General features: G+C 32.1%; 1 protein-coding gene across 1 annotated transcript; it reads right to left on the bottom strand.

The window, feature by feature from the left end:
• Positions 1–43,560: 43,560 nt before the first annotated feature.
• Positions 43,561–48,102, bottom strand: LOC127848511 (annetocin receptor-like). The gene is made up of 3 exons (XM_052381011.1): positions 47,827–48,102; positions 44,981–45,981; positions 43,561–44,636 (listed from the first exon to the last, which is right to left on the bottom strand). The coding sequence occupies exons 2-3, from the start codon at positions 45,960–45,962 to the stop codon at positions 44,416–44,418; spliced, it is 1,203 nt and encodes a 400-aa protein (XP_052236971.1). The 5' UTR covers positions 45,963–45,981; positions 47,827–48,102; the 3' UTR covers positions 43,561–44,415.
• Between the last annotated feature and the right edge of the window lie 23,987 nt (positions 48,103–72,089).

Raw genomic sequence — 72,089 nt, 5'->3', positions numbered from 1 at the left:
GCATCATCGCAGTATCGGAATATCATCAAACCCGGTTTTCTCAAATCGACTTATACTAAGTCATATTTTAATCAATAAGTGACTATAATGATATGCTTACACGACATAATATTTTTACGCTGCACTTGTATTATTTTAATTAAATAAAAAAAACTAAATATATCAACATTTTGAACTTTCAAATATTATTGTAAGTGATCTTTTTCAAACATGTTGCTATGAAATCATTCATCTTTGATAATAATAATTCTTGAGACCGTCCGGATGTAGATAAATCGTGTTTCTCAGGTATACTTAATGAAAAATATGACAGTAGTTTTTATTGTTCTTATACGTAAAATATAATCTTAAAATAACTCATATTTATATCAGTGTGTGCATTTTATTAAAAGAATGAATATTCGGGTGGAAAATTTGGGACAGTTTGATCGTATGTGGAAATATGACTGAACTGCGACCCGTACCGCACATTTGGCACTTTTATTACTCACGCATCACATCAGGCAAAAAAATCGCTCTGCAATTAAATCGTCAAAACCAATTATCATAATTTATTTTTGATTATTTGTAATTGTTAAAACAAGTAGACATGAAGTGCATTAAAGAACTTGAATAGGCACAGTCATATTCCGAAAAAGGTTAATAAACGATATCAACTTGCTAGTATATAATTGGTTCTTACTATGTAATCGTGCCAATCTTTCAAAATAGCAATGTGTATACATAAATGCAACTTTGCAACGGAATGATTCAGTCAGTCATTTAGTTGTATTGTACATACACCCGTTAATACGACAAATACATATATAGAAATATGTGCAATGAGTTCAACCATTGTTTACGCGTATTTTGTTAATTTTATTGTCATCTGCATAATTGTGAGTTCCTCATATGTTTAAATATTAATTGTTATTTTGGACCAATAACACACATCTAACTCGTGTGCCAATTAATGTTATTTTTATTGTTTGTCATGGCCAACATGCGATGTTTTTTTTCGTATAGAAAACATCCGTTTGACCGCACATACATCCTAAATATACACGTACGTTTAATTTGGAGTCGAATATATAAACAATTTGATTTTCTAATACTTATTATATACACTTGACAATAACAGTTTACTGTAGTCTCCAAGTAACTTATCTTATCATGGTAACATAATACTGTTTGATCCTAGTTGCGTTTAAAAGTTTCTTTTGTAAATGGGGATTTCACGGACAAATAAACCAATACATCTGCTACAAGCAAATGCCATTTATCACAGGCATTATGGTGTTCACCCCAACACAACCGCACGATGTAGAAACGCAAAAGCAATTTAAACTCGTATGGGTGTATTATTAATGCACCAGCAATAGTCTAAACAATCATAGAAAGATAACAAGATTTCTTCATTTGACTGTATATATCATTTCAATACATGGTTGTTTTTTCATTAGGTTTAAATTAATATCAGATAGTGTTGAGTTCAATACTCAATGGTTCGGTTCTTGGACATTACACATAAATCATACTTTTCGTTGATTTGGCTGCCTTTATGTCCGTCTGATGTTGTTGAAGTATTTGACTTGGGTGATACCATAAGTGTTTAACCAGATGTGTGTACAAAAAATACTATATATGTATGCGTAAATAATACGTTCATTTATATAAGTATTTAAGTATTTGTGAATCAAACAACAAAAACATAAACTCGGCTAAACAATCCATGCGTCCGTTGTTAAACGTACACATTATATGATCGTTTTATTATACTAGCACTTACGTGGTGGTAAGAATAATTTATTTTTATAAGCTGCATATTCTCGTTAACACATGTAAATTGCTATATTGACCACCTACTATTTTGTTCAGATGTAGATGTAGAAAATTTACAACGTTTATTCTTCATTATCAGATCCTAGCTATCATAGCTCACTTGTAATCTACCGTTACATAAACAATACACACACCATTCTTTATAATACATATAACTAGTACCCTTCGACTTGTTTGAAATGCAATTATACGTTTATTATACGGCAAGTGTAAGTATAAGCCGGAGTGTGGATCCACATCAGTTTTTATTAAAAATAAAATACAAAGGAAAGCCAGAATAGTTCTCAGTTATACAACTTCAGAAAACGTTGATTACCAATGTTATCAATAAGCAAAGAAGCATTTGATGACAACTTAACAAAACGGGACAGGAAATAAAAACCATTTTGAAATTGAACCGACTTTACTTGTGTAACGACTCATTTTCATCCAGTGTGGAAGAAGTTTATTTGGTAAATGTAATCATTTACTTTCGACGTTGGTATTGTACATAGACTCAATGAAATGCATGAACTCTACATAGGTACATAGCCTAGTACCATCAGTTATTGAAAACTCCTTCTTGATAATGCATACAATCTGTCTTTGTTTCCAAACCAAACTCGAAAAAAATGAAAACGGGAACTATAAATAGACAAAATATTCATGTTGCAGTTGTGCAATGAAAAACGTGTACCATATATGCGCATATGATTTCGAAATAAAATAGTAAATAATTACTATTATCAAAGATTCCGGCAAACACTTGGAGTAGGCATCCTAGTGTTATTGCTATCTTGACGTGTATCTGCACTCCAGGTTATAATGACCCGTTGCTCGTTTAAAAACAGTTAATTGTATGAAACCTTGTTATTATTATCAGAAACTTGAACCATAAGAGAGTCAGACAAAATCAGGAATATCGTGACCAACATTAATACAGGTTCTGACTTTAATTGTCAGTTCACACCAACTTTTATAAAAACGAGTTATATAATTTTGACGGCAAGTGAACCTCTGAAGAGCTTACAAACGTTTTTTAGACAAGCTAAAATAATCATGTTTTGAAATTACAAACCGGGTAGATCGTTTGTACCAAATGCTTTGATATTAGGTAGGACGATCAATATTAACGTAAACGTCATAATAAAACCTGGGGTTGCTTAAATTGACCGACGTCAATTGACCACGCAACGTCATTTCAATATTAAAATGTATGTTTTCGGGAAGTCGAACAAAAAGTAGCCAGGCAAACAACAATATAGCATAATTTCAATATCGAACATATATTTTATCAGTATATAACGTAGAAAATACTTAGTTTTTACAATTTTCTAATTATATCAACTACATATCAGTTGACACAATTCGCTTTCGACTAGGCGTTTTTTCTTCTGTGTAATACTTTGGTTATTACAATATTCGATAGTATTGTTAAGTATTAGTTGTAGTTTGAGCTTTATATTGAACACTGCTTCTACTCGTATAATGCTATCAATATCGTGGTCGAATAACTTTTCATGGGTAAGTCTAATCAGCTTGCCACTTGGTTCATGTACAAACCTCTTCGGCTATAATAATTAACAACGCTATCTATGAACATGCTTTTATTGTATATACATTTCAGTCGTTATACTATAACGCGTTATGTGCCCCATTTAAAGCACGTGTTAACGTGGACAATAAATGTGGTATTTTCAAATAAAAAATGCTATACTGAAAACAAGAGCAAAGTATTTTGTCATTTCCTGCCTGATATCTACAATGTCGGCAGTTCTACAAGAATTTTCAACTTGACGTTTTACTTATACATGCTGTACGTTCTTGACTGTTGGAATCTCCGTGGAATTTTCTAGAAATTATTGCAACAAGTAATTACTTTCTAATGGACATATTGCCGTACATGATATGTCTGTAAACAGATTTAAGATTATACACGCTAGTTCTTCAAACAATCAAATGATAAGGAATATGTTTTCAATCAGTAAATCAATTTCGCCGCCAGGGTCATTGCGCAGAGTAAGCTAAGCTACACACAAGAACCTTAATATAGTGTTGGTCAGAACCTATTTGTAGCTATACGAAGTAAGAAATGTGGCTCCTAACCCTGTGCTTTTCTTTACAGAATAAAACGCAACCAAAATTGTGAATGTTATATTTTTATGATATACACTTCATATTGTATTTAATTTTTGTTTGAATAATCTACGAGAGAGGTATGCAAGAGTAATGCACTAGACTTGCTTAACGACAATACTCATAACACTACACAACTGCACACCGCAAGCCTCATGGGTGTAATAACGTTTTGTGTCGTGGAAATCGCTAAAATTGTGTATTTGAAACTCGTATACTGCTTGAAGACGACTATTGTTGTGTATGAAGACGTTGTATCGTACTTCATAAACAAATCGTATGTGTTTGTCTTTAAGCGTAATCGTTATGTATGTGTATATGTTTCCCTGTAACATATCCCTATGTGCATTTAGTACTGCCATTTGTGACTCATGCAAGCTTATAGTTATATTTAAAACAATACAATCAAATCAACTGTCATGTTGACCGCATCAATGCATATAACAATCTATTTTAATTGCAAAAAGTATTCTTCTGACGATAAGAATTGTGTAATGTATAAAATGATCGTGAAACTATAATACATCGTAATTTCAAACTCCATTGGACAATTGTAAACAGTCACACATACGTGCTGAAATTATTGATGACTTATATTTTCCTTTCTAAAATGCTTCATACAATTAAAGTGTTTTTTTTTACTTTTCATAGTAAAGTTTGTTTATGTTACAGCTTTTTATGAATCTAAACTCAACATGCAAAATATGTGTATAATTCACCCTCCTCAAGTTTTGTTTTCCGAACAATTCAATTCTAAACATTAAACACGTCAATGGGAATAAACGGCATCCGTGTTTTTTCCAATCCGACAAAACGATTCTTGTTAGTCGGAAATTCGTTAAAGTTGTTTTCTGATATAATATAATACACACATATGCCGACCATTATCGCAATATCCAAACCGCCATTAATTGACCCCAAACGCCTTAAAATAATAATATACTGTAAATTATTGCAGATTTGAATGGTTGCTAATGTCAAGATTTAATACTGTGGGGTATTGTTTAATTCACGTTTGGAGTGCGATATTGATAATTCATAATTTTCTAAGTGAAGGTTCGTAGTAAAGGAATGTGAAGTGATGAAGATAATGTTAAGTTGGGTTGAATAAATAAAAACTAACTGGGAAAACTATTTTAATGGAACTATTGTTTAGTTTGTAGTTTTTCCTCGAAGTTATTTAATTATGTACATGTATTATGAACTTTTTATTGCGAGTGCAATGATATATTATGGTTAAATCACCTGTTACAATAGGAAATAAATGATAACAAAACGAGAACGATGTACTATTTTGTTTAACATGATTGAGATCAAATGGCTTCATATTTATTAGTTCAAAGTATACATCCACTTTGTAACTATCTATCAAATGTAGCGCATAATAGTATTGCATTATACGAGCAATTAAATGAACATTTGTTGATTTCTTGTCGTTAAACACGAATCTCATACATATAATGATGATATTACCTTTCACGGAAATCAGTGTATACTTCATAAGTTTCATCGAGAGAAGGTTTTGGAAATGCTGTTTTATCGAAGTTTGCTGTTTCAACGTGTTACGGAATCTAAACTAATGTTAATCACTTACTTTAACGCGTCGACCGGCAAGTTAAAAAAGATTGTTGCCATTGAATTGTCACAATAGCAGTTTTCAAGAGTCAATCTGTACACTTGAACTTATGTATTCTAAAACATGTGTTAAATTAATTCGAAACACGCATGCGTGCTAGCAAAACATAATAATATGACTAAAAATACAATTAAATAAAAGCACCTAGGAATACTCTATACATGTAATCAGTGATTTATGCATATAGCATTTGTATCGTCTTAAGTTCTGTTCAAGAATGTCAATTATATTTGAAATGGATGCTACGTTGGCAAATGTTCAATACTCAGACGATTTATTAAGTTACTGTTTTACAAACATGTACTTTGATTGGAAAAAAATGCTACTCAGTACGTTATATGTACACATATACTCTTTTTAATCATCCTTGAACAGATGCAAAACGGTTTGAGAACGCGATACAGACGGCAGTTTAAAACGATGTTACGGAATGAACATTATGTGTATATATATAAAATTTGTTTTAAAAATAAAATTGTGTACTAAAGTGAATTATAAGTATAAAATTACCTGATATTTTTCTAAAACATTTAGTATTAAATATTCATTCGTATAAAAAGAACGTTTGTTGTCTTGATTACACGTTCTATGAATTCTTTGTTTGAAAAGAATGTGATTAAACATTAAAGAAACTTTGTACTACGCACCATTCAATTTAGTCCATAAATAATAAGCACATCGGAATAAAAACAATTGGTTTTTCGAACTGCACTTTAACATATGTGTATTTATAAATACAAATGCTCAGCGGATGGAATAAATAGTTTAGTGAATCCATATCGGTGATTTGATTAATGGCATAAAAGTTCTATTTTTAAAACATTACAATTATTTCGGTTAAACTATACTTAAGGAAATTAGGAATGTATTAGTATTCGATGTTGTGAAAGATAATGGGTCAATTCAATGCGTTTTTTCAACGCGTCAGGTTATTTTAGTACTGTCAAGTGGATATAAGTCAAACACATAACAGCTCTCATTATCTGATAATAAACGAAGGAAAATAAAAAAAAATCAAGTATGGCGTTAACCGTTTATATTTGTATGTCGATTTTGCTCAATAATTCAAAAGAAGCAGTAACCACACGAATGATTTATTTGGCAAATTAACATTCTTATGAGTTCTCCATGATATCGAATTTTACCTTTTATCACGGCTAAAGATGTTACCTTAATATTTGACGCATTTTAACTCTGTGAAGATGATTTATATAACATACATTCCCAAGGCTAGGTTTTTAGAAAATCTAACATATTTTAGTTAACTAAATATGTACACCCATACAACAAACTTGAGTGTCGAATAATGTTTGCTAATACTGTGAAAATCTTACAAATTTTTAATAAACGAAATAAATCATCACGTGTTCATTTAGCTTAAGCGAACCTGTTATAAGTTGCACAAATTGTAGCAGTTATCTTCACATGCTATGTTTCTTTGGAGCTTTCCGCATACCGTATACAATGCATTGTTCACAACATGCTTGTTTTGCGTAGATAATCCGTTTATTTAAGCATATTATGTGAAACATAAAGTAATTTATCGTCACTAGTATGTATTGCTGACGTTAATATTTTACGTTTGCTAATATTCATTACCAAATCTAAATTACAGACATTCTCATAGTTCATTGCATTAAAAAACGACTTTACTCCGACAACAGTCTGTTTGCAGGTTTTTGTGAGATGAAAATCATAAGTAAACATGCATTTCTGACGGAAAAAAGAGTCCTGTATTTGATAGTCAACAAGAAGGCTTTTACTGTGCAGTATTTCAAAATAAACGTTTAAAGTTCATTCTGAATAGGTATGCCTATGTATAATATCTGCATTTCACGATAATTGTGTATTAACATATCATTGACTTTAACACTGCTATGCCGCAAATTTACAAATAGTTGATTGAACTTAAAAACACGCTATTTTTGCACTACTGCACTATTTACTGTGGTCTTAGAATTACATACAACGAGCAATTAAACGAGCGTTTTAACCAGTGACATTTGTATTGGCGGTAACGTGGCCATGCTTAATTATAATGGATCGTTGTTTAAAATTACATTTATTCAAAATCGATTGTTCATTCGACAAAATTGAAATGCATGGGGCTTTTTCCAAAAACCTCTTTCCCGATGATGTTTATGCAGTTTTTTCGTTACCCCTTATCATGATGGATAGTTAACCACAAGACAAAACCAATTTAACTGTATGGGAGTAGTTGTATTCAGTATCTGAATTTTAAACATTATTTCTCGTAGATATCCTCTAAGTTTACTTGCGTGATGGTATCCAGCACTATTTTGTGTTTATTATTGTTGAAGCAAATACTATTATTTATTACTTACTTAACATATATTGCTTCTAATAAAGGTTGCATTGTTAAAAGAAGTAAACTTTGTTATCGCTCTATGGATTACATTCGCAACTTAAACTCACAGGGTAGAGCATTCGTATGTGTTGTTATATTTTTTATATCTGGCTTATATAACTTAAACATTAAAAAAATATATATATAATTTTATAGGAAATTGTGTATTCTTGAATCCGAAAGTTAAGCTTAATTTAATTAACGTTCATTTTATTGACGTACATTTTCCCGCATTTTAATGTACGCTAAGTCAATGACGTAACATCCGCTTTCTGTTATTATTTGTATTATCCTGATGAAGGCGTAAGCCGAAACGTTGATAAAAACGGAAAGAAAAAAATATGTGTTATGTTGGATTTATCATACCATAACTTAAACATTCAAATCTATCAATATTGCCTCACGGTATTCAACAGAACCACAGTTTAAACGTTAGTTCTGCACTTAAATTGATCGCAGTTTTAGGAACAAATGAATGCGTTTGTAACTTATAGTTTTCAATGAGGATATAATTACAAGCTCAGCATTATAAATAAATATGCTAGGTGATGGACCAAAAGCCTTACGTGCTGCACTTTATGTCGTATAACTAGGTGTAATTCGGTCGTCCCAAGTGAACGCTGATTGAAGTGAATGGATGATTCGCTTTTCTAAACGATGTGTTCTCACGTGTAATAGAAGACAGACGGTTGGCCTAAGACACTTGGCGCTTGTTTAATAAAACCAAGTGCTACATACCTAACAAATCGAGTTTCGTCAGTATAGCGTTTCAATGTTTTAGATGTTTGTGCATTTGATATATGCACAAATTAAAATGATGTAGATAGCGCACGAAATGTCACATTTGGTTAAAAAAACACGGAGCAATATAAAACAGTTTACACAATACTTGTTGTATCTTGAAATGAAGTAATTAATAATGTTCATGTGAAATGTATTGTTATCATGTTACCAGATGAAAACCGATAGTATAACACCGATCGTATAAACATGAGCTTTATACTATCGCTATGTTTATGCCCCCGATAGGGTGGCATATTGCATTTGAACTGTCAGTCCGTCTGTCTGTCTGTCAGTCCGTGTGTCCGTCCGAAAACTTTAACATTGGTCATAACGTTGCAATATTGAAGATGGCAACTTGATATTTGGCATACATGTGTATCTCATAGAGCTGCACATTTTGAATGGTACAATTCTAAGGTCAAGATCATCTTTCAAGGTCAAGGGTCGAAAATAAAAATCCAAGGGAAATTCTAAGCTTTGAATGGAGATAATTAACTGACCTGTCAAATTCTATAAAAAAATAATAAATCAAAGCGGCGCACTAGGGGGCAAAGTGTTTCTGATAAAAACAGATCATGGTAAAAGGCCAAGGTCAAGGTCATTCTTCAAGGTCTAAGGTCGAAAGTACTGATCCAAGGGAAGTAATAAGCTTTAAAGGGAGATAAATATATATACTAAAATAAAACCATACAACTGAAACATGATCAAAATGATATTTTATGGTCAAGCCAAGCACACAATCATACTTTTAAGGCATACAAGTATCTTAGGTACTTTAAGGTTACCTTTAAATCTACAGTCACGGTAGTGGCTTATAATTATTTTCTACTAAAAATAGAGATTTGTTAGAGACAATTATTTTCAAGGGAAGTAATTTATATAATTATAAATCTCAGATTATATATTTCCTTACTAATAATTTCACTAATGAAATGTTCTTTTCACAGTTACTGTACAGATTTGGTATGTTGTTTATTTATAACTTAAATGATTGATTAGTCAAAGGGTTTTTTAAATGATATTACTATCAGTTTTTTTCCTGTACTAATGTGTGAATGGTAGGTTTCATTACTTACATGCATGATGAACTGTGGCTATGATCTCTTTAAAAAACCACCGGCCTTGGTAGTCAGCGACGTCGGACTTGGTCTTGTTTTACTGTCTACAGACAACCCCCTCCCCCGTGGTAGGGTGACATATAGCAGTTGAACTGTCAGTCTGTCTGTCACGTCCGTCCGAAAACTTTAACATTGGCCAGTACTTTTGCAATATTGAATATAGCAACTTGATATTTGGCATGCATGTGTATCTCATGTAGCTGCATCATATTTTTAGTGGTGAAAGTTCAAGGTCATCTTTCAATATCAAAGGTCTAAAAACAAAATCGAAGGGATGTAATAAGCTTTAAAGGGAGATGATTTCTATACCTGTCACATGATATATAGAAATTTTATTTCAAAGCGGCGCACTAGGGGGCATTGTGTTTCTGACGAACAGTTGTCTCTTGTTAGATCAGTTTTGTTTTTTTCCAAAAAAATGGAGAATCTGTTTTTCTCATCTACGGAAAAACAACATTGTCAGAAATGCGATATTTGATAAGTATTATGGAACAGATGGATAATAATAGGATAAATAGCACATACTGTGAGTTTTGGATAAAGATTAAGTTTATCATGCTCGGCTCGAGCCATATTGGTTCTAAGCCTCGAATGATAAACTTTATCTTTATCCGAAACTCACATAATATTCTCTATATTATTTATAAATGCTCAGATATGAGCTGTTTATTTATGACTTCATTAAAAATAAATTGATTATCGTTTTTTTACACATGACACTATTGCTTGTGATACTTTTAAAAGATTCAAGCAAGCAATACTATATCGAGAAGTGTCAGTTATTTGGTACTCTAAGACCTTCTGATACATTTCATTTACCACGTTGACTGACCGATTCCAAGATGTGACTGTATATGAGTGGCTATAACTAAGCAATGCAAATTACAGATGAAAAAAACTAATAAGGTTAACATATATTTATGCTACTTGGTTACATCATTATTGTATTGTTTGATTATTTATCGAAATATATTTAAATGGTGTAAACATACTTGCAATTCCATGATTCTCTTTTTCAGATATATCGGACATGATTAAAGATAAGCCTTTTCGATATAAAGGACGTTCACAAGTAAGGGTACTACATTTAATTGTATGTATGGAGAACGAATGGTGATTTGTTAAATAAATGTTATATAGATTTCGGAACTTAAAATCTACACTTTAATACATATGAACAACAATTGCTTTAAATCGAACTGAAGTGAGCAATTTCAACTATGGGCTTATCGAGAACATGTGTATACATTAAGTTCAATTAGATCATGCACATCACATCAAATAAAAACATTTCGTAACATAGGTTTTAAAGGCGCTGAACGTTTTGATTCATAATTTAATGACAAGTGACAAGTACGATAAGACTGCTTTTTTCATACGTTTTATTAAATTATTGTATCGAAGTCTGTGAACTTTGCAGTGTAACTGCCTTTTATTCCGTGAAGAAGTCAGTCTTGGATCTGGTCAGATGGATGACAAGTAAGTCACGAGAGTTGTGTATCGTGTTAGTAATTGCAAATAATAGAATAAATCATAACATTTGAAAAAAGTAAGCATGGCTTAGATTACAATAATTTGAAAGAAGCTTTCAAAAGATATACAGAAATTTCTTTTTGTAATGACATGACACCGTGTAAATGTTTCCTACATTTTTATTAACATCGATTCCTAGAATGTGACTGGATGATGTTATAAAAAATAAATAAATAAAGATAATTGCCCGAAAATACTGACTTAAACTTACATCGATATAGTCACATGAAAGGTTAAGTGAGCTAGTATGTTTTACTGCTTTTATATCGTGTGTTGATAGTACGTATTGTATACAAGAATATATTCGGTCATCAATGTCTCATCTTTAAAAAACACTATAAATTGTAAAAGCCAAAACTTTCGTGAAGTTTATATTAAACATCAATTATTAATAACTTTGTATATTAATCGACATGTAAAATAAATACGGATACAAATAGCTACAAGGCACCTCTGTGAGTGTATATTGTATTATGTTTGGCTGGCGGCTTATAGTTGCTCAAATAAAGATATTTAACTTTGAGTATGCAAATAGTAAGCAAATCTTGTTTTAAATAACGTTTAACGATCATATGTTTAATTCCCAATTTAATCTCATTACTATCCGTGTTTTACCAAATGGTCCGTTAAACTAATGCTGATTACTAAATATTTACAACGTCATGAACTATATTTAATCATAGTGTTATGAGTTTGTTATTTATCAAAAAGGATTTTACTTTAGTTTTGCTTTTTTAAATACATTCCTTTTAGTTTAAACTTATTTTATTTCAAGAACAATCATATTATATAGAAAGTATGCAAACATAGCTGCAATTGATTTACATGTTCCGAAAATGGATAAGAACGAAAGACCAAGTCTTGTATAGTTCTATTTCGTACATATCTTTTGCAGGATTGTAACTTTACGATTCCGTCGGTGGTTATATTTTTTTAGTTAACATACAATAAGGCATTTTAAACAAAAGACTGAAACTGTAATATAGAAGGAGAAGTTAAATAGAAGAAAAAAATTGTAATACAATTAAAAGAAGCGAAAAAATACATTGAGACCGGGATCGGAAGAAGGAAGCTTATGAAACGTACTGATATAGTATGCAACACAGATGTTTCAACAATTGATTTTTGTTATTTTTTATTGTATTTAAATTTGATGTTTTGATGTGACAGATAACTAGGTATCAAAGCGTTTACTGTGCTAAGTATACGTGTGAACTGCACAAAAAATACGAGTGTTTTTCTCAAAGCCGATACTTTCCTCTCCATACAATACTGTGTTAAGAAATGTATTATTTTAAGAACCAATAAACACAATATTTTACAGTGACAAAACATTAAGTTTGAAAAATGAAAACAAACGATAAATATTTCGATAAATCACACAATAGTCAATATAAATGACATCGCAATTTCCTTAATTTATAAATACGCTGATGGTAAATATTTTCTTTTACAAGTATTCCTTTTGCACAATAAAACAATATGTATACGCAGAAAGTCGAATGGATACGTTTCGTAATAACGAATCGCCATGTATTTCCTAAGTAAGTGTTGTCTCTGGTTCAAACACAATATTATCAGGCTTATATCTGTCAAACAAAATAAAAAACAGTAACGTTAAACTGCGAAATGTAATTCCTGCTTTCGAGTAGGCAGCTGAGCAACTGAAAAAGGGATATCGTTACATATTCCTATTCAAAATTTGTCTACACAGAATAATTTAAAAGTAACCAATTCTACGTTGTCATAATACTACAAACAAAATGGTCGCGTTTAGTAATCATTCTTACACGGATACTAATAATACATAGTCCACATGGTATGCTATACGAGATATTCGAAACCTTTCGAGGTAAGATCAAGATATCACATAATTGATTGTTAAGGTAGTGTACCTATACTAAAGCGATATTAAGGACAAAGAATAACTAAAAGCTTACAGATTAAGCTTTTCAAATAAGTTTAAGTATGATAAAGCTAACATATATTAATACACTTCATAGGCTTATGTTATGCCACATATTTTGAAGCAAGTATATTCTCCCAATTCTGCTATATTCAATATATCTTAACAGTGTGAAGACATGTGCATCATATGGTTTGTTTAAATTTAGAAACAATCAATCCATTCATCCAGCAGCCTATCAACCTATCAACTTATACAACCATCAAATCCCACCCATTCATCCCACCATCTTTCAATCCATCCGTCCGTACGTCTATCTCTCCATCCATACACTCGTGCATACATACAGTGTCCATCTATCCATCCGTCAAAATCATCCATTCAGCCAAATGCATATCCATTTATCAGTCCATCCACCAATCATCTATCAATCCACCCTTCCATTCCAGCCGTCCGCCCGTGCAACAATCATTCAGTCAATTGATCCATCCATCTATCAACCCGAGAAAGCCATCAATCCTTCAATCCATCGTTATATTTATCCATTTTCAATCCATCATTTAATACATCAATCCATCCAAACGTTCATCCATTTACCAATACACCCATCGATCAATCGATCCAGCCATCCAGCCAGTCATCAACCTATCGAGCAATCGAAACTTCAAAACAAGGATCCTTTAACAGATGCCCTTTGTTAATTTGGCGTGCGCGTACTGTATATTTGCGTCCAAGAATATTGATCAATGAAGCACTGCCGGATCCTGCCCCGTACTTCAAAACATGTTGCTTACACATTCCGTAGTACACATCCAGTCTATCAATGATACTCTTACTTTGATTGTGTTTTGACACACGTTCATAAAAACCACTGGCGAACATTGCTGGAACACCTTTCTGCTATTTAATAGTTTAATCACTTGCTGAAATTGATATCCGGTGTACTTATGCTGTTTAAACTTTGACGTATTTGGAATGACAAAGCAAGAAAGCAACAGATGTGTTTGAAACATTGCAGAGTACACAGTTAATGACCGATTGACCGATCTACCGGAGGAACCTGGCCGATCTACCGGAGGAACCACATTCGTTCTGTGTATTATATAAATGAATCTTTACAATCAATAGGCATTATACAGGTTATGTTATATCATATCCAAAGCTCTTCAGCATAACGGTACAAGATACGCGTTTTTTTTAACGGTATGTTCATTATTTTGCTCCGGATTAATTCACTTGTACATTTTGGTATTGTTAAAATTATAATAGAGTAGAAGCATGTCGCTCAAATAGAAGCGGATCGCTTTGATATTATAATAGTTTGTACTCGTTTGTTTATCTGTATACTAAGTGTCATATTCTGATTACCACCTACATATATATAAATACCTCTGTATTGAATTTATATTAACCGTTTACATTGACTCATATGTGCCAATTACCTTCAATGATACACAATCTTCCAAAACGGGAAACATTAGAAGGACTTCCACTGTTACATTTATTGTCAGGTTCTGATAAGTTATACATGAAATAGTTTATGATACTACTGATTGCAAACTAAACAGTTTCCAAAATGATTTTAATAATTGTGTTTACGGAAACCTTGATATGTCATGCACAATACCTATTCGCGTTTATTGTTAAACTAATCGGCCGCTTTCTGTATATTTTAATCAGCCGCTTATTGTATATTATTATAAGCCGCTTTTTGTATATTATAATCAGCCGCTTTATGTTTATTATAATCAGCCGCGTTCTGTATATTATAATCATCCGCTTTCTGTATATTATAATCAGCCGCTTCCTGTATAATATAATCAGCCGCTTTCTGTATATTATAATCAGCCGGTTTCTGTATATAATAATCAGCCGCTTTCTGTATATTAGCGTCTACGTCTATTTGTCAAATATGTATGTGTATTCGTATTTTTTTTAAATACTAAGTTTAATGTGAATTTCGTGTTCATATAACAAGATAATGTGTTGTCATGTGAGTTATACGTATAAAAGGTGTAAATAGTATTTATGACACTAACATACAGTTATATGTGTTCTTTGATACTTTCTTTACTTAATGTTCTATATTATGGAAATTAAATACCTCACGTGTTAGTCAACTGGTTGTAAACGTATGTTTGTTGTACTATAATGAATGCATGTAACTGTTAACAGACTAAATATTCAATACACATTTAAGAACATATCATGGTGGAAAAGGGGGTTATACATACACATGATTTGAAAAATAAATCTAAACACTTTTGTTTAGAATGCAGTCGATAAGAACAAAATATTAATTCAACATTATTACAAGTTGTGAAACCTTAACTTGGAAACGCACATCGTCAACAGAAATGTGTTGCTACGTGTCACATCCAATGTACAAATGTCGAAGCGTTTATCAATTTGTACCGGCATTGCGGTGTGATTGCAGATTCGTTATTCTCACTTATAACAATGATTATGTTTACGACACGAGAAAAAGATGTTTCAATAAATAATACAATATTAATTCTAGCATTACCGAATACATTGTTCCTAAAGATAGCGCAACCGAAGTCAGCAAAGTTAACATGACCATTACTCACTCGGTAAATGGGAGTCTTTAAGAGTATCTCATCGGAACTGAATGTCAGGGGTGTTGTCCGTTTTGCTGGTGTTTACTTAAGAAATCGCGCTTTGTCTGAAAAACAGCAACAACAACATTAAAATAAATAGTATCTACAGGATGTAAGAGCACATTATTCTGAGTAGTGTTATTTATCGTGCACGTGAAATTCTCTAAGGTTTTATATTACTATTTTAACATAAGACTTACATACAACGTTTGTAATATTTTAAGGAAAGCATACTCTTCGTACTCACTGCTTTTGTGCCATTTCGTCTTCCTGAAATACACACTTACAAATTAGAAGACAAAATTTCATTTGACTTTATATAAAGTGTGTTTACGCATTCCGTTGATGGTATGTTACCGTAAAAGCAGGTCATACACAAACTATTTGGATGTTACTTTGTTTCATTACATGAACGCTCAACGTACTCTTGAAAGCGCAAATCAATTATTTACATTCGCCACTCTTGAGGTAATACGAAAATAATGTTTCGTTTATTGAATGGGACGAAACTAACAAGCATGTAAAAATGCAATAAATAATAGCCGCTGCTGCAAAAGCAAATACTGACACTTCTCGTTCTATATATTTCTTCCGAGTGATACGCTTACATAAATTAAGATTAAAATTAAGAAATGATTGTGTACATAAGAATATGTTATTTTATTTACAATTGGAAAATAATCGTACATAATGTTACTTAAAACATAGTATATTTTCAAAAGCATTGAATGACTGTGTACAAATATATACATTAAGAAAAGGCATACATGAAAAAAAAACGGGTTGGACCTAAAGTTCTACAACCGTATAGGGCGTCTTAAGATTGCGATAAATTTAACATATCATGTCGGTGACAGACATACATAAATGAATCTGAGACTTAAAAAAAGAAGAAAAGTATTCAACTTTAGCCAATAAACTAAATGAAGAAACCATCAGGCAACACAACAGAACGTCCGTTAAACTCTACATCTCACAAGGTGTGAATTGATCGGCCAATTATTATATTTTCAGTAAGGATTTTTTTATAAACCTTTAAAACCAATGGAGTTGTATTGCCTCTTTATCAAACTACGCATTCCAGATATGTGTGTACTGCATATTTGCTTAATCGAAAATAGTTTTTTCTAAATATTGCATGTGATCGAGATACTGACTATTCAATAGTCTGTTTCGCTTTAAGTTACAAAAGGTATACTACTGAAACATTACTGAGCGACGCGGACTTCCTGACTTACAAATCTTAAAATATATGTCAACATAATCACAACGCTGAATGGATAAAATGTAATTGATCATTGGAAATGCGTTTTATTGTTTAAATGCCAAAAATAATACAACATCAGCATACATGTTTTAAGAATGAACACAACTCCCTTGACACAAGTATAATATAATTTAGATACCAGTAAAAGACAGTGCAATATACCAAAAAATAAGTTCTGAGTTACAACGAATTGTGCTTGTTACGCCATTATAAATCTAATTTGTTAGAAAGCGTTGTACATACATTAAATGTCTTTTTTTTCGTCATTCTCGATTATGTTGTCTCTTTCACAGAGAAACGTAAAACGCAATATTGATTTAATACAGCTATAATGTATTTGTCAAATCTTTTAAAAGCAACACGTTTTTATAGCAAAATAAGATCTTTTAAATGGATGCCAACATAAAATGCTGAAGTAATATTTATTTGTATACATCACGTGACAACAACATGCGATTTTCGATTTTAAAAAATGTGGGGCACGTTGATCGTATGTGGCAATACAACTGAACTGCCGCCCTTACCTCAAATTTGGCACTTGTATTACATCACATCAGGCACGAAACAGTTTGCTCTGCCATTATATCGTCCAGATCAATTATCATAATTTATTTTTGACTTTTTGAGTGAATTGTCATTACAAATGACATGAAGCGCATTCAATTACTTGAAAAGACTAAGGCATAATCAGCAAAAGGTTATTACCGGATTTAAACATGCCAGTAAATAATTGGAGTTTACTATATAATCGTATCGATTGTTCAACAGAGCGATGTATTCACATACATGACACTTTGCAACGGAAAAGTACACATTGCATCCTAATAAACTCGTAATCAACAGTGTGAAAATTAGGGTTGTATATTGTTTGACTGTGAGGTATTATTAAAATTATGTGTATGCGATTGACCCTTAATTGTTGACAAATTTAATGTTGGTGTCATCTGCATAATTGTGAGTAACTCATATGTTTAAATATTCATGCTGTTTTTGGACTTATGACAAACAAACAACTCGTAAGCAAATTAATGCTTTTTATTGTCTGCTTTTGCAAGTATAAGATGGTTCTTCGTGTAGCAAACATCATTTTAACCGCACATACATCCTAAATAACGTTTTATTTTTTGTCGAATATATAAAAAATGTTATTATCTTATACTTATAATATACATTTGACAATAACGGTTGACTGTAGTCTCCAATCCTACTAAATTATCTAATCGTGGTATCATAATACTGTTTGATCCGTTTTGTTTTGAGAAATTTCTTTTTTAAATGGAGATTTCACGGACAAATAAACCAATACATCTGCTACAAGCAAATGCCATTAATCACAGTCATTTTTTCGTTCATGCCAACACAATCGCACAATGTAAAAACGCCAAATCAATTATATCTCTTATTGAAGTATTATTAATGCATCATCAATAGTCAAAACAGTCATGAACAGAAAAAAGATTTCTGCATTTGATTATTAAGATTATATCAATACTTGATTGGTTTTCCATTAGGTTTTAATTAATATCAGTGTTGAGTTTAATAATCAATGGTTTGGTTCTGAGAAATACTTCGTACGTTATTACTCGAGTATGAGCTTGTGCCATTACGCATCAATCATACTTGTATTTATTTATGCTACATTTATGTCTCTGTGATGGTGTTTAAGTATTGTGTGATACCTCAAATATTCAACCAGATGTTTGTACAAAAATGTAATACATGCAATCCCGAATTATTCGTTTATGTGTTTAAGTATTGAAGTATTTATGAATCCAACAACAACAAAACTATCACCTCGGCTAACCAATCTTTGCGTTCGTTGTTTAAGTATTATAGGAGCGTTCCATTATCTAGCACTAACGTGGTGGTAAGATTAATATTTTTCTCTATTTTGCTATGTGCTGCATATTCTCTTTAACAATTATAAATAAATATATTAACCCCACTTATTTTGTTCAATTGTAGAAAGCGTGACTTAGTTTTAGTAGTGACATTGTGTTTGTGTGTTTATCTTCTGAAGCACAACACAATCATATTGTTAATTTGCTGATGTTTCATGAACAGTCAGACGTGTTTCTCGTATTTTTGAATATTTTATTACAAGTTAGCCCATAACAAATCCTAACTACGCTAACTCCTGCGTAAAATAATAATAATTCAATGAACGGACATAGACACTTAACAACGTTTATCTTTCAGTTTCAGATTCTATCTAGCATAGCTAATTTGTAGTCTACCTTTGCATAATTAATACAAACATTCGGTATAATACATATAACTTGAATAGTTTGAAATGCAATTATACGAAAATATCACTTAAAGTATGAGTAATTATAGATGCATTGTAAGTTTAAACTGGATTGTGGATCCATATCAGTTTTTATTAAAAAGTAAATATAACGGAAAGCCAGAATATTTATATTTTACAACTGCAGAAAATGTCGATGATCAATGTAATCAACAAATAAGCATTTAATGACAATATATCAAAGCGGGTAAGTAAAATTTTGAAATTGAACCAACTTTAATTGTGTAACGATTCATTTTCATCCAATGATTTTGTTTGTTTATTTTATTTATTTATTTATTTTAAAGGTAAGCATTCACTTTCGACGCTTGAAGCAAGGAATACATAAACAGGAACATACATTTTCCACATTCGTTCGACAAGGGTTCTACGTCTTCTACAACCATACGATCAATTAGTTAAGGACATGAAGCGTTGTCTATACAATGTCATGACTAATGGCCGTTGGAAACAGCTGACAAAATATATGAACTCATCTTATGAATGGAAATTAAAGAGTGCAGATAGTTGAACACGAACGCATTGTTTTTCAGTAACAAAAATGCTCATTGCACAAAATAAACAATTTTGGATTGTTGCACGTATTACTTTGCCAGCACACTTGTGTGTAAATGCCATGTGTTCATGTCTTTGTCTTAATTGTCAAAATTTAAACTAACATAAATATTTTTTACTTATATATATATAGTGTAGTATTGAATAGTTCTGTTTGCGTCCTGTGTGTATTACATGAGTATGACTAGACTAAACAGGTCTTCACTTACAAAGGCTGACAATAGTGTATCTTTTGTATGGTTTACACCAAAGCGCTCCTTTGATGTTGACTTACACGGCAGTTGTGTGATTGACCTGTCTCTATTGGTTAAGGGGCTAAGCTGAAATGCCAACTTATAAAGCATTAAGTTATTTTTTTTATACAAAAATATATGAGTGCAGTACATTTATCAGTTTGTGCGATGTAGGTATTGTACATAGACACAAACTAATGCATGCAATATACATATGTACATACCATATTGCCATTATTTATTCAACACTCCTGCTTTATAATCTTTAAAATCGGTATTCTTTACAACAAAAAACTCGAAAGCAGGGAAATATGTATAGACAAAATATTAATGTTGTAGTTTTGCAATGACAAAGTGTACCAGAAATGCGCATATAATTGCGACAAAAGGTGACTAAGTTAATTCAGGTTTGGATGTCGATATTGATAAATCACGATTTTAAGTCTTGGTTCGTAACATAGAGATAATTTAGCGAAGTAATTGTTAGTTGGGTTGAATAAATTACAACTTATTGGGAAAACTAACTTATGAGACTTTTGTTTAGTTCGTAGTTCATGCTCGAAGTTAGTTATATATTAAACTGTATATTAATCGTTTCATTGCGGTTAAATGATAAACTTACAAAAGGTAATAAATGATAAAAAACGACAACGATGTACTAGTTTTCCCACAAGTTTAAGAACATATGGCTCAACATTTATAAAAGTTAAAAGTATACAACACATTTGTAACGCCCTATCAAATGTAGCGCATACTATTTTTTCATCCTACGTGAAAGCAATTGATAATTTGTTGATTTCTTGTCATTAAACACGAATCACAAACATGCTATGATATTATTAACGTTCACGGGATTCAGTGTATAATTTATTAGTTTCATTTTGGTTTTGTGGTTTTGTTCTGTTAAGTTGAAGTTTACTATTTTAACATATGACGGAATCTAAATAAATGTGTGTGCATTTATACACATTACACACCCGCGTCGATCGACAAGTTAAACAAAAAGTTAATTTTGCATTGTCACAATAGCAGTTACCAGTTAGTGTCAAATACTGTTAATCTGTACACTTCAAATAATGCATTCTAATACCTGAGTTTAATTAATTCAAAACTCGCATATGTGCATGCACAACAGAATAGTAGTATGACTAATCATGCCATTTAATATAAACACGTAGGCAAACGACACAAATGCAATCAATGATTTGTATGTATAACATTTGTTTCGTCTTCAGGTCTGTTCAATGATGAAAAGTAAATTTAAATAGATGTTAAATACTCGGATGATTTATTAAGTAACTGTTTCACAAACATGTATTATGATGGGACAAAAACAAATCAGTACGTAATATGTACACAAAAATACATTTTTTTCATGCTTGGTCAAAAGCACAACGATTGGAGAACACGATAAAGACGGCAGTTTAAAACGATAGTACGGTATGTACATTATTCGTAGACTTATAAAATGTTATAAAAGTAAAATATTGAACAATTACAAAGCGAAGTATACGTATAAAATAAGCTGACTTTTCTTACACATTTAGTATATCATATTTTTTCGTAAAATCGAAAGTTTGGTGTGTTTTTATGAATTATTTGTTTTAAAACAATGTGATTAAATATGAAGGAACCTTTGTCTTACTACGTACCATACAATTAAGTCGATAAATAAATCACACATCGCAAATAAAACACACGCTCAGCGGATGGAATATACAGTTAGGTGAATCCATATGTGTGATTTAATGAATGGTTTTAAAGTGTAATTTTAAAAACATTTTAATTCTTTCGGTTATAAAATAAATTAGGAAATTATCGATGCATTTGTATTCGATGCTGGGCAATATATTTGATCAATTGAATTTGTGTCTTTTTCAACGCGCCAAGTTATCATACTTCCAAGTGAATACAGGGAAAACACATAACAGTTCTCATTTTCTGATCATACACGAAGAAAAAAAAATTTCCGGTATGGCGTTAAGCACTAATCTGTTAACGATATTCTTATAATAAAATATCGTTTGTAATTTATGTTTCATATGTCTTCAAAAACACTTTGACCGTATTTTGTTATATTTTATTTGTTTTTATTCAGTTTGTTTGCAAACAAACGATGTTATATGTGTTCTATAAAACTGCTTAATGGTAAACTATATCGGTCTAGCTCAATACTAATAAGAAATATTTATTCGGCAAGTTAACATTTTTATCAGGCCTTTATCTACATTCATGATAACTGATTCGACTTATATCATCACTAAAGATGTTATCTTTAAACCTCACGCATTTAAACTTGTCTGTGAACACAATGTATCAGTTATCTTCACACGCTGTGTTTGTTTTGAGCTTTCTTTATACAGAAGACAATGCATTGTTAATGTAATGCGAGTTTTGTGTCCATCATTCGTTTATTTAAGCATATTCTGTGAAACTTAAAGTAATTTTGTGCAATAAGTATGGATTGCTTACGCTAATCTTTTGCGTTTGTTTATAGACCTTATCAAATCTGAATCTGAAGTTATTCTCGTAGTTCAGTGCATCAGAAACCGTCTTTACTACGACAGCAGTATATTTACAGGGGTTTGTGCTCTGAGAAATCTTAAGTGAACATGCATTTATAACGGAAAAAGGGTCCAGTAGTTTATAGTCACAAAGGTTTTTGCTTAACAGTATTTTATAAACATTAAAAGTTCATTATGAATAGTTATGCCAATTTATGAGAACTTCATGATACAATAATTTTATGTTACATCAAATTGACACACACACTGTTATACTGCACATTAACCAATAGTTGATTGCATTTTTAAATGAAACGCTATTTGCAATACAGCATTATTTACTGTGGACTTAGAATTGCATACAACGAGAATTTAAACGAGTGTTGTTACCAGCGACATTTACATGGGCAGTAACTTAGACGTACACAATTATAATGGATCGTTGTCTTAAACTACATTTATTAAAAAATTGATTGTTCATTCTACATAATTTAAAGACAAGGGGATATTTTCAAAAACCTCTCTACAGACATTTTTTATGAATTGTTTTTATTTACTCCTTAATCATGATGGACAGTTAAACACAAGACAAAACCATATTGACTGTATTGAAGTAGTTTTATACAGTATCTTCAGGATTTAAAACATTATTGCTCTCAGATATCTTCTAACTTTACTTGTGATGTTCTACTGCATAATCTTGTGTTTATTCCGGTTATAGACGAAGCTATTATTTATTAAATACTAAACATATTCTTCTGATCAAGGTTGAATTGTTAAAATAAGTTAACTTTTGTATCGCTCCTTGAATGACATTCGCAAATGAACCTCAAAATGTAGAGAGTTCTATTGTTTTTTATATTTTTTATATCTGGCTTATTTTACATTTATACTCAAATCTATCAATTTTGCCTCACGGTATTCAACAGAACAACAGCTTTAACGTTAGTGCAACACTCAAATTGATCGCGGTTTTAGGAGAAAATGCGCTTGTAAGTTATAGTTTTCAATTAGGATAGAATTACCAAAAGCATTGAGTGCGGCAATTTATGTCGTATAATTCGGTGTAATTCGGTCGTCCCAAGTGAACACTGATTGAAGTAATTGGATGTTACGGTTGTTTAAACAACTTTTTCTCCAGAGTAATAGAAGATAATCGATTAGCCCAAGACACTTGGCGCTTGTTTTAATGAAACATGATTATGTGCCTATATTGAATACAAGTGCTATATATATATATATATATATATATATATATATATATATATATATATATATATATATATATATATATGAGCTATATATATATATATATATATATATATATATATATATATATGAGCCATGTCGTGAAAAAACCTGTATTTGTGACAAAATTTCACAATTTTTGTTTTCTATAGATTGATAAAGACTGTTCTGTGCTTGTTATTTTGATACCAAATTTAAAGGTATAGCCCCATTACTTACTGAGAATCTTTTATTTACGTATATATATATTGCAAACAGAGTTTTGTCAGTATAGCGTTTTTATGCTACTTAAGTTTGTGCAAAAAGTGTGCATTTAATATAATATGTCAAAATTAACCTTTTGTTGATAGCGTGCAAAATGCATATGGTAAAACAACAGCCAAAACGCCAGGAGCAATATAAAACAGTTAAACACTAGTGTGTTTAATGTTTGAAAGGTTATTAGCAATGTTCATTTGAAACGCAGAGACTATTTATAAATGCTCAGTTTTATATTCCAGATATTAAGTTATTTGATTAAGTCAACTTTCTCATAATGTGTGTATTTACGACAAGAAAGTGATGACCCATTTTAACACATTCCAATATCGTCCTGTTTATTTCGAAAAGATGCGAGCAAGCACTAATATATGGAGAAATGTAAGTTATTTTGTATGATAAAACCTAGTGATATATTTCATAGAGAACGCTAACTGACCGAGTCCAAGATTGATGTAACTGTAGTGAAATCAAATAAAATAATTTATAACATGATACTTTTTTCCAGATAATTTGAATATGTTTAAGCTAATCCTCTTCTTTATAAATGACTTTTAAATATACTGAATTTATTTGTTTGTATGGGGAACTGATAACTGAGTGTTAAATATATGTTTTATAGAGGTTCTTTCGGAATATAAGAATACAAATAATCAATAATTGTTTTAAATGAAAATTATTCGGGCAATAGCAACTGTAATCTAATCGAGAACCTGTGTTAACGTTAAGTCCTAGAAGATCATATACAACACATCAAATAAAATATTATATAACAGGGTTAAATTTGAAACAATTGTTAATCAATAGTAGTCAAAGGTACATTTACGTAAAAGGTTCATGTCTGTAACTTGCATCACGAACCATTTAATACTGTGTTAGCGTCCATTGTGCTATATGTGTGATGTTGTTTATTACTAAAACCTTCAATTATACTACATTAAGTCGAAAGAAACTCACACATAGCAACAAAATACGTCATAGCTAAATGTGTACTTGTATGTGTACTGTATTATACAAAGTCGCATAACATTCAACGCAGTTTAATTGCGTTACTAACATCTTTCTTTCTATCGATTTGGTTGCATATTATGTAGCCTGTGTATATCGATGTGTTTTCGATTTAGCATACGAAAAGTGCACAACATTTAAACGAAATATGCCAGATCACGCACAAAAGCTTAATTGCTGGAATTGTTAAGTGCTGCAATTTCTGGCATTTTAGGGTTGTCAAACGCTAATTGAATGTATTGGATGTAACAGTTTTCTGAGCGATATATCTTCATGAGTAATGGTACAATATGTTAGCCATTGATACTTTATTGCGCGTTTTCCTGGGAAACATAACCTTTAGTCTTCGTTAAGAACAACTATGCCATTTCCAACTAATACTTTGTTTGTATCAATAATAAAGCATGCATATTTGTGCAGTAACAATTTGCTTAAAAAAGGAGGAATTCATCCGCATTCTGAGTTGTTGTATGTATGTTATACATGGTCACGAAGAATCCACAACGTGGCGTGCGTCAATAATCTCGTTTAAGGCATGTAAAGAAGGACACGGTATTTACTATAAAGTTATTTTGTCTGTAAAAAAAGGAAGTTTTAAATCTATGGATTCACGTATTATAGTGTTTTTTAGCGTCATGCATATAGACATCTTCCCTGTTTGATTCGTTTTGAAATGACAATTTTACGCATTGGTTCTCTTTCCCAAATTATTTTTTGAATTTTGAAGTATACAATGCTGACTCCGAACTTTACTTGCATGTAAATTTATGTTTATAGTTTTTAAGGACATATAGCAAACATAATACAAAGAAAACATCTTGGGCTGCATGGACGACCCAAATGTGCCGGTTGTCTATAACTGTATACATTTTTGGATCGATCGAAATAAGGTCATGTCAGATAAAAAAATTATAAAAGCGTGCATTTTCCAGTAATAAGTGAATGTATTGTTATCTTGTGTCCTTTTGTTTGTTTTTCCCCATGTGTGGAACATTGGTATATCATCTAATTAGTACTGTTTACTAATGTATTGCATTACCATGTGTCCTGTTGAGCGGTGTATAAGGATTTATTTTTATGATTATATTTTTGTTTTATTTACGCTTGTCGTACACGAACATTATTTATCGTACCCATGTATACGTTTCATTGGTTTATTATAACATGGATGCGTGTCTTAAGTTGAGAACGACGTTTTTCAAATATGTTCATCATTATTATTATCAGTATTACTTTGCGTGTATAGACATTGTGTATGTCGTGATGCTATGGTGACGTTTTGTTGATACTAACGATAAGCATGATGTTGATGGATTACGAATTGATTATTGTTTTTATAATTTATACTTGACTAAATATCGTGTATGTACAAGAGGAATAATGACGGCTCTAAATATTCTTAATGATAGATCATATAAGCTGGTATAAACCTTGTCATCACATTTCAGACATCGTCTGTAATTTGCTCAGAACAAACCCCTTTAAATTAAATTTACTTGAAAACAATTAAATATGGGTAAAATGTGTTATGAAAATAATTTGATTTTTTCATAGGTGTTACCATGTTACATTTTTGCCAATAAATAATTATATGGAGCAATAGTTAAGCTATCGCAAATTGACTCGGCATGGACTTGCGTGAATTAATATATTTTATATCAGTACGATTTATATATTATTATTGAAATCTCGTAAAATGAAACGGCAAAAATAGTTCTACATTAAAGTGTACGGAGTGTTTTTTAATCGTGCAGCACGTGGGCAAGCAAAACCGAGAAAAAACTACTTTTGACGAGATATACGTGTAAATTATAATAATTGAGTTCACGAGTATTTTGGTGGTGTTGATGAGCTGAAAAAAAGACACACTATATGTATGCAATATTGTATGTTCATCATGTTAATGATATACATACATACATTGTGCTTGACCGCCCATATGTTTGCCATTGTTATTTACATTTTTGAACGGGTTTCTTTTCGAACGAAACCCTCATCATTCCAGTATTTTTGTTAATAAGCTACTTCGAGGCAATTCCTAACTTTCAGATTTAATTAAGCTAAAAAGTGCATGCATTTTTCTATTGATTATTTAAGTCGATAATTAAATAGAAACATTCACTTGCAACTCGTGACTGTTATTTACAACAGTTATGCGTTTTACTCGATGGATGCAAATGACGGATTGGTTGTTCAGTATAACTATGCTCTACGATGTAAACATATTTTAAATAATACCGGATATGTTGACATTAAGTAATTCTGTTCGTCAAAGGTGCATGTATTTTTTGCCATAGGAATGTACATTGATGTTCACATAAATCACATATGGGTCGTGCTCTTTGAAAAGGGGGTTTAATGTGTTTGCGGAAAGTGTCATTCTGCACAGGCTAATCAGGGACAAAACTTTCTGCTTTTATTGTATTTTTGATTTTAAGACATTCACTTCTTAGCAAGCATACTGTTAAGGCGGAAATAGTCGTCCCTGATTAGCATGCGCGAACTGCATAGGCTAATCTGGGATGACACTTTACGAACAAGCATGAAACCACCTTTCACAGTGCACGACTCATATGTAATTAAGTATTTCCTTCTTCTTCTCTATCGATTCAATACTTTACATTTCTCAGATTAACACAGGTAGGATTATTCGGAGCACAAGTACACTAGTAAACGAGGTGAAATTGGCGAGCGTTCTTTTAGTATTCATGATTGAATAATTAAATATAAAACACGACCGCTTTTAAATTTGAAAATAGCGCAATCGGTAATGTTGTTAATTCGTATTTTATTAGAATCATACCGGGCAGTATTTTGCGTTTGATTACACATTACAACGGGATGATCTGATGTTTAGCTACTCAATTAAAGGTGCATGCTACTTATCGAAAATCTTCGAGTTAAAAACGATTGACATGCAAATATTACACTTGATGAAAATACAAAGTAACAGGAGTTTCTGACTTTTGTTAAGTTTGATTATGTTTTAATATATAGTAAGACGAACACATATTTCCATATTGCGACATTGATGAGTTACTTAAGTATTCGTGCGTTATAAATGTTTCCATTATTTTTTACATTAACTGGGCTCATATTTTCAGTTGTACTACTATATCACACACTCACACATGTCAAGCATTGTACAATTTACGTGCAATATTTAAAACTCGTGGGTATTATTTTGCGGTTAAATAAGTGTTTGTTTTGTTATACGATCACGTGAGTGTTTCTTGCAACTATTAAAAAATAGCTCTTTGCTATGTGTTTAAAGATGAGAAGAAATCCATGAATTTGAAATGACAGACCTCCATTGTTCAGGGAAATTTCATATCCATCTAAAGGAAGCACGGGCTTTTTGTTTCCTCAGTATGGATTTGTCATTAAAACTTCTCTAAGCGCCTAACACTCGATTATCAAACCTATACAAACGTGTTTAATGTATTCGATACATCAATAATACAAGTTTAAATGAATCGTGTTTTTAGAAAACTGGGCATAATGCATGAGCGTAAGAGTCGTCTCAGATTCGCCTGTGCAGTCCGCACAGGCTAATCAGGGACGACAATTACCTCATTTACTCTAGATTTTTGGTACAAAGGGACTTCCTTTAAACGAAAAATACCATTAAAGCGGAAAGTGTCGTCCCAGATTAGCCTGTGTGGACTGTACAGGCTAATCTTGGACGACACTTTACGCACATGCATTAAGCCCATTTTAATCAGAACGCGTCTCAAATAATATTGTCCTTGCATTAAGAATTTACTGTTTCTCCTTTTGTGTGTGTATTAAAATTCATATCCGTCTTCAAAAACATACTTTATGGATATACAACAACGTTTCATACATTATTCAACACAGTCGCACACGCATGCACATTAGAATGAGAAGGGAGCTTGACATGGGTTATTACCCCGATATACCAACGGTTGTTTAACGTTTCGTCACTTTGATTATCCGCGCACTGTTTATGAATGAAGACGACGTCATTTGATTTTCATTGTTGTGGTGACGTCACGTTTTCGCGGAAAGGTGGAGGTAATTAAGTTAATATATTTCTTATTTATAACCTTTTAATCGCGGATAATGTATTTATGAGATCGTGTTAGAATCGAAATAATCGACGGGTAACCGTTGGTTATTGCGGTATTAACCAATGGTATGCTGCTCCGATGCTTTTTATCAAACAACTCGGGCTACGCCCTCGTAGTTTATTTTCTATGCTTCGGAATTCCATAACATTGACAACAAATTGATGAGCCCTTTTTACATATGCCAATATATTTCTGGATACTTCGAAAAGATGCAAGCAATCAGCAATATATGGAGAAATGTAAGTTTTTTGGTATGGTAAGACCTAATGATATATTTCATTGAGCACGCTATCAGACCGAATCCAAGATAGATGTAACTGTATATTAGAGGCCCAAACGAATAAATGAAAATAAAAGATAACCAAAACGTTATAAGGCACACATACCTGTATGCTACTTGGTAAGATCGTAATTGTTTTTTTTTTTTGTATAAGTAATGAAATCAATTAAAATGATATAATACATGGTACGCTTTTCGAGATTAATCGAACATCTTTAAAACTAATCCTATTCTACATAAACGACACTACAATTAAATCAACAGTCATGTTGACCACACCAATGTATATGACAATTCATTTCATGGCGAACATTGTTTGACAGACGATTTTCGAATTGTGTAATGTATGAACTTCTCTTGAAACTGTTAACCATTCTAATTTCAAGTTCCATTCGACAATTTTCAACAGACAACCCGAAGTGGCTGAACTATTTTATTAATTATATTTTCCTTTCTAAAATGCATTTGGTCTGGTTGTTTGATACAATTATATTGTTTTTCTTACGTTTTAATATAAAGTTTTTGTTCATGTTACAGCTTGTTTTGCATCTGGTCTCAAAATTAAAAATATGTTAATGTTTAACCCGTCTCAAGCTGTTTCCAAACAATTCATTTCTAAACATTTAACAAGTATCCGCCTGCTTTTCCAATTAGACAAAACAACTCTTTGAGTCGAAAATTCGTCACATATTTTTCTTCTGAAATACAAGAGTACAGACATATGTCGACAATTATCGCAATATCCAAACCGTCATTAAATGACCCAATTGGCCTTAAATTAACCATATACTGTAAGTCATTGCACATTTGGACGGTTTCTAATGTTCAGATTTAAAACTTTGTGAAATTGTTTAATTCAGGTTGGGATGTCGATATTGATAATTGACGATTCGAAGTCAAGATTTGTAACACAGGAAGATGATTTAGCGAAGTAGATAATATTTAGTTGGGTTAAATAAATAACAACTTATTGGGACAACTACCTTAATAAGACGTTTGTTTAGTCGGTGGTTCATGCTCGTAGTTAGTTATATATTTGCCTGTATAATAATCGTTTCATTGTGGTAAAAATGATCAACTTACAAAAGGCAATAGATGATAAAAAAGCGACAACGATGTACTCGTTTTCCCACAAGTAGGAGATTATATGGCTTCATATTTATAAAAGTTCAAAGTATACAACACTTTTGTAACGCCCTATCAAATGTAGAGCATACTATCTTTTCATCCTACGTGAAATCAAATGAACATTTGTTGATTTTTGGTCATTAAACACGAATCACATACATACAATGATATTATTACCTTTCACGGGATTCAGTGTATACTTCATTAGTTTCGTTTTTTTTTTTGGAAAGGCTGTATAATTGAAGTTTATTGTTTCAACATATGACGGAATCTAAATTAATGTGAATGCACTTATACACATCCACGTCGATCGACAAGTTCAACAAAGAGTTGATTTTGCATTGTCACAATAGCAGTTATCCAGTGTTTATACTGTTTATCTTTACGCTTGAAATAATGAAATCGAATACATTAGTTAAATTAATTGAAAAATCGCATGTCTGCATGCACAACTGGCCCTGTGTTCACAAAACATTATTCGCAATCGAAAATCCATTTTGCTGTCATTGAAAATGAATTTCTTTTGTAGTTCATAGGCAAAATTAAAATCGATATTAGTTAAAATCGATGTGTGATTGCAAAATCGTTTTGTGAAAACGGGGCCAGAATAATATGACCATTAAATATAAACAGGTAGGCAAACAACATTTATGCAATCAATGATTTTTGCATATATAACATTTGTATCGTCTTCAGTTCTGTTCAAGGATATTAAGTATGTTTAAAATCGATGATACGTGTGCGAATGTTAAATACTCAGACGATTTATTAAGCAACTGTTTTACAAATATGTACTATGACGGGAAAAAATACTACTCAGTACGTAATATGTACACATATATACATTTTATTTACCCGTGAACACACGCAGAAAGGTTGGAGAACACGATACAGACGGCACTTTAAAACGATGTTGCGGAATGTAAAATATTCGTAGATTTATAAAATATGTTTTTACATTATAATAGTGTACAATTACAAAGCGAATTATAAGTATACAAGCAGCTGACATTTCTAACACATTTAGTTTCAATTATTAGTTCGCATCAAACGAATGTTTGGTGTTGAATACGTGTTTTTATAAATTCTTTGTTACAAAACAATGCTATCGATCATTGAATAAACTGTGTCGTACTACAATTGAGTCCATAAATATTACACACATTGAAAAAACACATTCGTCAAATGTTTTTTTACCTGCAATATAGCAAATTTGTATTTATAAATACAATTCTCGGCGGATAGAATAAACAGTTTAGTGAATACATATCTAAGATTTGATGAATGACATTCAAGTTCCATTTTAAAACCAGAATATTTATTACGGTAAAACCATAAATAAGAAAGTAGAAATGTATTTTTTTCGATTTTGGTAAATATATTTTGTTAATTACATTAGTTTTTTACGACGCGTTAGGTTATCATACTGTCAAGTGGATATAAGTCAAACACATAACATTTCGCATTATCTGATAGTACACGAAGGAAAAAAAAAAAATTTCGGTATGGTATTAACCTTTCATCTTTTTTAGGTCGATATAGCTCAATAATTCAAGATAGCAGTAACCGACCGAAATATTAATTTGGCAATTTAACATTTTTATCAGTTCAGTGCCTAACTTCATGATATGCATTTTTACTTTGCAAAGATGATTTATATTTTATACATGGCCAAGTCTAGGTTTTTTAAACATTTAACATCTTTTAAATAACTAAATATAAATACCTATACACCAAACTTAGGTGTCGGTTAATGTTTGCTATAACTTTGAAACATTTTTTTAATGAATGAAATAAAACATAACCTGTTCGTTTAGCTTAAGCGCTCCTGTTATACGTTGTAACACATTGCACGAATTGTAGCAGTTATCTTCACATGCTATGTTTGTTTCGATCTTTCTTCATACCGTAGACGATGCATAGTTCACGGCATGTGTGTTTTTTGTAAATCATCCGTTTATTCACGCATATTATGTAAAACATTAATTACGTTTTGGTTATACGTTTGTATTGCTGACGTTTATATTGTGCGTTTGTTTACAAAATCTGATTCTGAAGACATGCTCATAGTTCATTGCATCAGAATATTTCTTTTCTTCGACAAAAGTATATTTGCAGGGTTTAATGCGCTAAAATAATAAGTAAACTTACAGTTCTGACGGAAAAAAATGTCCTGTTACTGTACAGTATTCCATTATAAACGTTAACAGTTCATTCTTAATAGTTAGGTCAATGTATAAGAACTGTATGATACGATAATTATTTACTGTGGTTTTGAACATACATTCAACGAGCCTTTAAAATGGGATTAACCAGCGACATTTGCATTTGCGGTAACGTAGCCGTACTTAATTCGTATGAATCGTTGTTTAAAAATAACATTTATTAAGAAAGCCATTGTGCATTGGCCAAACTTGAAAAGCAAGAAGCGTTTTTCAAAAACCACTCTCCCGATAATGTTAATGAAGTGTTTTCATTGCTCCTAAATCATGATGGATAGTTTAACACAAGACAAACCAATTTCATTGTATGGGAATTCAGGATTGTAAAAATTATTGCTCGTAAATATCATCAGTCTAATTTTGCTTGTATGTTTTTCTCCTGAAGACTCTTGTGTTTATTGTTGTTGATGTAGATAATATTATTTATTAAATGATAAACATAATCTGCTTCTGATAAAGAGTGAATTGTTAAAAGAAAGCGAACTTTTTTATCGCTCTTTAAATGGCATTCTGAACTCAATCGCAAAGGGTAAAGCGTTCTTATGTTGTTTAATATGTTGATTATATAACTTTAACATTAAAATCTATCAATATAGCCTCACGGTATTTAACCGAACCATATCTTTATCGTTAGTCCTTTACTTAAATTGATCGCAGTTTTAAAAGAAAAAATGCGTTTGTAAGTTATGGTTGTTAATTAAGATAGAATAACAAGCTCAGCATTAAAATACATATGCAAGGGGATGGACCAAAAGCCTTGAGTGTTGCAATTTATGAGGTATAATTCGGTGTAATACGGTCGTCCCAAGTGAGCACTGATTGAAGCAAATGGATGTTACGGTTGTCTAAACAACGTTCTCTCCTGAGTAATAGAAGTTAGACGGTTGGCCTAAGACTCTTGGCGCTTGTTTTAATGAAACATGATTTTTTGTCTTTATTGAAAACAAGTGCTACATATCTTGCAAACGGAGTTTCATCATTATAGCGTGTTTATGTTACGTAAGTATGTGTAAAAAGTGTGCATTTGATGTATGTTAAATTAAAAATTGTAAATAGGGTGCGAAATGTAAAGGTGCATTAATGGTTAAACAACAACCAAAACGCCATGAGCAATTATATAAAACAGTTTAACTAATACTTATTTTTATATGTCTAATGTATTTAGTTACGTTTATTTGAAACGCATTTATAAATGATCAGTTTTATATTCCAGATATGAATTCATTTGATTTAGTCAAATTTCTCATAATGTGTGCATTTATGACTTCATTGACAACAAATTGATGACCCCTTTTTACACTTACCAATATCAAGCGGGATACTTCAAAAAGATGCCAGAAAGCAGTTATATATGAAGAACGTTAAGTTATTTGGTATGATTAGACCTAGTGATATATTTCATAGAGCACTCTTAATGACCGGGTCCAATATAGATGTATCTGTATATTAAAGGCCCACCACTTATAACAAAACATAATAAGGTACACATAAATATATGCTTCTTGGTTACATCAATATTGTATTGTTTGTATAAGTAATGAAATCAACTAAAATGATATATAACATGATACTCTTGTCCAGATGAATCGAACATCGTTAAAGTAACAATCACGCTCAAAAATATCGAATATTTCGTTAAATAAAGCTAACCCATAAAAAATCAATGTTACTTTTAGCAAAATGCAAAATTTCAACGTTAGATGTTGTCTGGTAGAATTGATTTAACGAGATACAAAATGCTCGTTTTTATTTTTTTGTGGCCACAAATAATTCCATTTATATCTCCCGTGAAATATCCGAACATTTACGGGCGAACACGAGATTGGATACGGTATGCGTCGGAAGCATGACGTAGCTCTCATGAATAATCATTCTTTGAAATCAAAATGAATTCTGGGTAACTGGAAATTAGCGAATGCGAAAATGGCTTGTATAAATTATGCAAATGAACGCAACCCGAATGAATCCGATCCTGACTCGAAAGCGAAAGAAGATTACATCGTGGAACGATATTTAGATATTTAGATGCTTAAAACTTGCCGAATGCTTGTAATATAACGTTTTTACATCAATGTTACTTGTTTTTAGGGTCTTCCTATTGTAATTAACCATCGTATGGTACTACTTGTTGTCGAATGTTTTTATATAGCATAATACAGTAGCCGCTTGTATTGGTGAGCGTGATAGTGACTTTAAAGCTTATCCTCTTCTGTGTAAAGACATTTCAAAAGTAATGGTACTGAATGTATTTGTTTGTGTAGGGAATTAACTCTGTGTTAAATATATGTTAAATAGGGAATCTTTCGGAATTTAAGAATACAAATTAGCAATAAGTGTTTTAAATTGAAATGAAGCGGGAAATACAATCTATAATCTAATCGAGAAAATGTGTATACGTTAAGTCATAGTAGATCATATAAAAAACATCCAATAAAATATTCTATAACAGGGTTAATCTTTTAACGGATAATAATTAATAGTAGTCAAACATATATTTATGTTTAAGGTTCATGCCTATTACTTTCATCGCGAACCATTAAATACTGTTTTTAGCGTCAATGTGTGTGATGTTGTTTATTACTTAAACCTTCAATAATACTACATTAAGTCGACAAAAACTCATACATAGCCCCAACATACTTTATATTCAAATGAGTTATTATATGTGTTTTATTCAAAGGTGCGGGACATTCAACACAATTGAATAACGTTACTAACACATTTCTTTAAATCGATTTGGTTACATATTAAGAAGCCTGTCTATATTTAACTTATGTGTCTTCGATTCAGCAGACGAAATGTGCACAGCATTTGAACGAAATATGCCAGCTCCCGCACAAACAGCTTAACAGCAGGAATTGTTAAAGTCACTATCACGCTCACCAATACAAGCGGCTACTGTATTATGCTATATAAAATCATTCGACAACAAGTAGTACCATACGATGGTTAATTACAATAGTAAGACCATAAAAACAAGTAACATTGATGTAAAAACGTTATATTACAAGCATTCGGCAAGTTTTAAATATCTAAATATCGTTCCACGATGTAATCTACTTTCGCTTTCGAGTCAGGATCGGATTCATTCGGGTTGCGTTCATTTGCATAGTTTATACAAGCCATTTTCGCATTCGCTAAGTTCCAGTTACCCAGAATTCATTTTGATTTAACAGAATGATTATTCATGAGAGCTACGTCATGCTTGCGACGCTTACCGTATCCAATCTCGTGTTCGCCCGTAAATGTTCGGATATTTCACGGGAGATATAAATGGAATTATTTGTGGCCACACAAAAATAAAAACGAGCATTTTGTATCTCGTTAAATCAATTCTACCAGACAACATCTAACGTTGAAAGTTTGCATTTTGCTAAAAGGAACATTGATGTTTTTATGGGTTAGCTTTATTTAACGAAATATTCGATATTTTTGAGCGTGATTGTTACTTTAAGTGCTGCAATTTCTGGCGTTCTACGGTTGTCCAACGCTGATTAAATTTATTGGACGTTGCAGTTTTCTGAGCGATGAATCCTCAGGAGTAGTGGAACATTATGTCAGCCTTAAATACTTTTTGGCGCGTCTTCCTGTGAAACATAAAATTGTGTCTGCGTTACCAACAAATACCACATTTCCGACTAATACGTATTTTGCATTGAAAATAGAGCATACACATCCGTGCAGTTGGGTCACCTTTGCATAAAGTAATAGGAGGTATACTTCCGCATACTGTGTTTTTGTATGTATGTTATACATTGTCACGAGAACTCCACAACGGCACGTGTGTCAAACTCGTTTTGGAAATTAATGACAAATTTACAAATTGGTTATCTTTCCCAAATGATTTATTGAAACAAACACTCACGTCTCCGAGCTATGCATTCATGTAAAATTTTCATTTATGAATAGTTTTTAAGGACATATATCGGAAATACAGCAAAATATAATGTTGGACTCCATGGTCGATTCCAAATGTTCCGGTTGTAAGTTATTGTATACATGTTTTTATTATATACCTGTTGAATGCTTTTTAACAAAATACAGGTTGTATCAATCGTTGAAATAAAAAATTTCGTATTACGCTACTCGCTGTTTCCAATTCCGTATTACAATACAAGCTGGACTACTTTTTTTACCTGTTTAATAACGTCACAGTATGCGCATCGAAAATTAGGAAACCCCCTTGTTAAATCTTCGACCCATTATAATGAAGTCACACTACGCGTAGCGAAAATCGGAAACCCCCTTGTGTAGTATTATTAGATACGTCGTCTGCAGTTTGACCAGAGAGTAAATATGGCCGAATTTTCGACCATGGACATAGCGGAATGGTCATCGATCGGTTTATTTGACTTAATTGACGATAGTATTTTTGAAAATGAACTATTTGAAACGGTTGTTCATAATTCTGGAGAGAATGAAAATGTCAGTAGCACTGAATATACTGAAACAAGTGCAGTGTCCACTCTTTAAGAAGCAGGTGTCCAGCTGCCCAATGAAAGTAAGTCTGATCTGCATCAAAATATAAATTTAAGTTCACAAGACCAAAGAAATCAAATGTAACAGATGAATTTAAATAGTCATGCTCAAGGTGAAACACGTAAACAACCAACATTTGTACATGTAACAGAAGATGAAAAGACAAATTTGGTTCAAAGTATGAAAAATGTGAACACTAGCCGCAAAACTGAATTATGTATGCGCCATTTCCAACGCTGGCTATCAGAACCACCACGCAATGAAACAAGATCTGTCTGTGACATCATGACCACTGAACTTGACAACTACATAGGTTCATTCCTTCTGTCCATCCGTAAAGCCGACGGGTCTGAGTATTAGCCTGACACACTCATAAGCTACCCTCGTGGCATTGACCGGTTTGTAAAAGAAATTCAAATTTATACACCAAAAACATAGTAGAATAAAATGCTTAGTGTATAAACAATCAACATTGAATCGAAATAATATTCAGTGATGATCATGCAATGTTGTTGTAGTACTGTATTACTCCCTGCTGTATAGACAGTATAAACCTATATATTTAAGCTCGATTCCATCGAAAGCCTTAGGCTTATATAAATACTCTCGAGTCCATTTTCTGGGCTTAGAACCATTACTATGTGTCTTTGTGAGAGATCTTAAGAACGCTTGCACGGTGGGGATCGAACCCATCACCTCCCAGTGGCTAGGCGGACACCCTATCCATAAAAAATTAAAACATGTCGACCTTGCTGTAGAGTTAATTTACTACATCCAACATAAAGTGATTAAATTAAAATATTTAAACAGCATAAAATGTTATAGCTGTGTAATGTTTCTTTATAGTTGTTATGTTAACCTGATTGGTTATTGCACACATCTATGAAAATAAAATTTAATTAAGTGGCAAATTAATGTATAACAGTTATTAAACAACACAATATGTAAATTGAATATAACCCGCACAATTATATTCACGGTTTAAGAAAAAATATTATCTCGAAAAAAAATTAAATAATGCCCATAATTTTCAAATTTTATCCAGTTAAAAAAAATAAAAATAATTCTGTACATGGGTCAAGTTTAAAATATAAAAGAAAGAAAATCAATTGTTTAACTGTGTTTTTATTCCAGATATTTAAGGGAAAATAAATATTCCCACAGCATTTTGGATGACAGAGAGTTTGAAACTTCTCGAAAGGTTTTTGCTTTTAAAAGAAAGGAACTGAAGCAAAAAGAAAAAAGAAACAGGCCCCATGCTGCTGAAGCCATTACCTCTGAAGAAAGAGGGATTTTAAAACAAGAAGCAGTTATTGGACTTCACAGCCCAAGACAGCTGTTGAATCAAGTTTGGCTAAATAATTCAACGTTGTTCGGCATTCGTGGTGGAACCGAAAGTCACCACCTTAGATGAGGCGACATCAAACTGAAAAAAACTGATCTAGGAAGAGAATACCTTTAATACAATTAACGGTTGACCAAAACACGTACATCGGAAACCAAGTCGGATCAAAGGGCCTTTCCACCTGAGCAGTTTGCTCATACCGACAAAGATGCATACCCTGTTGAAGCTTACAAGGAGTTTGCTCATCACAGACCGAAAGAAGCTCTGCATGGTGATGCCCCTTTCTACTTGTGTATAAATTATAGTCGACATGCTGGGTCAAACAAGTGGAATAAATGTCAGCCAATGGGTGAAAACTCCTTGAGGTCAATAATGAAAACGATGGCCGAGAGGGGCGATCTCACAGGTCGAAAGACAAATCACAGTGCCCGAAAAACAACCTGTACGACTCTTTTGCACAATGGGGTTGCTCCAATAACGATTCAGCAGCTAACTGGACACAAAAATGTGCAAAGGTTTAACAATTACGCAAAGGCTTCTCTCGAAATGCAAGCAGCCATGTCCGACATATTATCAGAAAATCCTGACCAAAAACAAATTATGCAAATAAACCCTAGACCTACCTATGGTTCTGTCATCCCGGCATCGGTGCGAAACACATCCATGTCAAGCAGCAACAAAACACATCCAATGCCGCCATTGATGATTCCCACGATAACACAAATCTCCAAGGTGCACAATTATTCCGGTGTAACGTTACCAGCAACAACTACTATGCACACTCTCCATCGAAGAAACGATAGAGAATATGCATAGTAGAAAGTGACAGCGATGAACTTGTGAATTATAAATCCAGCTGGTAAATCCAACAAAATTTGCTTTCAACGCGCAAAGATTAAAACATGTGTTTTCCCTGTTCAAATGTGTACACGTTAGACTAATTTGCATAAACTGTATTCGTGTTATATAAACTATGGCGTTCCGTTTGCATCATTGATTTGTCTGTTTTGTTAAAGCAAAAAATACAATTATTAACTGTTTTCGTTAGTTGTTGTATATAATAAATGGAATATTACGCTAGTCAATTGTTCCAAGAGCTTGTATTTAGTCTCGTGGCTTGTGCTATTTCGCTTCACACTCGAGGCTCCGCCTCTCGTGAGATACGTCATCACACAAGCCACTCGACTGAATACAAACTCTTCGAACAATTGACTAGCGTAATATTCCGTAAGTATCGATTGACAGAATGTGATTTCAGATAAATTATTAAGAAACGCGTGCACTTTCCATACGTGAATGTAATACATGTATTATTTTACCCGGTATTCTGTGACCTTTTTTAATGTATTTACCCTTGTATAGGGCATTGATAGGTTATTTACTCAGCATTGTTTACTAATGTGCTGCAAATAACCATGTGTCCTATTAAGCGGTGTATCAGGAGTTAGTTTTTAGATACAATGTCTTTATATTAAACGTTTGCTGTACGATACCATTATTTATTGTACTCATGTATATGCTTAAATGGCTTATAATAACATGGTTGCGTGTCTGAAGTTGAGAACGATATTTTCAAATATTTACATCATAATTATAATGATTATTACTTTGCTATTATGTGTGTGTCGTGACGCTATGTTTACATTTATTGGACACTTACGGGTAGCATTAAGTTGATTGATTACGAGTTTATTATTTGTTGTTGATATTATAATTCACTAAATATCGTGTAGCTCAATGTTTGTATTTATCTTACTTTATTTCAAATCCATGTACAAGATTAATTTAAATGTCGTGGAGTATTTTCAATAATATATTAATTAATAATTAAGCAGGAAGAAATCTTTGCAATCACGAGACAGACATAAACACATTGCCTGTAAAATGCTAAGAACGAACCCCTTTCATTTAAATTAACTTGAACACAATTGTGAATGGTTCAGTATGTGTTATGAAAGTTGAAGGATTATTTCATAGAGGACACTATGTAACCAATAAATAATTTAATGGAGCTATATAATAGCAATTCTACATTAACCTGACATGGACTTGCATGAAGTCATGAAGGTGATATTTGTTCGATGTATATTTTAGTTTCCGTATTTAAATCTGGTAAAATGAAAAATTTAACAACATTGGTGTGAACAGAGTGTTATTTTATTCGTGCAGCACTTGGGATACCGATTTATGCGTGTCAATTATAATAACTGAATTCACGAGTATTTTTGTGGTGTTGACGAGCTAAACATGTGTGTGCAATATTGTATGTGCGTGCTGTTAATTTAATACATAAATTGTGTCTGACCGCCCGTATATTAGCCATTGCAAGTTACGTTTTTCAAACGGGCATCTAATCGAACGAAAACCTTCATCACCACAGTATTCGTGTTATGAAGTTACTTTGATGCAATTCCTTAATTTGTCACTAAGTTTAAATATATATATGTTTTTAAGGATGATTATGGAAATCAATATCAGATAATAACAGTTCTGCGTATAACTCGATGGATGCAAATGAAAGATTGGTAGCTCAGTCAAGTGTTGAAAGTCAAAGTAGGCTTCACTTATAGGACTAAAACTCTGTGCTAGTATGTACACATATTTTAAATGATACCGGTTGTGTTAAGTGTAAATTAACTAATTAAGTTCGTTAAAGATGCATGTTTTTTTGTGCCATAAGAATGTACATCGATGCTCACACAGATTACATATGGGTAACTGCACAGGCTAATCTGGGATCGCACTTTATGCAAATGCATTAAACTCTCTTAACAGAGCAGGACCCCTACGTAATTTAGTATTTCCTCCTACTTTTTCATTGATTCGATTCTTCAAATTTCTCAGATGAGCTTAAGTATGTTTCTTCAGAGGGTAAGTTTGCTGGTAAATGAGAAGGTAAAATTGGCGTGTGTTCTATTAAGATTCATTTTTGAATAAACATATTAAACATGACCGCTATTATTTGTTTAGATAGCGCCATCGGTAATGCTATTAATTAGTATTTTATTAGAATCATAACGGACTGTATTTGGCGTTTGGCCTCACATACAACGGTAAGATGTAATGTTTACATACTCAGTTAAAGGTGAACAGACATTCGTATATTAATGCACAGGCTACTCAGTAGAAATATTCGACTTAAAACGATTGACATGCAAATATTACAATAAATGAATATATAAAGTAACAGGAGTTTCTGACTTTTGTTTAGATTATTAATTATATTTTAATATATAGTAAGACAAACACATGATTCCATATTGCGACATTGATGAATTACTTAGGTATTCGTGTGTTAAAAATGCTTCCAATATTTTTAACATTAACTGGGCTCATATTTTCAGCGTGTGGTATCACGTGTTTTGTGTGGTCAAATAATTTTGTTTAAATAGGAACACTGTAGTGTTTTTTTGCAACTATTTAAAACAATAGCTCTTTGCTATGTGTTTTAAGATGATAAGGAATGTATGAATTTGAGATCACTGACCTGCATTCACTATTGTTGGTGGAAATTTTGGATCCATCCAAAAGCCCGGACTTTTGTTTCCCGGGCATGGATTTTTTATAAAAACGTGTTTAATCGCCAAACACTTGATTATCAGACCTATACAAACTTTTATAATGTATTTTACGCATCAATAAAAAAGTATAAATTAGCCGCGTTATGAGAAAACTTGGCATAATGTATGTGCGTAGTGTTGTCCCAGATTAGCATGTGCAGTCCGCATAGGCTCATTAGGGACGACACTTTCCGCCTAAATTGGATTTTTGCTACGAAGAGACTTCATTTAAACGAAAAATGTCATTGAATCAGAAAATTTCGTCCCTGATTAGCTTGTGCGTACTGCACATACTAATCTAGACGACACTTTACGCACAGGCATTAAGCCCAGTTTTCTCAGAGCGCGGCTCAAATAATGGTGTCCTTGCGTTGCGTACTTACTGTTTCTCCCTTTGATAGTATATTAAATTTTATAATCTGTTTTCAAAAGCATACTGTATGGATATAAAATGACGTTTATACATTAACATAAATTAGCATTCGCAAAACATGTTCATTTTCTTTCAATTTATGATAATGTGTTAACTGTATACGTGGGATCTATTTAACTCACGAGCTATCACATAACACGTCTGGGCATTTAAATCAAGGATAGTATTGCCTCCACATATGTCTATTACACCTAAAACAACGAGCAATATAAGCCAATTTGAATAATTTCACAGGCACTTTTGTGCACCTGCTGAATAAATGTGAGTGTTATAGAATTAATTCAAAATAAATCCACCCAAAATATTGCTGGTCTAAACTGTTCATATTCCAAATTCGTTTTTGCTTACTTTTTTGCTTAGCCAAACAACTGGGTATGTTTTTCTTACAAGAAAATAAAACGAAAAAAAAGATGTTGATGAGACATTTTCCTTGGTCTGAAATACGATGCAGTACCACAATTACACCACGACTTCTTAAAAAACTAATTTAGTAGGTTTCAGATTTACAGATGTTTTGTACTTCAATACTTTAAACGTTTTCTACTGAACAATTTTTCAATTATGATGACTTGGATTGAACATAAAAATAATATAACAGTAACGTTGACACAATCTTTATTACAGCCCATATATAATTTTACATTTAATGTACCAAAAAATGAACACTTGTTCACAATTTTCTTATTAAAAAGGAACTGTAATGCCGTTTAGAGCATTGCAAACAATTTATAATTAGCGCTTCTCTAAGGAAACGTGTCTGATATCAACATCGCAGACTCTCCGGGGAAATATTTGGCTGAAAAATAAACATTCACTTAAAAGCGTAAATCAAAGATCACCATTATGCTTCTAAATAAACACACTTGGTAAAGCATTGCATGTGTGGTCGGTTGTATTTAAGCGTGGTTGCTATTAACTCCTACACGATAGAACATTTCGAAATAAAGATTTGCGGTCTTTCAAGGCAAACAAATATCGGACGAAGTCGTACAATGACTATATAACTTGAATCTAGCTTGTGATTGTTTCTTGGCCGAAACATAAATCGTTTTAAACGAAAATTGATAACTAATATTCTAATGAATGTTATATATAATTTTGGATTAAAAACAAGTACAGTTATGGTTATTTTATTCTAAATGCTCGACCATATTAACACTGTATACGATAAAACAATAATCACAACATAAGTACGTACTACAATATTTGTGTTAGGTGAGATAGACATATACAAATGGTTATAAGTAGACACATATAAGTATTGTACCGGCTACATGTATATGTACCAACTAATGCAAACAGGTTAACATCGACTTACTAAATGGATGGTACCTAACACAATACAAAGCTAACGTTCTTTAGAACAAAATGTGATTTTGTTTGAACGTTCCAACTATATTGTGTAACCGTCAGTTAATAAGCTACCATCAAAAGTTTCAGCTTGAATGAACTATTTTATATACACGCGTCTCATCCACATGATATATTGTATATATTACCATACTACTATTGAAAAGGGGTATTTCTCAGTTTTACCTGCGATTTGTTATACCAATGATTGCGCTTTAACTAAAAAGTATGATTCACCAATGTTATGTTCCACTCAATGATCGGGACTCTTTATGCATGTTGCGCATGCGTAGAGTGTCGTTTCCAGCATCTGTGACATAAGTATTGGCGGTGGAAAGCCATGTTTTCGTAGAATTCATTGGTTGGCGCCTGTTACACAAACGACTGGAAAACGCCAGATATATCCAAGGATTAGAACAGGAGTTCAGACTTGCCAGCAGTAACGTTATAGCCATCACGTGGCCTGAAAGTAATGTTCTTGGTTATTGACAAAGCATTTGAATGTAGATAGACAAGCTATAATAATGCAGTTTATTTTAATATTCTTAGCTTCAGTGTATCCCTCCCCATCAAAGCATTTAAGTGCATATAAAGTACATATAAATCGAACATTCAACCTTTTAGGAAGATGATAGATAAAAAGAGAATTTAATACATTGAAATTGTTATGTGGAATATACGGCTGCATTTATGGAACCGCCTGTTTAAATTTAAATTGTGTTGTATAGGTGATTGTGATGAAAAGTATGAACAAACTTATACGTATGTTATAATCAGGTTCATGAGTACACACATATTAAAACTTACTTGTGTCATAAGGAGAGTTGATGTCGTAGGCTGCCCACATCTGGGTTATGAAGAACGGTGCCCAACATACGATGAAGCAGGTCACGACTGCCAATGTCAATTTGACGGTCTTAATTTTAGACTTTGACAATTTCTTAGAATGTGCTCGGGGATTTAATACTTTATTTGTCCCTTGTGACTGACAACTCGTTCCATTTCGAAGCAAAGGTTTCTTTTTAGGGTTACCACTGTGGTTTTCCTTGGCATTAACGCTAATCCACACTACAATACAAATTTTCGAATAGCAGGCTGTCAGAATCGTAAATGGAATTGCGTAAACGGACAGGAAAATCCAGGTGACGTAGGTCTGTATTGGCCACAAATTTGTGGTGTCAAAATTATCTCCACATATGTAGGCGCCGTCGCTTTCTCGCTTTTGGTATGAGAAAATAAATAACTGTGGCGTCGCAAATATTGCCGAGATTAGCCAGGCAATACACGCCATGACATGCACGCGCCGTGAAGTCCACGTTTGAGACATCAGCGGATGACAAATGGACATGTACCTGTCCACCGCCGTCATAATGAGTACGTACGTAGAACTATACATTGTTGCGACTTGCATGTACATCACAAGCTTACACAAGAAATTATTTCCGTCGAATCTATAGGTTATGTCCATCATCAACTGCGGTAGAACCTGGAATAGGCCAACTGAAATGTCTGCCGCCGCAAGGTGGATAATAAACAGTTGCATCCTGCTTAGTTTTCGTTCCCTGTACATCAGAATTGCAATAACAAGCACGTTACCAAAAACCGCCATAAACAAAATACCAGCGAGAACGGCGATCTCGACTTTTGCAAGAGTCTCATTTCTTCCTGATATGGCATTGGTGTTATTGTGAACATTGGAGATGTTATACATTTGTTCCACCAGAGTTTCTTCTGTCTGAGCACTTACATTTAACGACGATGACATAGCGGATCGATTTGTTTCATTCATCGCATCAGAAGGTTTATCTCTGAAAAAAAAACACCAATATATTTCAGGTTATAACCTACATAAATTATTACAATAACTAGATATAAAAAAAATCATACAATTTAATTGTAAGACATGTATATCTAGACTTGTTCGCACAATTAAAGGGTAATTTGGCAGTTTATTTTTTTCAAAAAATCTTGTTAACTAGCATACCATCGCCCAATATGTTGTAATAATAGAAATAAAAACAAACAAGAAATGGAAACCTAACCGTAAATTGTTTCTTAAATGACTACTTCATTATTTGTCCCATAAATGACTCGTTTATGTTCCTAAAATAGTATGGATAAATACTGGCAATCGGACTATTCACTTCTAATGAAAATGTGTATAAATAAATTGTCTTTTTTTCTCTACAGTTTACCTAGTATTGTCATGTTATTGTAATTTTATGACATCTATTCGTAAAATATTTATTGGTATTAAATATTCGTTTGCATGACAATTCCAGACCGTCTCGCATGTTTTGTTATTTAACTGAATTGTCTAATGACATACCGTTTTTCGTTTTCCCATGTCAATGTCAGACTTGTTTGCTGATGACAAAAACAGTCTGTCATCAATTAAACGGATGTCCAACATAGTGTATCGTATGCTAAGCCACTATTTATTAGTTTAGTAACAAAGTTCTGTTGTTTGATGATGTGTGCTTGTTCCTGACATTGTTTATAAAACACTTGTGTTGACATACACTTCGACAGTGTATTAATAAATACACATATAGAGCTTGAAAAGAAAATTATACGTATGAGTCGCGTTCTGAGAAAACTGGGCATAATGCATGTTCGTAAATTGTCGTCCCAGATTAGCCTGTGCTGTCCGCACAGGCTAATCAGGGACGACACTTTCCGCCCAAACAAGATTTTCGCTAAAAAGGGACTTCCTTTAAATGAAAAATGCCATAAAAGCGGAAAGTGTCGTCCCTGATTAGCCTGTGCGGACTGCACAGGTTAATCTGGGACGAAACTTTACGCACATGCAATAAGCCCAATTTCCACAGAACAAGACACGTATATGCAAACACAATTTGATAACTCTGTTCAAGCCATAAAGCCTGTGTGATATTATGATCGTTTTTTAACAATTACAGAATATCTTAAATGCAAAACGGACCTATGATGCATATATGGCACATATATTATTATTTAGCATTTACATCCGAAATTGCATAAGCTACATAAAAGTAGCTTAGCTTTTTATTGGAACTTACCAGTCAAAACTATTTTATGATTCAAATTAAGTATAATGATAATTGCTGCAATGACTTTATGTAAAATACGTATATGAGCTAACGATATATATAGTTGTTGAAAGAAAAATACTTGTCCAAGGATCAAAGATAGAACTCGTATGAACAATAGTTAAACGGATTCCACAAGGAACAGTATTAATCATATTCGCAGTTTTTGCTTTAAGAACATGTTACAATTTAATAACCAATTATAAATATGTGAGTATTCGTTTCCGTGTGTGTTTACACATATTAAATGTTATATACAGTTCATTTATATATTACTTTACGGCACATGTGTATTACTAGAACGTTTTAAATTGCGTAGTTGATTTTGTTCAGTTGGTCTCTTTGTTGTTTCATCTATATTTAACATTAATAGCTTTATTTCTTGTAAGATTAGTTTGTCATACAAACAGTATTTGGACGTTATCTGACGCAGTTTTTTTTTCAATTGAACGAAAATAAACCATTCTCAACAAAAACTGTAATGACGACTTAGTTTTGAAATACGCACGACTTTTTTATTATTATGAGTATAAATACCGATTGATATTAACCAAACATTCTCCTTAACAAACTTAAACTTACCTTCAATATTAAAACGTTTACTCAAGGAGCCTATTTTTCACATTACACGTCACATATTCGTAATGCCTGTATAAAATGATTGTAAAATCCCTTGAATTCATGTTCGCATTGCACACTACATAATACATGTTAGTCTAACATCATTAAGTTGTCAACAAGTTCAACACATAACAAGAGCTTAAGTTTATGTTTAAAACGTTTATTTCGGCTTTCAGCCATGCATGAATTGTTACCTTCGCTAGTTTACTAACTTCAGCCGCTTTCATATATATTTCGGCATGCCCGCAACAAAGACGTTTCTTAGAAAATTTAATGATTATAAAACATAGGTATAATAAGATTATTAAATCAAATACTTCACATGTTTATAACTTCTGAACATGCATAATAATAATTTATATAATCAATGTATATGCAACGGGAATCCATATAGATAAACGAACATGTTTACATGAAAAATGTATATATATCGAAAATAAAATCACACGTTAGATATATATATATATATATATATATATATATATATATATATATATATATATTTATATATATTTATATATATTTATTTATATTTATATTTATATTTATATATATATATATATATATATAATGTTATAAAAGTAAAAAATGAGTATATTCATTCTGCGTAATTAAATTATATCTGTATGATGGCATGACATTAGCTTTTTTCTTGCGATAAATTATAACAAAATAAGTGCATTTTATCAACAACAAAAATGTTTCAGTCGTTCTACCCTTGCTTTGTAACTCAATAGATAGTTAAGCATACATACTTTATCTCACGATATGAAGTTACGAAACAATTTAATTATTTATACTGCCATTTTGCTCTGGCTCCATTAACAATTCGAAACGATTATATGATTCGAACACACATATTCATACACGGTCCATCCAATTACTAAACAAACTGTGACAACAATTCATACAGGACCCTTTCTGCAATTTAAATCCACGACCGCCCAATCAGTTTGAAACAACAGAAGTGCAAAGAACTTGTCTGACAAAACACACTAAGTTATGACTACCTCTACTTTTATACGTTAAACTCACTTGAAGTATCTCCCTGGACAGACAACACATAACTACGTCTTTCTCTCGAGTTGGAGCATGCTCAATCAAAGCAGCACCAATCGGTTTTATTGGGGAAAGCTTCTGGCTTGAGCGCCCATTCGATGCCGGGGTCTTATTTAGCCAACGCAAAACCAATTTCACGATATGAACATCAAATAAATTATAGAAAAACGGAGCCTCACTCATACTAACACTACTGCTAATTCAAATACAAATACAACCTAATATGGCACGAAATTATGCAAAGATTAACATGTCATTGCTGATTAAACGACAATTTACTAGCCAAACATTGCTTCGTGTATTCCTTGTTTGCATCAATTACAAAACAACCAGGTTTATCGCAAACTACGTCTTAGTCTTAAATAGTCGCAACGATAAACAGTCAAAGCAATCAGTCTTCTATGTTGTAACCATTGTTTGGTATTTATTATGAAACTGTACTTGTCTTGATTACAAAATACATTGGCCAAACTTTATTTATAAATTAATGTGTTAATGTATATGTGCGGGATTCAGAACTGCATTTAACTAGATTAATATAACTGTTTTTAAATATAAATTAGTACGTTCATGTATACAACCATACTTTTGTCTTTATCATATTATTATATGTTTATCGTTTTCATTATCAGATGAAAAAAACTTGCATAGTTCTAACAAGCATAGTCATAACAAATGTCAACCGCTGGATAAAATATTTCACTGTATTCGAGAACAGTGCCTGTTTTTCTCATGCTGAATTATTTCATCATTTTCTTCGCTATGAAGCAACATTCTGGTACCTTACTAGCAGTTCATTCATATTATCACTGCCTAAGATGGTGTATTCTTAATTATTTGAAGAATAAACTGTCTTTAAGACTTGACATCAAATCTAGTTAGAAGTAACAGATCGATGACCCTGAAGATGTGAATGTTGCTAACAACACGTAAACAAAAAATGACCATACATAAACTGCTTGCACAATTTCCATGAGAAACACTATCTTAAGTTTGTATCTCTACCGCTCATAATGTTAGACTCCTTATAGCGTAAATGTTTAAAAACACCACAACAAGTCAACTTATTCTTGCCAACTTAAGTGCATTGCAATGTGTTATCTTATACCACAGTGCAGTAGTTTGTGTCTCAATGGCTGCATATCAATACTTAAAATTGTATTGACGGTGTTGTAACATTTTGTAACATATGAAATAACGCTTTGGAACTCAAAACCTCTATGGGTTACTTAGATTTTATCTCCGCACTAATATGATATTTGAATTAACACTGTTTAAAGGTCACAATCATTCAGGATCACTTGGGTATCATCGACTAACTTGATTTGTCTTTCATGTTGACAAGTTCTAAAATTATACGTGACATAACCTTTAGAAGATTTATTTATCACTCACGAGACAAACAGAGCCTTTGTTCAATATTATAGTCTCGATGCTTAACGTTTTACACAAGTGGCAAAACTACAGATATCATATATATATATATATATATATATATATATATATATATATATATATATATATATATATTGTTCATATAATGCGTATCTGATAAGGAGGAAGGACAAATATCGAATATTTGAATGTTTTGTTTGCAATTTTCGATCTTTTAATTAATGGTGGAAAAGAAGATGTATATTTTTTTATTATTAAATTATTGAATTATTTGTAATACATTTAACTGTAAAACATGATGATACACTCCTACAAATTAAGCTTATTATGTTTTTTGAAATCTTACGTCGAAGTTCAGTACAGTCGGACATAGTTGTATAACTACATTGTCCCCTTGGCCTTGTTGTGTCCTTTTGCTGAAGTGTTCCGAATTTTGAACTGTTTAATTTAATTTAGTTTAGTATACAGTGTGTACCTTTTTATATTGTAAAAATATTGGGCATATACATATGAGTAAAGTGACGTCAACATTTTAGTTTTAATTTGCGCGATTCCGTCATCACTGAAACATGTGAATCTGTGTAGCGGTTTTGGACAGTTTTGTATAAATTGTGAAACATCTTTAACATGAAATGACGTGATATGTATAATGAAATAGAAGTTATATATTTTATAATTACTATCTATTTAGCAAAATTGGTTTGATCTAAACATTTAGATGTTTTACAAATTAACCACCATGTTAAACTTTTTTTATATTCAGTGAATGAAAATTTTATATTTACGGTAGAGCTAATCAGATCAATAGTTTGTTATTTTTATTTGTACATGAATTGTTGTAAGAGTTTATCCCAACCTTTAATTGCAGCCATGAGGTAACACATGACAAGGCGTACACAACGTTTTTTTGTCCAAAAACCCGACCAATTCTAATTTGTTGTGTCGATCATAAAGGCTAAACATTTTTTCTAAATCAAAGCAAAATAGTATTTGTTAGTATTTGTTATCGATGTTTATTATAAACTCGACCATTTTCTCTTTATTATTATTTATCCAACTTCTATATAGATTTAAATAGATTTATATGCAGGGAAGGAGGAAATAGCTTGTTTATCGCACATATAGATCTCCATTGTCTCCTATTATTCAATGACTGAGTGCAAAAACAAATATCTGTAACTTCGCGTATAGAAACACGTATCGATTATTTTATGATTGAATAATTGGCATATTTTCGTTTCCAGGAACTGCAGAATTTATTATCTGGCCACTTTGGACGAACTCCATCGGTAAGGTATTTACTAACGTAGGCCAATGATCATTGGTTGAAAATGTTCACACTACTGAGTACAAGTGATTGTTTTTTCAGTATAACGGTTTTAAAATGCTGTTTAAAGAAACGTGTAAAGTTCCTAAAGTGCGATACAAAGCGAAAGAAAAACAAAACTCGGACATAACCATGCACATTGCAAATGAATAGTATTCGCAAATGCATCATAATGTTTTGTCCTTTCAACAGGTATTTAAATGTTTGCCAAAAAAAGTAGTTATTTTTAATTTTCAGACACAATCAGTACTACTACATCCGCATGAAGACGGAAGAGCCAGGTGTGGTCACAATGCTCACGGGAGTCGGATGTCCAGAGGTCAAGGTTACTGTACCTGTGGCTATGAATTGCGACCATATTCCATACCAACGACCGCAGATTGTACAGGGCAGCCGAAACAGACAAGAGTACTTGTACAATTTATGTTGTCAGGCCATATCTCAGCGATGCTAGCAAGAATGATACCTGCCCTTGCCCAGAAGCATAACTATAGTTATGTTGTCGCATCTATGGCATCAATGGCATCGACGGCGAATATAACACACATTATAATGCCAATATTTACAGGGGCATGACATATAACTTCAAACTTATTCTTCAGTAATTGTTGAATATCCTTAAATGTCTGTTTGAATTCATTGGTTTATTTAAAACACATTTAAATAACACCTTTTTATTAAAATGACATATTTGAATTCACTTTTGCTTGTTTCTATAGAATTCATGCCAAACGAAGATTTCTACATACAATATAAGCTGCATGATAAATAAATTGTGAACATTCTAATTATAATTATGAAAAATAGATAAGTGTGAAAAGAAGATATTATTAAGATTACTCAACTCTCAATTTTGAGGAAAAACACTTTTGAGAAATAGAAATCTAACATAATAACATAATAAATCATTATTAGTATGCTTGGATATTGTTGGTTTCTTTATTGATGGTGTTATTGATAGTGTTTGTTTTGAACATGAACATTTGCTGGTCGATGTAAATATAAGTGGACTATGTTGCTAAGGAACGCATGTTAGATTACAGCTTTATGTAAATCACAACTTTTGTTAGAACAAATAGATACCTAATAATATATCTTAAACAAAATAATTGTGTTCTTCAATTTTATTTCATGTCTTTTTAATAAGTGAGGATTTTCATGAAACATACATCTGAATGCGGTTTACTTGAAAACGTTGTTAACGTCATAACACATCTGCAGTTATGTTACTAAAATAAAAGAATCTCAGTAAGTAATGGAGCTATATCTTTAAATTTGGTATCATAATAACACGCACAGAACAGTCTTTATCAATCTAAAGAAAACAAAAAATGTGAAATTTTGTCACAAATACAGGTTATTTCACGACATGGCTCATATATATATATATATATATATATATATAAATAAATAAATATATATGTATATGCTATTTTACTATACATTTTAAATTGAAATATATTTAAAACGTTGGCTAATTATAAAGGATTGTTATCTTTAGAAAGCTACTCTATTGTTTTGTTGGCACTAAAATAAACAAATTAATATGCGTTAATGTTATGAAATAAGCGTGGTAATTAATCATCAGTGTTTTATCCTAAAGTCATAACAAATCAAGGAAACACTGACTATGTATATTGTTTAGGGGGTATAATGGAAATAAATCTACTTATAAAAACAGTTCTTTCCAATTTATGGAATTCCAAACAAGGAAGCTTACTTCAGTGTTACAACGACATAAACAGTTAGATGTTTGTGTTGCATAATAAGGTATTTCACAAAGCTCGTTATTTTATAAAAAATAATTATAATTCTGTTCAATAGAATTTTCACGGAAAATCGCGTGAAAAGCTTCGATAAATCATAGGTACGAACAATAAAGGCGCCTCCTATCTCGATGAGTGATAATTGTTGTTTTCAGAAACAGTGTTCCCGCCATAGCAAACAATGTCTGACATAGCATTCAACTGCGTTTCAGGAAAGTAATCACTACTTTAAAATTCGGTTACACAAACGTATTACCATCATGTTTACAAATCGTCTAGATACAATAAGCGTCGCGAGTTACATTTACGGAAATAAGACACCTGAAGCATAGAAAGCCAAAGTCAAAGCATTTGCTTGACGAATTTTGTTGTCGTTAAATGACGTTTATAACATAACACTTAAAATACGATACATTATTTGTGTGTGTGGGGGGGGGGTAACAAAACTCTTTGCAATTGATATTTAAATATTAATTAAATGAGTATGGTTCCATCAATTAGTATCAGTGTAGCAGTCCGATAAACAAAACATAATCTTTGTACATTGAGAACAAGATTGACATAGGAATCGAATGAATTGATACAATATGAAAGTTTTACTCACTACCTTTACTCAGTTTTTCTTTTTCTTTAGTTTCTGAGAACCAAGTACTAAAATATTTAAACCAGCTCAGTTCTAATAAAGCAACAGGTTTAGACGGTATGCCCTCACGTTTTGTGAAAGATGGGGCCTCGATTATTTCTCAACCTCTTACTCATGTTATTAATTTATCTCTTATACAGGGTGTTGTTCCAGATGATCTCAAGTCTGCTAGGGTTGTTCCTATTTTTAAGAAAAGTGATACAACCTCTGTTGGTAATTACCGTCCAGTCTCTATTTTGAGTATTTTATCTAAAATTTATGAAAAGGTTGTATATGACCAAGTTGAGTCATACTTCAAGGTTAACAAATTGTTATATAAATTTCAGTCTGGTTTCAGAAGTGGTTTTTCAACGGACACCTGTCTCATACATCTGACTGATTATATCAGGTTGGAAATGGATAAAGGTAATCTCGTAGGGATGATTCTTCTTGACCTCCAAAAGGCCTTCGACACTGTAAATCATTCTATACTTCTCATGAAATTAAGTGCAGCAGGTCTTGGTGATGATATATTAAGGTGGTTCAATTCATACCTTTCAGATAGACAGCAACTTGTTGATGTTTCAGGCACTCATTCCGGTACAGCCCCAATATCATGTGGAGTTCCACAAGGGTCAATTCTAGGTCCCCTGCTCTTCCTTATCTATGTTAATGATATGTCTGCTGTGGTTAAAAATAAGCTCCTCCTATATGCAGATGACTCAGGTATTCTGGTGTCTGGTAAGTCTAAATCTGATATTGAAAGGTTATTGAAAGAAGATTTGCATCTGGTTAGTCAGTGGTTGGTTGACAATAAGTTGTCTCTGCATTTAGGTAAGACGGAGTCTATTCTATTTGGTTCTAGGCATAAAATCAGGTCAAACTCTTCTCTTGATATTTCTTGTAATGGTACCATTATTGAATCTACATCTTCAGTCAAATACCTAGGGGCTACATTGGATCAAACTTTGTCCTTTGATACCATGGCTCGTTCAGTCATTCAGAAGGCCAACTCCAGGTTAAAATATCTATATAGAAAAAAAGAATATCTCACTCAGCAAACCAAGAAACTTCTTGGCATGTCTTTAATCCAATGTCATTTTGATTATGCTTGCTCTATATGGTACCATAGTCTCACAAAAATGTTACAAAATAAGCTCCAAACCACCCAGAATAAGTTAATGCGGTTCGTTCTAGGTCTCGATGCAAGGGCACACATTGGGCCAGAACATTTTCGTTTGCTCAACTGGCTACCAGTCAATAAACGTGTAGACCAGATTGTTCTTGGCCATGTTTTTAAGATTCAAAATGGTTTGGCCCCTGACTATATGGGAGAACATTTTATCCCGCAGGCCTCTATTCATTCATACAGGACCAGGTCAACTCAAAAAGGTGCTTTTGCTGTCCCCAGGGTCAAAGGTTTCGGGTCAAAGTCCTTTTGTTACACGGGATGCTCATTATGGAACAATTTACCCTCCAGTATTACACAGATTGACAGATTGCCTGTTTTTAAGTCATCTTTAAAAAATTATTTATTAGAAAATCTGTAATTTTTTATGTGTATTGTTTGTTTTTTCGGCTTAAGGAATCAGTTTTAGTCAGCAATTTTTATCAAAATTGATCCTATCTTTCAAAAATGTTATGCATTCTCCATTTTTTATTCTATGTATTTTAGGATGGTGTAATAAATGATGCTATCTGTGATATCTAATTTATTTCTTACACATTTTTTAATAGTGTATTTTTAGGATCTCATAATTAATAATGATATCTGTGATATCTTAAGTATCAAAATGGTCTGTGATGTACATGCATAGTATTTAATATATTTATTTAAATTATGTTGGTCATTTTATTGATGTAATTTTGTTTAATATTTAAGTGCCACTCTATGTCATGCCACCAGCTCAAAGGACCACAATGGAAATATGGGTTTACCCATTTTTGTGTTATCCTTGGTGTTGGTATGTATGTAATGGTATATTTATTTTCATGTATGTTATATTTTATATTTTGTACATGTTGTAAATGCCCTTGTATGCATTCCTTGCCGAAATAAATCTATCTATCTATCTATCTATCTATCTACCTTCGCATAGCGGGTTGACAAAGTGTTTGTTATTATAAATGCATGTATCAGCAGACCGATGCCGACTTATATTTAGTTTTTAAACTAATACCAAACTTGTCGACATAATTAGTGACTGTGTAATTTGTATTCACCACATTGATATGTAATTTTGACGATCATCGTTTTTATCATGAAAAAAGCGTACCAGAAACGAGTACCATTTCCGGAAAATATATTAGATGAAAAATCATATATTCATTAAAACTTACATTGATGAAAGCCAAATTTAAGTAAAGAATACACGCATAAGTGCCATATTTGCTTGTTCGTTCTGCAAAGTTTAAAGACAAAGAGCTTTTTTTTCTTTTATAAAAACTGAACATATATATGTTGATAGCTAAACACGGCATTTGCATGTATGTTCATCTTGCGTGTCAAGTAAATAATAGATATAAAATAACTGTTTACACGAAATTTATTAAGATATTACATGCAACTGTACATTAGAACATATAAGCCACGAATACAAACAAACACACTTTTTACGTCTCAATATACTTAACTATTGTATTCTTAACATAAAGACAGCAAAAAACAATATGACATAATTCATAAACAAGCAAAATGCTGCTGATAAGGTGTAAATTTACCAAACGTGTAAAAACACCGTATAGAAGTGACACAATTACATACAATAAGACCAGTGATAGGCATAAGTATACCATTTAGAAATGGAAAAAAACACGTTATAATACAACTTTTATAACATAGTAGTGCATATATATTCAAAATATAATAAATTGATTAGGATAGTGAGTGAAGTGATATAGTAGAGTTTTAGAATAAGTGAAGTTGCGGTAACAACAAAAACAGTTGCGGAACGGGGAATCGTAAGCAGAATATGGTTTGTTCCTGAGATAGGGTAGGTTTAGAATGTATGACCATCTCGGATGAAATACTGAACATGCTTAAAATGAATTCACAGCATATGGTTCGTCTTAAACACCGGAAAGAAGTAGTTGCGAGATTATGGGTTACACACTTGACACATTGTCAAACAAGGACAACTCTTTTTTTTAGTCTACATTTTGCAATTGACGAAAAATGATATGCTTCTACAAATTCACTACTTTGACAATAATGACTTTGTGCAATGTTTGTTGCGTACAAATGTTAATTAAGTCTGCCACAATACATTCATCAACAAGCATGAAGAACATAAGGGGTTCACTCTCAATCGTAGTGAATCTGTTTAATTATTGTTTCATCTTTGTTTAGATTTGCTCTGAAAGCAGAGAAATAGAAAGAGCCGTTGTTACAGATTTCGGTAGATTGTTCCATAATATAATATTTGATAGATGATAGTGACCAAAGTTGTGATTTCAATTGAATGCTGCGAATAATGGTAGAACTTCGAAGTGGATAATTCGCTCTTTTACCCAAAATTATACTGTCCGTTAATTATAATTTCTGCGTCCTATTGAATATTTTAAAATTCTATTCGATTCGATTCTGTCTTGTGTAGTAATGGTATCTCAGACTACATCGGTGTATTCAATAATTGGTCAAATAAGTGTTGAGTATAACGCTACCAAGTCCCGTAACCTTAACTAAAACGTTGTCATGAGATGCAGTTGGTGCCTTGTATTGTTCTTGATTGATTCAATATACGCATGAAAGGAGCATGAATCAGAAACAATTAGGCCTAGATGTTTATAAGACTAAACCATAATTATTTGGCAGTCTTTGATAATAAGAAAGGACTGGAATGGGTGGTTGATTTTTCTTGATATAACTAAGGATTCGATTTTGTTTGGATTCAATGTATCTAACCACTAATTATCTCAGAATTTGATTTTTTGTCAAGAATACAGTTAAGTATATCAGCCGCGCTAACCGGGCTGTCGAATATTATACGTGTATATAGCGCGGTTTCTTCTGCAAATAGGCAAAGCGGACAGTACATATCTCGTGCATAGTTATTTCTGCACATTAAGAAGGAAGCCCCATCCCCCAGAACACTAGGATTTACTGGAAATGTGTCAGATTGGTAGCTGGAGATCACAACAAACAGCCAGTACAGATGGAAAAATGAAAAGAGTTTGAAGTGGACATGCTATCGCAGATCCAATTTGTTTCAAAACTTGATTATTCATTTGGTCCGTTGCTGATGTCTGTCCCGTTTTCATAACTTTAATTGAGTCTAAGTCTACTTGACTGGAACTGATGAGATCTTCAAAGACGGGGCACTCTGACCTTTGCAAATAAAGTTCATAGCCGTTTTTATAGAAACCTAATTTGCCTATATGTAATGTTTCTCTCTTTTACTTATACACTGTTTGCCATTCGCAATATATATAATTCTGAGAACAAACACAAATGAATGTCTGCGTTAACAGAAAACACACACTGACTTATGCTTCTATGTATTTATTATAATTATCCCCCTCAAAGGGCGTTGTCATTTCGTCCGTCTGTCCGTATGTCATTCCTACCGCTAGTCAGCCCGCTTGCCACAAAAATATTGTTTGCGGGGGATATCAATTAAACGAATTTGCTTCGCATTTGTTGTATTGGGATTATTTGGAAATAACAACACTTATTGTAAACCTTTGAAACGTGATGTTTTGTCTCCTCTATATTCCAGTACAAATGTATCAACATTAATAAGGGATGAACATAAAACTTAATTACATGTATAACCGACACAGTTGGTACTTTGAAATAAAGACAAGGATGCAAACTTGCTGACGGAAGTATTTATATATCTAAGCCAGAATCTGAAATTGTAAATTCACTTTAATATGTATAATGCACATATGACTAAGTATACATTGTTTTAAATACAAAACTAAAGGAATTGACAAGTAATATAATAGTATACATACATAATTATATAAAAGCATAAACTATTACAGGGCGAAGTAGCTTCATACAACCTAGCAATATCTCCACAGTGCAAAAACACCACATCAAACGTCGCACAACGTCCTTTTTGTAATATCTTATATTCGCCTGTATTGACATACGGAGGTCAAAGCCAGACCAATTGTTTAATCTTACTTGTCATCTCGCTTGTATGTTATCCTTAACAAAGTAAACAGAATCAATTGGAACAAAAACCAAATGCATAAGCTCTGGTGCCAACAAATCGTTTTCAATGATGATATATCATTCTGAATGACAAACTGCGAGTGTATTTTGATGATTGAATGTCAGATAAACAATGGGTGGCTTTTGATATAGACATATTGCCAAAGTTTCGGTAATAAAACTGGTAGGACAATTTTATATTTGTTCGTGACAATGGTGTATGTCATTTGCTGCTTATACTCCGACGATATTTATACGGAAAGTCTAGTAAACTAGTGAACTGTTTATAGTAAACGTTTGGCAAAGACTGTTACTAAGATTTGTACTTTGTCATTTTTCCGATATTAATCAAAGCGCTCAAGGTACTGAAGTTGTTCACTATTGCATAATTTAAGACGCAGCTCATTTTTCAAAATAAATCGCATGTTTTAAATCAATACAAGCCATGCAAATTTATAAAGAATGTTTCTTACAGCACGGATCAAGATGTGTGTGCACTTTTTATCATCCTATTTATTTGATGGAAATAACATAAACAAAATAACAACCACATGGTTCTTTTTTGACGTTCAGAAAGCATGTAAAGAATGACGAAAATGGTTATGAGAACTAATTATAACGACAATGTGCAATCCCCATCATATTAAATTAATATTGTTGGAATATCGAATACCTATTTTATTAAGAATATAATATCAATATGGACATTCCGTGTACACAACGTTTGATGTTTGACATCATATACAAATTATAAATATACAATCATATAATTGATGCAAATAAATAAATACCTTAATCTGCGATCAATACTTTTTACTCACGAATTAGGTAGTCATAAAAACAGCCCTGTTGACCTGTACTTTGGTTTTTTGCATTACTTGTTACCCCATCAGTTCACACGGTGACAATAACTCTGACCTAAACATGGGTATAGAGCACTAATGCGCTTTTTCGGCACAGCTGTTTTACCCAGCTGTTCACCTTAAATGACTTTTATGTAACGCCAGCAGACACGCATGAATAATCGAATATATCATATGCTGATTCGAGATAATACGTATTGACTTTGGCTACAGCAAGTGTCTGTGTTCAGTGCAAATGATGTATCATTATTCAGTGTAAGGAATTCTGGACTACTCTCTGTACGTTCAAACGAGACAAATTGTGGCCCAGTTACAAGCGTTAAAATCCTCCTCGCAGAATTTCAGGGTTAGTACTCGTTCACTAAATTGTCCGAGGAATATTTAATTAACTATCGATAAACACATTTTTGCTTTCAAGATGAGCAAACAAATAAGTTAAGGTTCACGATAAGAGGAATATCGTTTAATTATCCAACCACAAATGTCTGCCGTACTCATTCAGCACGTAAGGATATCGTTTCTACACGCCAGTATAGGCTTCCATTATTTACATTTTTGCTATTGTGTATTCAATTTTTATTGAAAAGCATTGTGCTAAAATGTGCCATTTCAAATTCGCAGTGCATTTTTAATGACCCTTGTCATGCAAAAATGGGTCTTGTTCCATATGCGCCTATCATATTTATAGTCCACTTAGCCTGTGCATTTCTCAGTCTGGTGAGAAGATACATAATGTGACCATAACACATTGGGTGATTTTATAGCGATGAACAGATCTTCTAACCAGACTGTGGAGGTTGGGCTTAAGACACGCTGGCCGAAACGCATAAGATCCATTTCGCATGACGCGGCAATGAAACTGTGATTTAAATGTGTCGAAAGAAAACTGCGTGTAAATCAAATAATAAAATACGATACAGTTCGATGGTGAAGAAATACACTCATAATAAGGCAAACATTATGACATTGTGTGGAAACATATGATGTGCACTCCCGTAGTATAATTTTTATCTACTTGCACTAATGTGTGGTACTCCTGTAGTATAATTTGTATCTACTTACACTCATGTGTGGTTTGACAATGATAATATTCATTCCATGCGCTGTATATGCGCCTAACAAGGTAACAAACACAATAGTTTCACTTTTGTTTTCAGTTTAATTATTTAGAAAAGTAAATTGCACACGTTATTTCAAAGTGTAGCGATTATATAGCATGTTTGTTTTTTTGTATAGTATGCCTGTAGTAATTGGTGAACTTATGTTCAACGTTTATTAATTGAGAACTGAGAATGTAAACAAACTTTACCTTCTAATATAACGTTGTTAGCACCTGTGAATACAAAAGATCGCCGCTATCTGTTGAGAATAAAATAATGTTTACCAGGCATATCAAATTTAGCCCCGCTGTAGCAGCATGCACTATGCAAGAGGTCACACAACATCCCACTATACTTGTATATCAGCATCTATTAAAAGCCTCAGATTATGAATGAATGCGGTGGTTATCGTTCTTAGCGTTGTTAAGAGCAGACCGACTTGCAACGCGTAATACTAGCCTAAGTTGTGTGCAAGAGAACAACTACAAATTAACACGTATCTACTACATGTAGCTTATTTTTGACACAGGATCTAATCGAACAATGTTAATATATCAACACCGTCAGCCACTATGGTCGACTGAAAAACTTCCAATGAGTCTTATTGACGTGACTTTATCCTTAATCTGAACAAAAGTAGAAAAAAGTAACGATACTAGTATAACTTAGATACTATATACGACTTAAATAATGGCGTGTTAAACATTATTGATTAAAATGTAAATTTGCGGTTTAGTATATTATCTGAAATGGCGTGCATTTCATTAAATACTAAATGATTTAAAGGGCCCGTCAACCAAAAACGACGAAAAAAGAAAAGGTCTTAAATACCGTATTTTTATATTGATTACAATATCACGCCTGATATGTTACATTACTTGCACAAGTTGTTAACTTGACGTATTTTCAGTATATTCGGTAAAAAAATTTCACTGGCTACAGGTACCAGATAACTATCAGATAACTATAAATAACGCAAGTAGATTGATCATCATCGTCACGCTGTAAACACAGGAATGCAAATTGTGCATGCGAAGTGAATTGTATACATTATATATATATATATATATATATATAATGATCATTCTACTTGCGTCATTTATTGTGTGTATATCGTTATGTCACATCTTTTCGCGATTACTTGCGATTTCACATCGCGCAATTTTAGTACCGAACAGATGCGTTCGATGTGAAACGATTATACACGGTAATATTGATAGTCCCATGGCTAAACTAACTATCACGTGTTTAGAAATTTTGCAAATAATCAATATCAAACTCTGAATTATTTTACCAATTGTAAACCTTTAAGAAATAGCATATTTTCAATTTCCGTGTTAAATGTTGTAATATCAATTCAATAGCAATTATGTAAATCACAAATGAATACTTATACTAGAATAACTAAAATGATGCAAATGCAGCCTGACGATTGTCTCCATGGATGTTTAATTAAATTTTTAGAAATTTGGTGGCTATGGTCACACATTTTAATAATCTTAAAACTAATACTTGTGTTGACCTTTGGGGATAACTTGAATATTGTCGACACTAACATTAATATAAATTGTGAAATTACAATTTTTCGTATCATCGTGTACACAAATTAATCTTGAGCAAATTTACGAGACCAGCCTTCAGAAACTTGCATTGCAGTGACGTCTATATGAAATAATTGTCTATACGATACGAGTAACTAAGCCAGCTGTTAATATCAAATAGAGATTATCAGCATTTATTGTTTTTACTAGCAGCACGTGTTAACGAAATTCATCTGCACAATTAAAACTTGGATGATTTTGTATTGCTTTAGTTATGAAATAAACTTACAAACGTTATCATTAATATAGCTAATAAAACTTCAGCAAAACTTTACAGATATTCAGTCAGTATACGTGCTTGTCACTTCATTATAGCAATTAACAAGTGTTTATAATAATTAAGACAATAAATACAATACGACTTATACACAACCGCATGTGTTATATTACAACGGTCACTGGAGAGCAATAGTGGATTAAACGGGATGAAGGGTAACAAAACCACACTTATAGCAGTGTAAAGCAATTTGAATAAATTTTAATTACATAAAACACTCCATTGTAAGTAAAGACAAACTTGTTGACGAACGCTGAATGAATAAACAAATTAGTTCAAGTATCTAATACATCCCGTCATGTCAACATGATTTAATTTGTTCAATGGTTCATACAATGTATGTAATTCATAAGGGTAAGGAAGACGACAAAGTGCATATTAATCAATTATTTGAGCCGATTAGACATACGTCAAACAATGTGAATGCTTCTACGTAAGCTATGAACATGTGAATATAATATATTCTGTCAAATACGGGCATTCAATTGCTAGTTTAAAATGGACAAACAAACATTTTTCGTATTATATGTGTGCAATGAGTATGTTCCTTGACGACTTTGTTTGTACACTTGCGTAAACGTGTCTATTTTAATATTTACGTGACTGGGCTATTTTTCTGAAATGTTGATATTTTATGAAAGCTTATGATTAACTCCAGATTTTTACCAATTCTAAGTCTTTTCCTTGACAAGTATCTACATCTCATCAGTACAATGTTGAAGTTTTATGAAATATCATTTTAAGACTAGAGCCACTACTTGGTGTCTTTGGGGAAGATCTATAGTACGATCCTACGGTGGGGATTGAATCCGTGAGTTCCCGGTCGCAAGGCGGACACCATATCTATTACACCACAGCGACTACAAATGTATCTTTAAGTAAATTGAAAAAATAAATCGTGTTCAAAGTTACATATGCGCACATGTTCTTACTTAACTGAAAATATGTGTCATGATATTACAAGATATTCATTTTGCCTTTAAATTATTTGCATAAATAATTTTTTATTGGTAGTTTATATTGGTTATTTTTAAGACTTGTTATTCCCATAATTTTTTCTTCATGATTCGTATTGTAATACTTGGGTTAATACATGAACATTTAAGCACCTTGTTGAATTAAAATAAATATTTGCATTCCATTTCAAATGTTATATGTATGGGCTGATATTAAACTTAAGCTAAAGTACATCAACATGCAATCACCAACAGTCGCGACATATATAGGTGAAACAACAAAGAAACGCATAATTTCAGAAACAAGGTCAACACAGTTGTATAATCCGTCAAACGCAATACGGTTGTATATGGAGTTTGGAATAGGATTCTAAGAGGGATAACTCATATGTTATTGTGTGTTCTCATTTTGTTTTTTTCCAAATGCAAGCGTAATCGATATGGAAATGCAAATAAATAATACACTTGACCTTAACATAAAGATGACTAGCTCCAATGTCTGGTTGGGTGAAAATGCCCAGTGTTCACCATGTTTTAAGAAGACTTATTAAACCCCAATTAATAATATCTAATTAACATGTGAGTAACTTTAGGATTGTATTATTTTAAAAGTCAGTATTGAGATTTTCAGTGGTAATATGCATTTTAGTTGTTAGTAGTATATAGTTTACTAGTTTTGAATACTAACTGCATGTAGTGTAACTTCTTGTTGAAAGTAATATAATTATAAAAAGACAAATGCCATCACAGCTCTATTTTAGATTGATTTAGTGTTTAAAAAAGTGATACCTTGTCGAACTTATGAGAATGAAATATTGCACTTTGTCATTGATAGTTGTCTATTTTTATCTTTACAATGGACTTAGTCATGTTTGTGTGGTCGTACGATTAGTGTCAGTATGGGATATCACGCAAGTCTGGTTAAAACAAAGCAATTGATTTACTTGATTGTGAGTTAATATTCAGTCGCATGAGAAGTATCCATACGTCAATATATGGAATGACAAAGGTGCCATCTTTATCAATAAATTGTAATTATTTTCTCAACAACAATGTCGTCGCCTGGGGAACGATAGCAGGCCCCAAAATACACACTTTATTAAATCATTCATTTCTCGTTGAAAAATGTCTAACAAAACATTCCAAAAGAGGTATTTGCGAATTTTTTTAAACCCATTTTCGTAAAACAAGCAGTATGGTATATTAACACACCTCTAGTTTTAAGTAGAAACGGTCATATAAACGCTGACAACTTACTTTAATAGCCTATTTTATTATTTTTGTCATTTGATTATTTGAAAAAAAAGTTATTTGTATACGCTTAGTATTATGTATACTTATTTTAAGTTCATTATATTGTTACCTTTATGTGAATATTCTGAAATTGTAATTTCAATACAATTGTATAAACGAACGTAAATCGACCATGAAAACACTTGAGTATAGAACTCAGCCATTAGACATTTGCTTTGATGAATGGTCATTGCATTATCTCGGAAGTGATTCACGAATAGTGTAAACAAGCAGTTGTTAAATCAATTACTTTGAATGTCAACTGTGTGTCCATCTGAACTAAAATGTAATCATAGTATCTATTCTGTCGTTGCTATGGTAATGTATAATAGAAACATGTATGTAATGCAAACTTCATAAGATTAGCGATTTTCATTGATGAATGGGATTGTATCATTACCTTACACACATTTCAGTGCAGTCAGTCAGTTATTATATATATGCAATATGTCACTCAAAGCAATTAAACATAGTACTTTTTTTCTTAATATTAAATAAATTATTGTTTTTGGTAGAGTTAAGTTTTTAATTAAATCATCACATTATTGATAATTGTGTTTTTAAAATGAAATATTATCTATGTTCCTTTAACTGATACTTAAGATTTAATACAAACAATGAACACATATTATTAATTTTATTATTGTTTTTATAATTATACCAACATCATAAAGCAATAAGGGTGCATAAACCTGTATTATTTGATAAGCATAAATTATAAAGCAATCTTTCGATTTAGTACTTACATGATCATCGCATTTGAGAAGTTCTCAAACACACCGATTTACAAAACGTTAATCTTATCTAATTAGATCGCATGTGTTAATGCTTTTTTAAGTATAAAATAAGTCCTAATTATACTACTCGACGTCTTACGAAAGGTTTAACACATCGTGATTGTTAACATCGAGGCGTATCAATTTATTATACACATTTAACATGGTACGAACGTCGATTATAGCAAATAAGATCGCAACGAGGATTTCAGGTTAGACTCGTGCTTACAATATTTTTTAATATCAAATATAATTTGTATGATCGCGAGTGCCAATGTGTTCAATAGCACACATCAACCTCATATTTGGTTCATTTTATCATTTTTTATAGCAGAGTTTAAAGTTCAAATGTTAGAACTTAATTATATGCTTTTTTCATTTATCACGAATTATCAAAATGTATCATATATAATATTAAATAAGTATCGTAAAATTGAAATAATTTTAATAGTTTCATAGAGCATTGAATTCTGTTATTTGAATCATTTACAAACAAACCACTATGATTCATTCTACATTATGCTTTTTCTTACGTTGATATGGGATGCCATCTGATTTTGGTGTTCTTAAATACAGATGTAAAAGCGGGGTTATTGGTTGTGTTTATTATTTATCAAACTTAAATTATTTAATGCATAAAACTTACAAATCATGTTAAATGAATGACATTTGAATTAGCTTAGCTGTTTTACAATCGTTCTTACTAATGATTTTCAATAGTGATACATCATCATTTGTCACAGATTGGAAGTGTGTTTTACTTATTAAATGTCCAACAAACAATGGCTGTGTTATGATTATCAAATTCGTGCCCGAACATCAATCATTTATTGTAGGGAGAATTCTTGGATTGGTCTTTAACATAATGTATTTACTTACCACCTACTTTTAGATGCTAGATTCGACATCCATCGCCCCGAATTTGGTATGATGATGATGATAATTTGGCAAACAATCATACGTGTGTGTGAACAGTTAAAAATATTTGCATCAGATAATATGTTAATCTCCGAAAATAATAAACTTGAATAGACGCTACCAGTTTGGTAATATTGCTTACAACGGTCCATTATATTCGCAAAATAATCATTTACAGATAAAACATATAAGTGAACGTATAATCGCCAATAAGCTGCAGTACATACATCATAGATACCAATAATGTCAGACTAACTACTATAAGCAGTCACTCAGCGGAATGTGTATAAGGTTTCAATATGTGGCTGACACAGATTTATGAAACAATAAATTATAGTTGTCTATGAAAGTAAGAGTTGTTATGCAAATAATATAAAACTCGTTTTCGTATCCAGTATAATTTTTTTTAGACGGTAGGTTCTTATTAGCAACAACAGCAACACAATTAACCATCCGCAACACAACCCAGAGTCGTAAAAACTTCAAATAAATGGACCAAAATATAGAATTACAGTTAGGACTGTGGCTTTCATTAGCACATCCTAGTTGGAAGCAAAAAATATCTGAGATTAAAGGTATAATCAGCATCTAAATATTACTGTATTAGAAAAATGAACAAATGTATTACAAGGATTGATAATGAAGGCAGTTTTTAAACTAATAATGTGCGAAAAAGCAGCTCAGGATTATTGTTTTATTGCAACACTTATCAATTATCACTTCACACAACATCATAACTACACAAAATACGAGTCCATACGTATATATGACTGAGGAATAGTGGTTTCAAATCTCTCAACATTTTATAGATCAGAGACTTGATATCAGGTTAAATATTTAAAATTCGATAGTTTATGACTTATACATACAAAATGCGTATTTTATAAACCATTTGATATAAATAAACACAGATTCATGTAGGATGTTCACTATTGCGCTTCAAATGTTTACATTAGACTTTGATGTCCTACACTATTTTCTATGTGTTCAAATATTTGCTTAACATGAATTCCGTGGATTGATTTTTAGGATTTGAATTGATAAGAGAACTTAGAGATTTCTTAATCTTCAAATCGGCTATATTATATGAACTAGGACGAGTCGTATTTTCAACGCCTATGTACATTTTGGGCATTGCATTGCTGGTTCAACACTTGCATATTATGAGTCCCCTCGCGTTATGTTTTGTATTTAACAGTATAACGACTTTACTTAATGTCGAAGATACTGTGAATAGACAATTCAATGGTCGACGAGAGTTTATCTTAAAACTTGACAAAGGTTGTTTTTTTTAAAATGTAATTGCGCTGTATTAAATATTAGGGTCCAATGTGTTAAGTAATGGGTTGAGTCATACAGACCCAACCACATTCATGTAATGTGTAAAGTGTTTAACTATGTTTGTTTTTAATTTAGAAATAGCTAAGAGGTGCACCTATGACTAACAAGTTTGGACCATATTTTATCTATCGTGTTCTTAGCGAACAAGAAACAAACTCATACATGTTATTCCCTATAATTTCCGTTAATATTTCTACTGAGACGTGTGGTCATTTACCAAGTGTGCTATATCTCAATAATTCAACAACATGGACTAAACATATATTGTGTAGGGTGTCTTAATGAAATATTGTGTAGGGTGTCTTAATGAAATCAGTATATTTGTACATATATGGATTGTAACTGTAGTGAATTCCAAACGAATAAACTTACTTCAAATGCAGAAAAATCAGTTCGAAAGCTGTTATATTTTGATAGTTCGTGAAAACAAATCGTTAATATAATAAGCCTTTTGATTATGTTTTTCATTAATAGTTAACGCTCAGTGGTGTGAATATTTTCAATAAATCCATGGCACGAAATATTAAGGCGCCTTCTCTCTCAATAAGTGATAATTGTTTTCTCAGCAACGTTGATGTCGTCCTTGGAAACAGTGCCTGCCAGAGAAATCCACTGTGTATTAACAAATGAATCATTTCTTTAAAAGTGGGTAACACAAACGTGTAACCATGATTTATACATTCATTCGGAATACTATATGGTCGCCGCGAGTTATATTCACAGAAAAATTGTATCATAATCATAGAAAGCTAAACTAACATTAACAGTATTTTCCTGACTTATCTGATTGTCTTTCCTAAAGATTCGTTTAATTTGAAAATAACATCTTAACTTGTGCAGTTGTTTGCATACTCATTTTTATGTAATTCGGAGGTCAATTATGTTAAAGCTTCTGATATTAAACATACTCTCAATTGCAACATATAGTTGTCTGAACAAGAGGATTTTATGATTCTCAATGAGTCAATAAATGTAAAAACAAAACATTAAAGTTAACATGCCTCTTTTATTTCGACAAATGTCTATTCAAAAGTACGAGCAATTAATGGCCAAATAGTGAACGAATTATGATTATTCCATCCATCACATTTAGTTCAGCGAGCTGATCAACCGTACATGCAATATTAAGAACGTAGTCATTCCACCTTTGTTTTGTGTTGAACTTGTAATAAATACGATTTTGAAGACGATTGACGTGTGAATTTAATTGAAGAAACGTACAAATTTGGCTAATTAGATTCGCATGATTTAGCGCGTTGGTAATTAATGTGTATTCTGCATTTTCGTAATTAAGAAGTTGTCTCCCATTCGGGAAGGTATCACGAGTATCCCGGGTAAAAAGCGGTCCGTCTAAAATGCGAATATGACTCCTATCCGCGAATTGACCGAAAAGTGCAGATATGGACGGATACAGGCAATATCGACACTTTTTCTGCAATGTTTGATAAATAAATACACAATATATGTTAAATATGTTAGTATTGTCTCAAAATATTACAATTTAATAGACATTATCATTTTTCCAACATAATATCAGTTTAAAATCGTTAATCCACCGAATCCAACAAATGTCCTCTATATTTTATAGTTTATTAGTACGTACAAATATGCACGTCATTTTAGGATATCGAAGTGCTTCATTTAATGTGTCAAGAATGATTATAACCATTATAGTTACGCTGTTATTGAATAGCAATGCATGTCCCGCTAAATATTTAGATTTTTCGTTAATATTTTGTTTTATAAGTGAATGTAACAGCTGTAATTGATCTTTAACATATAGGCTTCGTATTTTAACTTTTCGGGATATTGAATATGAACTGATGAAATATTAACGAAACATCTAAAACTTTTGCGGGACATGCATTGCTTTTCAATAACAGCGCAACTATAATGGTTATAATCATTCTTGAAACATTTACATGTAGCACTACGATATCCTTTGTTCATTTCAATAAATAAAATAACGTGCATATTTTTACGTACCAATAAAATATAATATATAGTAACAATCAAATATAAGATATTTTCCTATGCATATTAAAACATATTGTGTATTTTTCATTGAACATTGCAGAAAAAAATGTCGATATTGCATATATTCGTCCGCACTTTTCGGTCATATCCGCGGATACGAGTCATATACGCATTTTAGACGGACCGCTTTTTACCCGGGATACTCGTGATACCTTCCCGAATGGGAGACAACTTCTTAATTACGAAAAGACCGAATGGGTGCATGTGCATGCAGAGCTATACCGCCTAGTTAAATCCACCAGATTAATATTTCAAATTATATTGTATTTCTGACGATTCACGATTGTATTGTAAACACAATTAATGAACATATTATATATTTTAAGGAAATATGTATTCATTTGAATATATGTGTATGTAGTCATTTATAATTATTTAGGAAAACCTTTAACATAAGTACAAAATACAAGAATAAAGAGTTAACAGTGTTATATACTTTTACCGTTCTGCAAGCGTCATAGACAAAACGAGTTTTGCAACGACGGGCTATAATATACTGATTAGGCTAAAAAAAGTCTTTGCGGGAATTTCAAACTGGTGTGTAAATTTAAATATTGATAGAAAATAAATGACAAGATCATACAAAAATGTTTTTGTGTTTTGTTTAATTTTCAAGTTGACAGAAAAGCATTTTAAACTCGCAAACTGTGTAAAGAATTTAGAACGTTTGTTAGTATCGGCCTTGCATGCTTTAAATCCATAAACCATAACGTGCGTGTTTTGCAAAATCGTCAATTCATATTTCATCGGTATGCCATTATCAATTCGCTGACAGTAAACACGTCTGTTTTAAATGCATTGTAATTGTGCATGTTTTCAGTGCAACAAATAATGTCGACAGACGCAAACACGTTGTACAAAAAAAAATTCTGGTGTTATAGAGTATTGCGATTTCTGCACTGCGTTTTATTTCGGTCTTAATTTGTATTTTTCCTTGCTAACGTCTAATTTAAAGTCATGAACATCATAATTACCTTAAAGTATATATATTTATTTTTAATAGCAAAACATATTATACTACCATTCAAATTCTAACCAAATGCAAGAAATATACATTGCAATGTATTATTTGCGTGAACAAACACTCGAAAACGACATTTCACATGATATCAACCGCTCTTATAATGATGAAAAAACCAACGATGATCGCATTTTCTATAAGTGTGGTATGGTAATTTTGAACTAAGCAATGCTAATATATGTTATAAGGTAATTTAAAGCCTAAACATATATTGAAATACATGTACATTGATAGGTTGTGCTCTTAAACTATATGCTTCACATTCGCCATACATAGTATTCGTTGCACGTTAAACGTGACTGGCAGTTCTCTGCATTGACTATGACAACTTACACATTGCAGGTTATCATGCTACCAATAAATTGTGAGATGGCACAGGTAATCGATAGTGTGTACACTTCTAAGTATTTTTTTAAACCCTCATTTCCGATTTTTCTTCATTCGTTTTGTTATTGTTATATGTTTCATTTACATAAATTACCAAAAGGGTTTAGAAAAATATATACTGTAATATATGTTAAATATAGCGAAACAAAGGAATAATGTAATAAAAAAAGAATAGCTTCATAAGAAAACTTAACCAATCTCTACAATACAAACGAACTAGATTGGTCGACGTGATAAGTTCTTTGAGAATATACTTTTAGTCGTCTCTATTGAAAACATTGAGGTCAAAGCCAGGCCAATTGTTTTATTTTCCTTTTCATC

Source organism: Dreissena polymorpha, chromosome 10 (assembly GCF_020536995.1).
Source record: "Dreissena polymorpha isolate Duluth1 chromosome 10, UMN_Dpol_1.0, whole genome shotgun sequence".
Taxonomy (NCBI): Eukaryota; Metazoa; Mollusca; class Bivalvia; order Myida; family Dreissenidae; genus Dreissena; species Dreissena polymorpha.
Note: the sequence above shows the minus strand (reverse complement) of the source record. Positions and strands in the feature narration are given on the sequence as shown.

Excerpts from the sequence above, each read along its gene's own strand:
- LOC127848511 (XM_052381011.1), bottom strand. The coding sequence starts at position 45,962 with ATGAATGAAACAAATCGATCCGCTATGTCATCGTCGTTAAATGTAAGT. Across the intron at positions 44,637-44,980 it reads CAACTCTCCTTATGACACAA|GCCACGTGATGGCTATAACG; the intron begins GTAAGTTTTAAT and ends CATTACTTTCAG.